This window comes from Erithacus rubecula (assembly GCF_903797595.1).
Source record: "Erithacus rubecula genome assembly, chromosome: 24".
NCBI lineage: Eukaryota > Metazoa > Chordata > Aves > Passeriformes > Muscicapidae > Erithacus > Erithacus rubecula.
This window is the reverse complement of record NC_136676.1, coordinates 5,803,592-5,871,718: the sequence shown is the minus strand read 5'-3', so window position 1 is coordinate 5,871,718 and position 68,127 is coordinate 5,803,592. Positions and strand designations below refer to the sequence as shown.

At 47.4% G+C, this 68,127-nt stretch overlaps 2 protein-coding genes across 3 annotated transcripts; both read left to right on the top strand.

The window, feature by feature from the left end:
* Nucleotides 1-15,598: 15,598 nt before the first annotated feature.
* Nucleotides 15,599-34,791, top strand: VWA1 (von Willebrand factor A domain containing 1). Of its 2 annotated transcripts, XM_079326388.1 has the most exons (7): nucleotides 15,599-16,167; nucleotides 20,894-21,131; nucleotides 23,076-23,401; nucleotides 28,800-29,078; nucleotides 29,488-29,760; nucleotides 30,821-31,090; nucleotides 33,240-34,791. In XM_079326388.1, the coding sequence occupies exons 1-7, from the start codon at nucleotides 16,095-16,097 to the stop codon at nucleotides 33,287-33,289; spliced, it is 1,509 nt and encodes a 502-aa protein (XP_079182514.1). In that variant the 5' UTR covers nucleotides 15,599-16,094; the 3' UTR covers nucleotides 33,290-34,791. The 2 variants fall into 2 exon arrangements, with proteins under 2 accessions (XP_079182514.1, XP_079182515.1); XM_079326389.1 differs by lacking the exon at nucleotides 30,821-31,090 and having other exon boundaries at nucleotides 15,982-16,167; nucleotides 33,240-33,423.
* A 2,094-nt stretch (nucleotides 34,792-36,885) lies between these two features.
* On the top strand, nucleotides 36,886-64,950 carry ATAD3A (ATPase family AAA domain containing 3A). Its single transcript, XM_079326273.1, has 16 exons — nucleotides 36,886-37,177; nucleotides 38,282-38,358; nucleotides 38,955-39,056; nucleotides 40,453-40,512; nucleotides 40,835-40,904; nucleotides 41,699-41,864; nucleotides 44,636-44,705; nucleotides 47,102-47,257; nucleotides 47,447-47,503; nucleotides 48,416-48,541; nucleotides 48,882-49,006; nucleotides 51,145-51,196; nucleotides 52,919-52,989; nucleotides 55,136-55,303; nucleotides 56,312-56,420; nucleotides 64,287-64,950. Exons 1-16 carry the CDS (start codon nucleotides 36,949-36,951, stop codon nucleotides 64,458-64,460), a joined length of 1,812 nt encoding a protein of 603 aa, XP_079182399.1. The 5' UTR covers nucleotides 36,886-36,948; the 3' UTR covers nucleotides 64,461-64,950.
* The last annotated feature ends 3,177 nt before the right edge of the window (nucleotides 64,951-68,127 follow it).

Here is a 68,127-nt window from a genome sequence, read left to right as displayed (position 1 = left end):
TGGACAATGTAAACCCCCTCCCTCCAAATTATAATTTTGAAATTAAGGGGCTCTCAGGCAAAGATATGGGAATTAGGAATAACAGTTCTTTACCAGGAAAATTAAAATAGAAATGCAGTATTACAAAGAACAGTCCCAAACCCTGCCAGAGTCAGAATCCAAGCTGACACCCGTCAGTCAGTCAGGGTGGTGGCACAGTCCCATTCCATGGTGCTGCATCCTCCTGCAGGGGCAGATGTGGCTCAGCTGGAGCAGTGCTCCTGGAGAAGGTGCAGTTTCCTCTGAAGCTCCAGGGATGATGTGGAAGGGTCTGGCTTTCCTCTGGAATCCAGTGCAAAGAAGGTGCCTTGGTGTCCAAAATCTCAGTTTTTCTCTGGGTAGGAAAGGCTTGGCTCCTGCCCTGGCTGGAGCATCTCCCAGTGGGATGATGGAATTTTATCAGCCATGCACTGGGACTCAGTGGCCATGAACAGGAGATATCTCCTGGAGGGAGGATGGGCTGTGGGAAGATAAAGATGATTGCCCAGCTGGTTTAAAGATGGCCCATTAGCAGAGAATGTGTGCCAGGAGATAAAGATCCCTGCCACACCCAGTTTGTAACAGTGGCCCATTAACAGGAGATATCTCCCACAGGGATAAGAATCTCTGCCACACCCAGTTTGTAACAATGGCCCATTAACAGGTGATACCTCCTGGATGAAGGGTGGGTCATGGGGAAGATAAAGATGATTGCCCAGCTGGTTTAAAGGTGGCCCATGAGCAGATAATGTGTGCCAGGAGATCAGGGTCACTGCCCCACCTGGCTGCAGCAGATGGGGACAGAATTCACATTTCTGGCCACATCAACCCAACACAGACACCTGAGCTCTCCATCCTGCAGGATCCCCCCAGCCACTCACCTGGGCATTGATTTTGGGATGGATCCTCCTGCCTGAGCAGGGCCACTGCTGCTTATCAGCATTTTCCCCAGATTTTTGACCAGGCCTGGTACTATTAAGCTTAGATTTCCAGCCTGGAAAAAATCACTGCTGAAGCTACGAAAATTCAACAATTTGGGAAAACACCAATGAGGGTCCCCATGAGCCTTCAGCAGTGCCCACATCAGGAGCTGGAGATTCTCCTGCCATCCTTTCTCTGGGTGCTCTGGCAGCCAGCACATCTCTGCACAAACCAATTTATTCCTCTGGTGGGTTCAGCACCCCCAAGGCCACCCTGGTGTTCCCAGCAGGAGATGCTGGCCTTGGGACAGAGGGGAATCCTCCAGAGGGGAAAAGCAGGATGTACAGGATTTGTGTGAACCTTGGGGACAGATCACAATCAAAGCCAAAAGCTCCCAGCCAAGGCACTGCTGCTGTCTGGTTTCCCCCTCTGCTTTCAGGTGCTGCCAGCTCCACTTGTGCCTCTTCCATTGTTTCAGGACAGAGCTGAGGAAACCAAGCCCCAGACCCTACAGAGGTAAAATTAGAAACAGGGGAGCAGACTTCCTCCAGACTTGTGGCTGCTGAAAGCCCAGAATATCTCCTTTGTCCCTGGAAAATCCTTCACCAGCTTCCCCTTGTCAGGAAAATGAACTCACAAACACCAGAGGTTTGTGTCCAAAAGGAGACAGAGGAGTCCTTTTGCTTTATTGCAATAAAGGGAGAGGCCATGGGCCATTCCCCTGGGGTCTCTCCAATTTTTTGGAGGACTCTCCTCCCTTTTTATCCCAATTTCCCTCCCTCTGTCCCCATGGGCTGAGGTACTTGAGAGCCACAGACTGCCCAAACACCTGATACCTGAGATTCCCCTCTAATGTCCAACCCTCCCTTTTCATTTTTAATTCTTACAGAATTCATATTTTTCCCCATTGCTTCTTTCATCTTCCAATATCCAATTTCACTTACCAGCAAACCTACAGTTTGTTTGTAAAGGCAAATCTCTTTTTCCATTCCTCAATCCATCCCATTGTTTATTTTATCTCTGAGTGCTGGTTTGATCCACCAGCAGACTCACAGCTGGTTTGTAAAGACAAACCCAAAATTCCTCTCACCCTCACCAGTCAGGGCTGTTTCAGCTCCTGCTGATTGCTGAGGCTGGAGCTTATTTGGGGAAAAAAATTGCCTTTTGGGGTTTGTTTTAGCTGTGCCCTGACATTTGGAGTCCCATTTTCTGGATCCATCTGTTTACTGAGGTGCACACAGAGCCCCTCTGTTCACACAGCACTCAGAGCCTGAGAGGAACAAATGTTTGCTCAACCCCTCTGGGAAACAAAACTCCTCATCCCTATCCCTGTCCTGAAATTATCTCAGCTGTGCAGGGCCTGGCTGAACTGCCAAGGATTTGGGTTTTACCCCATCAGGGTGAAGAGGGAATAAATCCAAGCAAACTTCCCATGGAAAGCTCTGATTTCATTTTGGAGAAATCACACTGCCCCTCAGAGGTTTGACCCCTGCAGAGGGATCCAGCTGTGTCAGTTTTGGGGACAGATGCTGTGACAAAAAGCACTTTTCTCTCAGCACCAGCTGCCCTCCACCTGCTGCTGGACACGTTTCAGTGCTCTGGAGCCTGAGCCAGATGCACCAGGAAAATCCCTGTGCTTGGGATGCTCCTCCTGGGCTCCGGATTTGCAGAAACCCAGAGGAAAATAAAGCACAGAGAGAGGAATTCATTGCCTCAGAGCACCAGAGAATTTCAGCTCAGAGAATTTTATTTTAGTTTTTTCCCTTTTCTAGGCAAAGGGTTCCTCCAGCCTCCTGATTCCTGCTTTTTCATGATCCCACATCCCACAGAAACAGAGGGAGAAGAAAGAAACCCTTTTGCCTGGCTGCAATTAAAGCTGCCATTCAGCTGAAGAAGGGTGTGAATAACTCTCATTTTTCTGGCTTGTTCTCCCCACCCAGGCGTGGCTCTGCCTACCTGGGCTAGACCATTCCTGCCAGCACCTGGAAATTCTGCTTAGCTCAGTTCCTGGATGAAGGGCCCTTTGTTCAGGGTTTTTTTTTTTTTGGTGTTGCTTTGATCATTTCAAATCTTACCATCATTTTAGCCACACCATGCAGCAGGCAAAGCGTGTGGGGAGATTTTGGGGTTGTCTCACCACGACAGCAGTGATGTGGGAGCAGAGTTTGTTTTTTGTGAGGTGGGAAAAGGCAGCTGGAAATTCCTCGGTGTACAAATGCAGCAGCAGCAGCAGAATTCCCTCATTTCCAGCAGGAAGCAGCAAAGCTGTGCTTGTGCTGAGCTGCAACTGGCAGCTTCCCATTGCCAGGAAAATGAACCCACAAACACCAGAGGATTGTGTCCAAAAGGAGACAGAGGAGTCATTTTTGCTTTATTCCAATAAAGGGAGAGGCCATGGGGCATTGCCTTGGGGTGTCTCCAATTTTTGGGGGACTCTCCTCCCTTTTTATCCCAATTTCCCTCTCTCTGTCCCCATGGACACAGAGAGGCACAAAGTGCCCAAACACCTGAGATTCCCCTCTCAAGTCCAACCCTCCCTTTTCATCTTTAATTCTTATAGAATTCATGTTTTCCCCCATTGCTTCTTTCATCTTCCAATATCCAATTTCATTTACCAGCAAACCTACAGTTTGTTTGTAAAGGCAAATACATTTATTTTCCATTCATCAATCAATGGAATCCATCCCTTGTTTATTTTATCTCTGAGTGCTGGTTTGATCCACCAGCAGACCCACAGCTGGTTTGTAAAGCCAAATCCAAAATTCCTCTCACCATTGATAATGATTACAGGGGAAAACAGGACACCAAAAAAATCCTTTTTAATTTTTTTTTTTATTTTGGTCCTTGAAGGAGAGAAGAAAACAATCCCTGGATGATGGAATTGCACAGAGGCTGCTCCAAAACAGATGCAGCATCTCCCTGTCAGTCCTGCTGCTCCCAAAAAACCCCATGAACATCCTGGAGACAGGGAAAATTCCCTCCAAAGCCTGGCCAAGTGTTCCTCTGGCACCAGACATTTCCATGAGGTCACTCTTGGAGCTCCTCCCGTGTCTGGATGGTTCACAAGCAGAAATTAAAATGTTTTGGGCTTTGTGACCCCTTTTGTGTCTCAGTCTGGTCCAGAATGGGGTAAAAGGGGTTTTGCATTCCTGCTGGCATCCTCCAGGATTTGGGATCCTGCAAAGTCCTGTCAGCCCTGATTCATTATCAACTGCAACAAAAGGTGATTCCAGGAATCCCTGCACTGAAATCCTTCTGCTTTTAGATCTGCAATCCTGGAAAAACGCTGGGTTCTGGGCAGGGTCAGAGGTTTGGCATGTGGGGTGAAAACTTTGTGGTTTTTGCTGATGAAACCTGCAGCAATGGGTGTGTCCTCACACCCTGCAGGGCCAGGAGAAAACAGAATTCCACCACTTTGGAGATTGGTAGGAATTTCCTGAAGGGAGAGAAGCCTTGGGAGCCTGGGCTGCAGCAACATGGACAGTCTGAGGCACTGCAAGATAAAAGTAATTTTTAAATAAAATGTCACTGTTCCATTCTGCATCAGTTTTCCTTTTTTTTTCCCCCTCTGGGACATTTCTCCATCCTGTTCCAGGTGTTCCCTCCATTCCTGCCCAGCTTGCTGTGAGTTGGGGATGAGGGAAGAGAGAGAATAAACAGGGAGAGAAGCTCTGAGTGCTTTTTATTGGCACAGCAACATCCTTGACAGGTGCCAGGAAGAGAAGCAGAGGCAGAAAAAGCCCCATGAGTGGGAGAACTCTGCAAAACAGGATTTCCTTTGCAGCACACCATGCCCAGGGAGCAGGAAAGGGCAGCAGGGCAGGAGCCACACTTGGGGCAGCACAACCCCAGCACAAATTCCCTGGGCTAATTTCCACCCCCCATCCCATTTCTGGAATATCTGCAGCTTTGGATGTGGTAAGTCTTCCCTAGTGTCTGGCTCAGGGCTGCTGGGATGGCAGGAATTGTTGGAATTGCAGATTTTTCAGTAATCTGATTCCACAGGGGCAGTGCTGCTGCTGCTTTCCCATTTCTTTCAATGTTCAATGGCATTCCCCCCCTTTTTTTTTTTTTTTTTTTTTTTTTTTTGTATTTTTAGGGCCATTCTCTAGGAATTTGCTGCAGTGGAAGATTTCCATGTGGGGATCTCAATTCCTCCCCTACTTGAATAATGCTTCTTCCTGGGTTTGATTTAATTAATTTATTTATTTGATTTCTCATTCCTGTTGGGAAGTGAGGAATTGCTGGAATTGCAGATTTTCAGTGATCTGATTCTACAGGGGCAGTGCTGCTGCTGTTTTCCCATTTCTTTCAATGTTCAATGGCATTCCCCCTTTTTTTTTTTTATATATTTTTATTTTTAGGGCCATTCTCTAGGAATTTGCTGCAGTGGAAGATTTCCATGTGGGGATCTCAATTCCTCCCCTACTTGAATAATGCTTCTTCCTGGGTTTGATTTAATTAATTTAATTATTTGATTCCTCATTCCTGCTGGGAAGTGAGGAATTGCTGGAATTGCAGATTTTTCAGTGATCTGAGTGCACAGGGGCAGTGCTGCTGCTGCTCCCATTTCTCTCAATGTTCAGTGGCATTCCCCCATTTTTTTGGGAGGATATTTTTAGGGCCATTCTCTAGGAGTGGAAGATTTCCACGTGGGGATCTCAATTCCTCCCCTACTTGAATAATGCTTCTTCCTGGGTTTTATATAATCAATTTATTGATTCCTCATCCCTGTTGGGAATGTGGATCTGCATTCACATCACCTGCCTCTCCTTCCTTGCCTAAAAAAAAATCAAATTTATCCTGCACAGGGAGCCTGAGCCCTGTGGAAGGGCAGAGAGCAGAGAGAACATTCCTGTCCAGCAGTGACATTTATTTGTGGGGGGATATTTGTGCTCTGGCTGTTCTTTCATGGTTCAGGAATTACAGCAGCAGGCTCTGGAACAAAAGTCTCTTATCCCCAAAAGAGATGAGGATTGTTTGGGTGGCTCTGCTCACACCCAGCCACCTCTTTCTGCATGAAATTCTGGAATGGCAGCAATTTCCCCAGGCTGATGTGGGAGGATGAGGTTGGCAGGGAGGAAGGTTTGGATGTCAGGAACAGCAGTTCCCACTTCCCTGGGCTTGTTCTCCATCAGGAGAGGAATTTTGGATTTGGCTTTACAAACAAGCTGTGGATCAAACCAGCACTCAGAGATAAAATAAATAATGGGATGGATTCCACTGGAAAATAAAGATATTTGACTTTACAAACAAACTGTAGGTTTGCTGGTAAGTGAAATTGGATATTGGAAGGTGAAAGAAGCAATGGGGGAAATATGAATTCTGTAAGAATTAAAAATTTAAAGAGAAGGTTGGACATTAGAGGGGAATCTCAGGTTTTGGGCAGTCTGTGTCTCTCTGTGCCCATGGGGACAGAGAGAGGGAAATTGGGATAAAAAGAGAGGTGAGTCCTCCAAAAATTTGAGATCCCCATGGCCTCTCCCTTTATTGTAATAAAGCAAAAATGACTCCTCTGTCTCCTTTATGGACACAAACCCCTGATGTTTGTGGATTCATTTTCCTGACAACCAGGTTTTCCAATCTGCCTTTTCTGGAAATAACTCATTGATGGCAGCAAAGCTCTTTTGCCAAAGTTCTCTGATTTTCTGAAGTTGCCAGTAAAGTCTATTTTTTGTTATTTTGACCTCTTGAGGATATCTTCTCAGTATTTCTCTGTGTCTAACAGAGTACATGAACAACTGTGAACTCTTTTAAAAGCCTTGCCAAGCAAGTTTTTTGGGACCTTACAGAAGATAAAAGCAATTTTATAACTTGATGATGGCAAGATGAGTGATAAGGATGTTGCAAAACTGAACACCATACAACTTGCTAATAAATGTATTTCCAGTGTATTTAATGTTGGTAATCAGAAGTATGATGTGGTGGGATCCTTCACAAGAATTGACATGTTAATTAATTTAAATTGACACAGATAAGTAAAATGAAATCCCATTTATTATCCAATAGTTATCCAATAAAAGTGGCTCAGCAATTCTTTTCTTCTGTATCAAAACTTGCTATAATTTTTCTTCTTTCTTCAAATTCTACATTCCAAGATCTTTCTGTTTTTACACATACATCTGTGACCTTCCTGATAAATCCTTATCCTTCCCAGCACTCTGAGTGTGCCAAAACTGCCCTAAATTAATGCAAGAATTAAAAAAAAATAAATAAAATTGGGACAGAAGGTGAAGTGAGAGAAAAAAAAAACAGCAGCCAACCTGCCCCACGAGGCACCTGCACCTCCAAAACTGTGGGAAATGAAGAATTTGGAGGAAATTTGGGGGAGGAGCTGACTCAGAGCTGAGCCCTCTGACCCTGAACCAGCCCAAATTTGGGAGGACAAATTCCCAAATGTTCCCTGAGCAGGGAGCCAAGGCCAGCAGGGAATCATTCCCTGCCTCCCACTCCCTCCCCAGCTGCCTGCACACAAAAAGGGGTTTTGTTTTCTGGGTTTGGGCTTTTTCTGAGAGGGGGGGAAAAGCCCCAGAGCTCTCAGCAAATGCCAGCCCAGATAATATATAATTATTAATTTTTATTTATTTTGTCGATATTATATATATATATATATAATGAATAATTTAAAAAATTAAAAGTAATTTGAATTTTCTGTCCCAGGCTGGTCCAGCAGTGCTGGGGTGTTCCACTGGTGGAATTTATCCTGGAGGGGGGAGGAGTGGATTTATCCTAAAGTGAAACTTCTCTGGTCCCAGTGATGCCTTTCTGGGCTACCCAAAAACAGAGGCCAGACAAAATTAGGAGAATAAAAAGCAGCTTATTTATATCCATTTATATTTATTTCAATTTATTTATATTTATTTCCATTTATTTATATTTATTTCCATTTATTTATATTTATATTTATTTATTTATATTTATTTAGGGGCCTTCAGGTACATTTAGGGCAGGAGCTTCACCCAAAAATGGGCCACAAAATTCACACTTCTATAAATTTGGTTCATTTGCAGATTGGGGGTTAATCCTCCAATTACAGCTTCAGGTAATGAAGGAATTTACCCCAAATTTTCTCCCCCTAACTCACTTTTGTTTATATTTCCAGTGGAAAATTTTGTGATTTTTTTTTTTTTTTGCTTGCAATACTGCAAGTAAATATTGACTGTGAAAATCTTTTTTCCTTGATAAAAACATCTTTTGTTTCAGGTAAATTTATCCTTTGCCCTAAGTCACAAAAACATTTCCAACCCATTTTACTCTTTTTAGTTATCCAACAAAACTGGCTCAGCAATTCTTCTATATCAAAATTTGCTATAATTTCCATTCTTTCTTCAGATTTTACATTCCAAGATCTTTCTGTTTTACATACAAAACCTTCCTGATAAATCCTTACCCTTCCCAGCACCCTGCAGGGTGGAATGAAGCTACAAAACTGCCCTAAATTAATGCAAAAATTCCAAAAAATTTGGGGTAGAAGGTGAAATGAGAGAAAAAAATACCAGGGCACCTCTTGGGAGAGGAGATTTGATCTCCTCTGCTTTGGATTTCCCTCCCTGCAGACAAAATAAGTTCATCCCTGCAGGATGCTCCAAATTTTTGCTTTTTTTTTTTTTTCCTCTCTCTAAATGGAAATTACAATTGAGAGAGGCTGGGGAGGTTCTCAAGGGTGGGAAGGGGAGAAGCAGCAGCTCCTTAGGTGGGTGGGAATTCCTCAGGAAACCCAGTGCTGAGGAGATCCTCTGAAATTTGGCTTTTCCAACTCCTAACAGGATGGAGCCAGGGCAGAAAAATCAGGCAATGAGGGAAATGATCCACTCCAAAGAATAGCCTGGCTAAAAATTGACCTCTGCATCCAAACCTTGCTTAGAAGTGAGTCCAATTTTTGGAGCTATTTGGGTTTCTGGCGAGCAAAGTGAGGTCCAGCTGGAAAAAAAAAAAAAAAAAAAAAAAAAAAAAAAAAGCAGCTAAATTCTGTCTTGTGAAGGAAATAAAGCAGGAATTTAAAATCTTGGAGAATCTGTACTAAAGACTCTCAGGGAGAAACATGAAATGTCCTTCCCCTTGTTCAGAGCTATCAAATTCCAGCTCAATTAAGCTTTGAGTGATGAATATTTGAATGTGAGCTGATTCATTTCCATGTGAGTGATGGAAAAGTTGGTTTTGGGATGTGGGATCTGAACCAGCCACTCCTCCCTTCCAGCACAAGGCAGGGAATCTCTGCTCAGGGTATTTGCACCCCAATTCCTGGGAGTTCTGGCACTGCAAACAGGGCTTGGGAACTTGGCTCTGGCAAAGTTTGGGGGTTCAGGATTTCCCCTGTGTCCTCCTGCTCTGCTGTTGGGGGATTTTGGGGAGGTTTGGACACTCCAGGATGGCTGGGTCTGTGTCCTGCCTGGGTTTTTTGGGTCAGAATTTCTCAGGTGTGTTCTGCCTATTTTGGTTTTTTTTTTTTTTTTTTTTGGTCTTGTTTGTTTTGTTTTGGTTTGGTTTGGTTTTGGTCAGTGTTCTGAGCCTGTGTCCTGCCTGGATTTTTTTTTTTTTTTTTTTTTGGGGGGGGGTGTCAGTATTTTTCAGGTGTGTCCTGCTTGGGGTTTTTTGAGGGGTTCATTATTTCTCAATTTTGTCCTGCCTGGTTTTTTTGGTTTCTGTTTCTGTGTCTATGTCCTGCCTTGTATTTTTGGGAATCAGAATTTCTCAGGTGTGTTCTGACTGGGTTTTGTTTTTGGGTCAGTGTTTCTCAGGTATATCCTGTCTGGGTTTTTTTTTTTTTTGGGTCAATATTTCTGAGCCTGTGTCCTGCCTGGATTTTTTTGGTTTTTTGAGGTGGGGGTCAGTATTTTTCAGGTGTGTTCTGCCTGGTATTTTTTGGCTCAGTATTTCTCAGGTGTGCCCTGCCTGGTTTTTTGGGGGTCAGTGCTTCTCAGATGTATCCTGCTTGGGTTTTTTTGGGGGGGTTCATTATTTCTCAAGTGTGTCCTGCCTGTTTTTTTGGTTTCTGTTTCTGTGTCTATGTCCTGCTTGTATTTTTGTCAGTCAGTATTTCTCAAGTGTCTCCTCTCTGGGTGTTTTTTTGGGGGGGTCAGTGATCCTGAGCTGTAAAATCCCTACAATTCCAGGCAAGAAAAAGGAGAAAATGAAATCTCTGGCTTTGAGTAATCCAAAATTCAGAGCTCAGAGGCTGCTGCTCCTCACCCCACAAGTGACTTTTGTGCTGTGGCTTTTTAGGGAGCTTTGGGGTCCAAGAGATCATCCAAAAATCCAGACCTGACCTCACTGAGGAGTCATCCCCAGCACTGCCCATCCTCTGAGAAACATAAAACTGGTCAAGGCTGTGAGTAAACACATCTATTTTTGTAGTTTGTCTCCCAAGTCAAACAAAAATAAGAGATGACTCCAGGCTGAGCCCTCCACTCAGTGGTAACTGAGAAGTGACAGAGCCAGGGCCTGACCCCTGCAAGTCAGGCTGGAATTTCTGGGGTCAGGGAGTGCACTTGGTGCCCTTTAACCACGAGCCTGCAGCTATTAATTAAGCAGAAATTAATTGTGGCACAATGGGTGAGCTGTTCCTGGGGGGATTTTTCAGCATCCTCTGAGTCAGATTTGGTCTGGCCTCCCATCCAGGAGGATTTTTGGCTCTCTCTCTGTGAATTCTCACCTGTGCTGGGGCTGCACAAACCTTCCCTGCAATTCCAGGGGGACTTTTCAGCCTCCTGAAGCTGCTCTGCTTCCTTTCCAAACTGGGAATTTCCAAACTGCCATATATAGATCCCCCTGCACACCAAACAAGGCTGTGTTCCCAAAAGCCTGCTTGTTCCAGCTGCAGGAATTCCTCTCACACAAGAGGATGTTGCAGAAATTTGGGGTTGTTTACATCCCCTGAATGTCACAGCAGCTGCAGCAAAACCTCCCCAGGCTCTGGGAAATACCTGAAACCCTCAAAATCACAATTAAAATGGGGTTGATTGGTTGCTGGGGGTTTTATTTGGGATTTTTTTTTCCCCTACAATTATTCATTGTTGCTGAGCTGGTGGTTTTATTTGGGATTGTTTTCATTGGGATTATTTTCTGGTGGTTATATTTGGGATTTTTTTCATTGGGATTTTTTTTTTTTTTCATTGTTCCTGATCTGTTCTGTAGCTTGGCATGGGGAGAAGGGGCCTCTGTGAAATACCTGAACCCCTTAAAATCACAATTATAATGGGGTTGATTGGTTGCTGCGGGTTTTATTTGGTGTTTTTTTGGTTTGTTTTTTGTTTGCCTGTGGGATTTTTGTTGGGTTTTTGTTGTTGTTGTTGGTTGTTTTTTGGGTTTTTTTCCCTACAATTACTCATTGCTGCTGAGCTGGTGGTTTTATTTGGGATTTTTTTTCACTGAAATTTTTTTTCTGGTGGTTTTATTTGGGATTTTTTTCCATTGGGATTTTTTCCATTGCTCCTGAGCTGCTCTGTAGCTTTCCATGGGGAGAAGGAGATCACCCTGAGGGAATTTTGGCCAAATCCACAACAGGTGGAGACTGGAAGCTCAGAAATGATGGGAGGGCAGAGATTTCAGCAGGAGCAAAGCTGGAGTGACACCTCTGGCTCCAGGGGCAGATGCATCCAGCAAAGAACCAGCACCAGAGTTACTGGAAACAGGATTTGCCAATTCCTGTTGTTTAAAAATAAACCCTGCAAGATCTGATTATTCCCCAGGCTGCTTTTTCCTGCCTGCACCTACCCCAGCAGGGTTGAGAGGTTCCCTCCAGGCTGCAGGGTGTGAATGGGGACCATGGGGCAGGAAAAAAAGGGAATTATTCTGGGATGAGCAACACTTCCCTGGGAAGTGAGTAATGGAGGGAAATAATTGTGTGTGTGCAGCAGCACTGATCAAGGGGATGGGATGGGATCAATGGGATGGGATCCATGGGATGGGATCAATGGGAGCAGGGATATCCCATCCCTCTAAAACCATATCCCACTCCCCTTAAACCATATCCCATCCCCTAAATCCATATCCCATCCCCTAAATCCATATCCCATCCCCCTAAATCCATATCCCATCCCCTAAACCATATCCCATCCCCTAAATCCATATCCAATCCCCTAAATTCATATCCCATCCCTTAAATCCATATCCCATCCCCCTAAATCCATATCCCACCCCCCTAAATCCATATCCAATCCCCTAAATTCATATCCCATCCCTTAAATCCATATCCCATCCCCCTAAATCCATATCCCACCCCCCTAAATCCATATCCAATCCCCTAAATTCATATCCCATCCCTTAAATCCATATCCCATCCCCTAAACCCATATCCCATCCCCTTAAACCATATCCCACTCCCCTTAAACCATATCCCACCCCCCTAAATCCATATCCCATCCCCCTAAATCCATATCCAATCCCCTAAATTCATATCCCATCCCTTAAATCCATATCCCATCCCCTAAACCCATATCCCATCCCCTTAAACCATATCCCACTCCCCTTAAACCATATCCCACCCCCCTAAATTCATATCCCATCCCTTAAATCCATATCCCATCCCCTAAACCCATATCCCATCCCCTTAAACCATATCCCACCCCCCTAAATCCATATCCCACCCCCCAAAACCTGGGCTGAAGCTGGTGCAGCCTGGCTGGCTGAGGCTGTTCCCAGCACAGGGCTGGAACATCCTGGGGCTGGCAGCTCCCCTGGGATGCAGATGGGCCCCAAACTGGGAGGGGAACACAAACAAATGCCCTCAACTCTGAATCCACAGATTTTTAATTCCTTTAATTGGAAAACACGGGTCTTTAATTGCATTTCCAGCCTGATTTTCCATTTGGTGGATGAGTTTGGCCACAGCTTTTTTCCACTCTGAACACTCCTTGGCCCCAAACTTCTGGTGAGGTTTTTTTTTTTTAACAATTCCCAGGGGAGAGGAAATAAAATTGGAGGAAATATTGCTCACCAGTGTCTGAAATCCTAAAAAGTCCCCAACATCCCTTTTTTGTTGCTTTTCAGCCAAGGGGATGAGGATTGATGGATCTCTTCATAGCTGGATGTCATTTCCCAGCTTTTCCCTTTGCTGGTGACATCTTGGAAAAAAAACTGCAGTGGAAAGGGGAAAGGGAATTGTTGTCACCTCACCTGAGGAGAGGGAGCCAAATGCAGATGTGAGGAGAGCTGGGAAAATTCTGGGAAAGGGAATTGGGGTTGGTTTTTGTGTCCTGGCAGAAATGCCCTGCACACAGGAGAGGATGAACCTCGGTGGTTTTGGTGTTTTCCCCCCTCACCCAGGGAGGGATTTATATTTATCTGGGAGATATCTGAGGTTTATCTTTAATCTGGGAGCCCCCTTTGGCCCAGGATCCCAGAGCTGAGCCTGTGTTTAACACCAGGCTGAGACAGGTGATCCCTGGGCTGTTCCTGTGCCAGGAATTCCCAATACTGGAATTTCTGATATTGTAATTCCCAGTACTGCAAATCCCAATATTGCAAATCCCACTACTGCAAATCCCACTACTGCAATTTCTGATATTGCAATTCCCAATATTGCTATTTCTGATATTGTAATTCCCAACACTGCAAATGCCAATATTGCAATTTCTGATATTGTGATTCCCAGTATTGCAAATCTCAGTACTGCAAATCACAGTATTGCAAATCCCAGTACTGCAATTCCCAATGCTGCAATTCCCAATGCTACAAATCCCAGTACTGCAATTCCCAGTATTGCAATTCCCAGTATTGCAATTCCCAATGCTGCAAATCCCAGTGCTGCAATTCCCAACACTGCAATTCCCAGTATTGCAAATCCCAGTATTGCAATTCCCAATGCTGCAATTCCCAATATTGCAATTCCCAATACTGCAAATCCCAGTACTGCAATTCCCAATGCTGCAATTCCCAATATTGCAATTTCTGATATTGTAATTCCTAATATTGCAATTCCCAACACTGCAATTCCCAATATTGCAATTCCCAATGCTGCAATTCCCAGTACTGCAATTCCCAACGCTGCAATTCCCAACGCTGCAATTCCCAATACTGCAATTCCCAACGCTGCAATTCCCAACGCTGCAATTCCCAGTACTGCAATTCCCAGTGCTGTAATTCCCAGTACTGCAATTCCCAACACTGCAATTCCCAATACTGCAATTCCCAACGCTGCAATTCCCAGTGCTGCAATTCCCAGTACTGCAATTCCCAGTGCTGTAATTTCCAGTACTGCAATTCCCAACACTGCAATTCCCAACGCTGCAATTCCCAACACTGCAATTCCCAACACTGCAATTCCCGACACTGCAATTCCCAGTGCTGCAATTCCCAGTACTGCAATTCCCAACACTGCAATTCCCAATACTGCAATTCCCAACGCTGCAATTCCCAGTGCTGCAATTCCCAGTACTGCAATTCCCAGTGCTGTAATTCCCAGTACTGCAATTCCCAACACTGCAATTCCCAATACTGCAATTCCCAACGCTGCAATTCCCAGTGCTGCAATTCCCAGTACTGCAATTCCCAGTGCTGTAATTTCCAGTACTGCAATTCCCAACACTGCAATTCCCAACGCTGCAATTCCCAACACTGCAATTCCCAACACTGCAATTCCCAACACTGCAATTCCCGACACTGCAATTCCCAGTGCTGCAATTCCCAGTACTGCAATTCCCAACGCTGCAATTCCCAACACTGCAATTCCCAATACTGCAATTCCCAACGCTGCAATTCCCAGTGCTGCAATTCCCAGTACTGCAATTACCAGTGCTGTAATTCCCAGTACTGCAATTCCCAACACTGCAATTCCCAACGCTGCAATTCCCAACACTGCAATTCCCAACACTGCAATTCCCGACACTGCAATTCCCAGTGCTGCAGTTCCCAACACTGCAATTCCCGACACTGCAATTCCCAACACTGCAATTCCCAGTGCTGCAATTCCCAACACTGCAATTCCGGACACTGCAATTCCCAGTGCTGCAATTCCCGACACTGCAATTCCCAACACTGCAATTCCCAGTGCTGCAATTCCCAACGCTGCAATTCCCGACACTGCAATTCCCAGTACTGCAGTTCCCAGTGCTGCAATTCCCAGTACTGCAGTTCCCAGTGCTGCAATTCCCAGTGCTGCAGTTCCCAGTGCTGCAATTCCCAGTGCTGCAGTTCCCAACACTGCAATTCCCAACGCTGCAATTCCCGACACTGCAATTCCCGACACTGCAATTCCCAGTGCTGCAATTCCCAACGCTGCAATTCCCAACACTGCAATTCCCAGTGCTGCAATTCCCAACGCTGCAATTCCCAACACTGCAATTCCCAACGCTGCAATTCCCGACACTGCAATTCCCGACACTGCAATTCCCAGTGCTGCAATTCCCAACGCTGCAATTCCCAACACTGCAATTCCCAGTGCTGCAATTCCCAGCGCTGCAATTCCCAGTGCTGCAATTCCCAACGCTGCAATTCCCAGCGCTGCAGTTCCCAGTGCTGCAATTCCCAGTGCTGCAATTCCCAGTGCTGCAATTCCCAACGCTGCAATTCCCAGCGCTGCAATTCCCAGTGCTGCAGCTCCCCGGACCGCTCCCTGCCCTCTCCAGCTGCCCGGCTCCCGCTGCCGCTCCTGCCTGTCCTGTGTCCCCCAGCCCATCCCGGGGCTCCGCTGTTGTGCAACGCTCCTCCCCGAACATTGGCCAATATTCCCAGGGCAGGGCAGCTCCCCAGCCTTTCCTACTCCTTTTTTCCTTTATAACTTGTTGGGGTTTTTTTCCTTCTTCTAGCTCATTCCAGCAGAGGAGCACTTTGGATTTCTCGCAGCTTTTTTTCCTTTTTTTTTTTTGTTTCCCTCTGGTTACTGGCCTGCTGCCAGCGCCTCTCAGGGCCAAAGTTTTATCTATAGGGATATATTTTTCAAACCAGCTGCACACACAGAGAGAATCCCCGCAGCTCGGCGGAGGGAGAGCAGCAGGAGCCGCTCCTCGGGCTGCGGCTGTCAGGATGGATTTATGGCTTTAAGAGGAGCCAGGAGGGGCAGGAAGGAGGATCGGGATCGCCCGCAGGAGCCGCAGCTCGCAGCGCACGGGATCGCCAGGATGGCAGCGGCACCATGAGCGACCCCCGGCCCCGGATCTGCCCTCACAGAGCCCAGCCCGCGGATCGGAGCTGCCTTAAACCCGGCACCAGGCTTTGCTATGCTGGCCAAGGCTCTGCTTGCCCTCGGGCTGTGGCTGCAGCTCGCTGCGGGACAGGACACACCTGAGCCAGGTGAGCGCCTGGGGGAGCATAGCCGTTCCTCTGCTGCTTCCTTTTTATTTTAAACCTTTTTTTTTAAACCTGCTTTAGGTGTTTGGCTGTACTTTGTATACAGGAAACAAACCTGTCTGCAGTTGCTGCTTAGAAAGAGGTTTTGTGGTGGTTTTTTCCCAGTGGGGAAGAGGAAATTGTTGCAGAAATGTGCAGGGTTGGGAGCAATCATGTGGAAAAGTCCTCGTGGACTTGAGGACAAGCTCTGGGGGAAGGCAAGGCAGAGATTAGCACCGTGTTCTGCTGCTAATCTCTGAAATTCAATCAGCTCTACTCTGCTCCCTACCTCTTGGGCACTGCTGGGATGGAAATGGGTCAGTGTGCAGGCAGGGATGGGTCTCATCCCTGGGCAGGGACCATCCCAGTGCTGCTGGATCTGCTCCGTTCAGGGTGTGCTGCCCTGGAGCAGCTCCTGTGGCTGGGCTTGGTTTCACTGCAGTCAGGTGGGAAAAAAGAGGGAAAACTTCGTGTGTGCCTGGCCAGGAGCTGCTGAGACAGAGCAGCCCTGGCTGGGCTGGGTGCACAGGGAGGCTCAGATCCCTCCCAGGGGGCTGGGGTCTGTTCCTTGGTGTGCCAGGTGAGTTCTGTCCCTCTGGTTCTGTCCCTTGGTGTGCCAGGGTGGCTTCTGTCCCTCTGGTTCTGTCCCCTCAGTGTCCCAGGCTGGGCTCTGTCCCTCTGGGTTCTGTGATAACTGATAAAAGATTTGTATTAATCATAAAAGTATTGGGGATTGTATAAACCAGAATGGTTCTGTCCCTCTGGTTCTGTCCCTCAGTGTCCCAGGCTGAGTTCTGTCCCTCTGGGTTCTGTCCCTCTGGTTCTGTCCCTTGGTGTCCCAGGCTGGGTTCTGTCCCTCTGGTCTCTATCCCTCTGGGTTCTGTGATAACTGATAAAATATTTGTATTAATCATAAAAGTATTGGGGATTGTATAAACCAGAATGGTTCTGTCTCTCTATGTTCTGTCCCTCAGTGTCCCAGGCTGAGTTCTGTCCCTCTGGGTTCTGTCCCTCTGGGTTCTGTCCCTCTGGTTCTGTCCCTTGGTGTCCCAGGCTGGGTTCTGTCCCTCTGGTCTATATCCCTCTGGGTTCTGTGATAACTGATAAAAGATTTGTGTTAATCATAAAAGTATTGAGGTTTGTATAAACCAGAATAGTTCTGTCCCTCTGGGCTCTGTCTCTTGTTGTTCCAGGCTGAGTTCTGTCTCTCTGGGTTCTGTCCCTTGGTGTCCCAGGCTGAGTTTTATCCCCCTGGGCTCTGTCCCAGGGTTCTGTCCCAGCAATGGAGCTGCAGCTCCTGCCATTGTCCCAGCACCCTACATCCACCCAGGCAGCAGCAATTCCCATTGTCCTGCCACCCTGCTGCCCTGGGAGCTGTGGCATTTCCCAGCCCAGGCTCTGAACAATGCTCAGACCTTGAGGGTGTGTGATAGAGCCAGTGCTGGCATTCCAGAGGCAGAGTTTGGGGTGAGCTGTTAGGGATGACTGGATTGTTCTGGACAGTGGATTTTGGATTGTTCTGGAAAATGGGCACTGGATTGTCCTGGACAATGGATTTTGGATTGTTCTGGAAAATGGGCACTGGATTGTCCTGGACAATGGATTTTGGATTGTTCTGGACAATGGGCACTGGATTGTCCTGGACATGGATTTTGGATTCCTGCACGAAGTCAAGGCAGACCATGACCAATTCCCTCCTTCCCTCCTTGGGTCCAGATTCAGATCTCAGCTGCACCCGTGTGAAGTGCAGCCTTTTGATGGTTTGGGCTTGGATAAATGGAATTTGGTTGTTGTTTCCTGGGCTGGCATCAGCAGAAAATGATGGGGATGTTGCTGTTGTGATTGAAAACCAAAAACATGGCCCCTCCATGCAGACTTTGTGGGAGACCTGCCCTTGCTGACCTCTGAAGCACTGGCACAATTCCATGAGCCCAGAACTGTTGATAAAACAGCAGAGAGGGTGAAACTCATGGAAGGATCATGAGAGATGCAGCACAGCTCCCCTCCTGCTGGGATTTGTCTGCAGGGCCATTTCCCAGCCTGGAGGAGCTGGAACCTCTAATGGCTTTTAATTATTTTGGAGGATGTCATCCCTTCACCACAGTGACCTCCCCATCTCCCACGGGCTCCTGGCATGGTTGGAGGTGTCAAACCCCTCCTGGGTGTCTTGGGGGTGAATTCTGTGCCAGGCAGAGGTGCTGCCTGTCCCCTCCTGCCTCTCACTGTGCTCCAGAGGGGCCGCAGGCAAGCTCAGCCCGTGCTCCTCTTACTGCACAACTTTCCTCCCTGCGAGGCCAAGCAGTGAGAGGAGACAAACATGGGATGTCAAAGGCAGTTAACCCAGACAGGAGATGATCCTGCTTGGCTGTGAGGGAGCCCCAGCAGCTCCAGGCTGTGCAAATCAAGCGAGTTCAGCTCCAGCTGCGGGCGTGGGGAGCTCCGTGAGCGGATGTCTGCTCTCAGCATCTGGCCAGCTGTTCTCCTGCTGGAAAAGCCAGCAGTGTTTCCATAGTGACATCCTGCTCCCCACATCAAACCCTCCAAAACACTCCTGGGCCCGCTGCAGTGACCAGGCAGCAGGCAGGGATCTCAGCAGGACTCATGTCACTGACAGCAGTTATCCCAACACCCAGGGAGCTGCTGGGTGCCCCTTTCCTTCCCACCCTCCCCAAAAACTGAGAAATCCTCCCTGGCACCTGGCCAGAGCTGTGTGCACTGAGCAAAGTGCCTGAGAGCAGCAGCTGCTGGCGTCAGCAGGGATTTGCTGGTCACAAACTGCACCTCTGGCACGGATGGCTGTTTGTGCTGGAGGCAGGACAAGGAGGAAAATTGAAATTTGAATTGAAAGGCTGGACCTGCAGTGTCTGCTCTCTGAGCCTTGGGCACTCCTGATGGGGGCACAGCCTTTGTCTTGAGTTTTATTTAATGGATTCTTTCTGTTGAATAGGAGGAATTAGTTTCCATCTCGTGCAGGGCTGAGTGTTACAGATGGGATGGCTGAATGAAGGAGAAGCTTTCTGCTCCACACACAGAGGGTCTCAACCCCAAAACACAGCCCTGCCCACCAGTTTTGTTAACCAGTTATTAACCAAGAACCCTCTGGTGTCACACTGGGGCTCTCCCTGATTAACACAGCAATGGGTGATGGGGAAAACCAGTTTAAGGGATGTGAGGGGGATGCCCCAGAGCTGCAGGGAACAAAAAAAGGACACAGGTGTAAATCCCCAAACCTCTGTTCTTTTGGGGTTTCACACAGAAGAACACAGCTGTGACTCCCCAAACCTTTGTTCTTTTGGGGTTTCACATGAAGGGACACAGCTGTGACTCCCCAAACCTTTATTCTTTTGGGGTTTCACACAGCTGTGACTCCCTTTGTTCTTTTGGGGTTTCACATGAAGGGACACAGCTGTGACTCCCCAAACCTTTGTTCTTTTGGGGTTTCACACAGAAGGACACAGCTGTGACTCCCCAAACCTTTATTCTTTTGGGGTTTCACACAGCTGTGACTCCCTTTGTTCTTTTGGGGTTTCACACAGAAGGACACAGCTGTGACTCCCCAAACCTTTGTTCTTTTGGGGTTTCACACAGAAGGACACAGCTGTGATTCCCGCTGTTCTTTTGGGGTTTCACATGAAAGGACATGGTTGTGACTCCCCAAACCTTCATTCTTTTGGGGTTTCACATGAAGGGACACAGCTGTGACTCCCCTCTGTTCTTTTGGGGTTTCACATGAAGGGACACAGCTGTGACTCCCCTTTGCTCCCTGCTGTTCCACACTGCAGCTCACCCAGCTGTCCCCATGCAGGTAGCTCTGGCAGGAGTGGGATTTCTGCAGAGGGATTGCTGCTCCCTCCCAGAGCTGGTGCCCATGTCCCTGCTGTTCCCTGCTGCAGGAATGTCCTTTGGCCATTGATCCCTGCCCTGCCAGGGCCAGACACTTTCCCTGCTGCTCCTTGCAACATTTGGGAAGCGAGGGGAGAGGAGCAGAGGGGAAGAACATCCCTGCCTTGCCAAGATCTCCCTGTGTCCTGCCAGCCAAACCAGAGGCTTGGGCTCCTTCCAGCAGAGAGGAGAGCTCAGAGCTGTGGTTTGCCTTGGTTTAGCCAAGCCCAAAGCCCTGCTGGAATGTCTCTGGGATTTCTGGGATTTTGGGGTCACAGTCCAGCTCTGCTGGGTGATGTGCTGATTCCTGGAGCTCACTTTCGTTTTCTGAGCTCCAGGGAGTGGCTGTGCCTGGGGCTGAGCTGGGCTGGGTCACACAGAGCTGGCTGGGATCCAGCTGGGTGCAGGATCTCTGCAGGCTGGACACACAATCAGGGAATGGTTAGGGTTGGGAGGGACATTAAATCCTTAAATCCCATCTCATTCCACCCCCTGCCATGGGATTTTCCAACATCCCAGGCTGCTCCCAGCCCTGTCCAGCCTGACCTGGGACATTTCCAGGGATCCAGGGGCAGCCACCTGCCTCACACAATTTCTTCCCATGTCCCATTTCAGTCTCCCCAGTTTGAAGCCACCCCCTCACCCTGTCACTTGAACTTTCTCCATCACCTCTGCCTGATCTCTGCTGTCATTCCAGGAGATCTTTGTGCTGTTCCAGGGATTTGGCACAGGGTAACCAAGCTCTCCCATGCAGGTTTGAGGTTCTCACCACTCCTCTGATGCTGTTCCTTTGTCTGTCCCCTGCCAGGTTCCCTGCCATCCATCTCCAACACCAAGGGTGACCTCCTGCTCCTGCTGGACAGCTCTGCCAGTGTCTCCCACTATGAATTCTCCAAGGTCAAGGAGTTCATGTGGGACCTTTTACACCCTTTCACCTTTGGCCCTGGGGATATCCAGACCAGCATCATCCACATCAGCACCACCCCCACCATGGAGTTCCCGTTTGACCAGTACCAGACCAGTGGCAGCCTGAGAGAAGCCATCAGGTGTGAGAGTTTTTGTTGGGGGGGATGGTTATGGGTAAATTTAGGTGTTTTTTTTAATAAGTTGAAGTTTGTAGTTTATTGTAAAAAGTGTAAGTATACAAGGTCTTGTTAAGAGCTGCTAGCTGCAGCTTAAAGCAAAACAAAAAAAAAAGTAAAAATTTTTTAAAAAGTAAGAAAAAAAAGCAATTTCCCCATTTACAATACAATAACTTTTTTTAAATGTTAAATATTCTAATTTCCACTAACCAATCTAACACAAAATACAAATTTTATAACATTTACATGCAGCCTATAAAAATCATTGCATTACTATAATGTGTTACACTTCAAACCTTAAAAACTACTCTTTAAACTCTTTCTGCCAAGCTAGCAAATTCTTCTGTAACCTTTAAACCTGCTCCCCAGAAAAAAAAAAAAAAAAAAATTACTTTCAGCTAGCCCTCCTATTGTCTTCTAGTTATTTAGTAACTAAAGTTTAGTATCTCAAAAATAACTTTCATTTCAATCTCACTTATTCTAGCCTCAACCTGCTACAGGTTTGGAAAGTCCTTGCAGTACAGCACAAAGCTGGCTGAAAAGATTTTGGGGCTTTGCTGCAGAGGTTCCAAAGATAGTTTATTTCTCTGAAGGCTTTCCACATGCAAAATCAAATTACATAGTAGAACAAAGGGTTTTTATAGATTTATATTTTATAAATTTTATAGCTTTCTAGAGGATTGAGTTTTTAACCAATAAAACTACAAGTTACAAAACTCTCCAATTACTTTAAAATTCTAAGTGAGGAAAAAACCAATCATTTAACAACGTTAAAAATCAACAGGAATCCTAAAATATAGCAGAGATTTTGATAAGGAAAGAAGGGGCATCTCTCTGAAAGGTTTCTTTGTCTTCAGGGGATTCAATCCCAGGGGCCTTTCTCAGGGGGGGTTTAGCATCATCTATATCTTATAACTTCTACATGTCCAAAATCTTTTGCTGAGCACTCATATTGATAAAGTTCTCCCAATTTCCAACACTCAGGGGGGGTTTAGCATCATCTACATCTTATAACTTCTTATAACATCTTATAACATGCCCAAAATCTTTTGCTGAGTCCTCATATTGATAAAGTTCTCTAAATTTCCAGTGCTCAGGGGGATTCAATCCCAGGGGCCTTTCTCAGGGGGGGTTTAGCATCATCTACATCTTACAATTTTTACATGCCCAAAATCTATTGCTGTGCACTCATACTGATAAAGTTCTGCCAATTTCCAATGCTCAGGGGGAGGTTTAACATCATCTACATCTCATAACTTCTACATGCCCAAAATCTTTTGCTGAGCACTCATATTGATAAAGTTCTCCCAATTTCCATCACTCGGGGGGGGTTTAGCATCATCTACATTTATAATTATCATTCCCAAAATCTTTTGCTGAGCACTCATATTGATAAAGTTCTCCCAATTTCCATCGCTCAGGGGGGGGTTTAGCATCATCTACATTTATAATTATCATTCCCAAGATTTTTTGCTGAGCACTCATATTGATAAAGTTCTCCCAATTTCCATCACTCGGGGGGGGGGTTTAGCATCATCTACATTTATAATTATCATTCCCAAAATCTTTTGCTGAGCACTCATATTGATAAAGTTCTCCCAACTTCCATCACTCAGGGGGGGGTTTAGCATCATCTACATTTATAATTATCATTCCCAAAATCTTTTGCTGAGCACTCATATTGATAAAGTTCTCCCAACTTCCATCACTCGGGGGGGGGGGGTTTAGCATCATCTACATTTATAATTATCATTCCCAAAATCTTTTGCTGAGCACTCATATTGATAAAGTTCTCCCAATTTCCATCACTCGGGGGGGTTTAGCATCATCTACATTTATAATTATAATTTCCAAGATCTTTTGCTGAGCACTCATATTGATAAAGTTCTCCCAATTTCCATCGCTCAGGGGCACGCGGCAGCGGATGGGCGACACCAACACGGGCCGAGCTCTGAGCTTGGCCATGGAGAAGCTGTTCAGCAGGCAGGCTGGGGCCAGGCCAGACGTGCCCAAGGTGCTGCTGTGGGTGACAGATGGCTTCTCCAGCGATGACATCTCAGAGCCCACCAGGCTGCTGAAGGACGCGGGAGTCGCCGTCTTCATCGTCAGCACCGGCCGCGGCAGCTTCCTGCAGCTCTCGGCTGCTGCCAGCAGCCCTGCTGACAAACACCTGCACTTTGTGCATGTGGATGACCTGCCCATCATCACTCAGGAGCTCAGGGGTGCCATCCTAGGTAGGGTGGGTTTGGGGTTTGGGAGAATCAGCTCGTGGGAGGCTTTGGGCGGTGGGCGGTGGTCAGGACAAATTCTTATTCTGGTCTTGAGACGTGTGGTTTATTGGGTGGAAAGGGTTCAGCTGGGAGCTGCCAGGGTAGAAAGAGAGTGGGGGTAGGGAGAATTCTAACAGATAAGAGAGATTGAAGTAAGGGAGTGAAGTAAGAGAGAGATTTTCCTGTTTATAACACAATAAATCTATGTTGGGTCAGAATTCCAAGAGGTAAGAGAGAGAAGTAAGAGAACAAAGTAAGAGAGAGATTTTCCTGTTTATAACACAATAAATCTATGTTGGGTCAGAATTCCAAGAGGTAAGAGAGGGAAGTAAGAGAACAAAGTAAGAGAGAGATTTTCCTGTTTACAACACAATAAATCTATGTTGGGTCAGAATTCCAAGAGGTAAGAGAGAGATTTTTCCCATTTGCAACACAATAAATCTTCCATGTTGGGTCAGAATTCCAAGAGGTAAGAGAAGTAAGAGAGATTTTCCCATCACAATAAATCTTCCATGTTGGGTCAGAATTGTAAGAGGTAAGAGAGAGATTTTCCTGTTTACAACACAATAAATCTTCTATGTTGGGTCAGAATTCCAAGAGGTAAGAGAGGGAAGTAAGAGAACAAAGTAAGAGAGAGATTTTCCCATTTGCAATACAATAAATCCATGTTGGGTCAGAATTGGAAGAGGTAAGAGAGAGATTTTCCCATTTGCAACACAATGAATCTTCTATGTTGGGTCAGAATTCCAAGAGGTAAGAGAGAGATTTTCCTGTTTACTACACAATAAATCTATGTTGGGTCAGAATTCCAAGAGGTAAGAGAGGGAAGTAAGAGAACAAAGTAAGAGATTTTCCCATCACAATAAATCCTCTATGTTGGGTCAGAATTCCAAGAGGGAAGTAAGAGAACAAAGTGAGAGAGATTTTCCTGTTTACAATACAATAAATCTTCCATGTTGGGTCAGAATTCCAAGAGGGAAGAGAGAGAAGTAAGAGAACAAAGTAAGAGAGAGATTTTCCCATCACAATAAATTTTTCATGTTGAGTCAGAATTCTAAGAAGTAAGAGAGGGAACTAAGAGAACAAAGTAAGAGAGATTTTCCCATTTACAACACAATAAATCTTCTATGTTGGGTCAACTGTTCAGCTGACCCTAAACATTATTAAAATAAAAAGTAACCAAAATTCTACCTTAACACCAGTTCATGAATAGTATTCAATGCTCTGTAAAGTTAACTAAAAAAGTAAAAAAAACCTGGCTAACAACATAAAACCCCCCAATCTAAGCTACTGGACAAGCAAAAAAACATTACCACTCAAATAAAAAAATTGCCTGTAAAAGTAATACTCATGTCTCCAAAAATAAAACTAATGAGGGGCACCAAAACAACAAAAGAGTAAATAAACTACACAAACAGGGTGGTCTGGGACAAATATTTTCACTTGGAATATTTAACTGAGTGGGACAAATTCCCTTAGGTGAGCTGAACTTGTGTTTATGAGGAACTCAGGCAGCAAAATATCTGAATTCCTTAAAAGCCCACAAGTCTTTGGAGTGAGTCATGCAGGTCAGGCACAAGGCAGGAGCAGGGAAATGCCCCCACCTGCACAGGCTGTTAACAAAAAGTTTCCCAAACAGAAATATTTCCCCTCTGCTGATGGTGGATTGAGCCCCTTGAGTTGATTTTTTTACACTCAGGGTGATTTTATTTATTTTTTCCCCTCTCAAACATTGTCTCTGTGGCAGCTGATGGAGGAACATCAACACATCCAAAATGGGATTTGTGTCCCTGGCAAGGATTTGGTTCAACTCTTGTCTAGGACAGATCTGACTCCCTAAATTCACCAGCAAAGCTGAGACCAACTCCTGCAGTTCTTCTCTTACAAAACACAGTTAAGGTGCCTGCTGGCAGCACTGAGACTGTGGGAAAGGAATGTTTTTATTCCATAAATCCCTGTCCCAGCATGTTCCACATCCACCAGAGCCATGGCCTGGCTTGGCCAGCAGAAGCTTTGGGAGAACAGCCCAAGTTTGGGAGAACACCTCAAATTTGGGAGAACAGCCCAAGTTTAGGAGAACAGCTTGAATTTGGGAGAACAGCTCGAATTTGGGAGAACAGCCCAAGTTTGGGAGAACACCTCAAATTTGGGAGAACAGCTCAAATTTGGGAGAACAGCCCCAGTGCTGCTCTGTCTGTGGAGGGCTGCAGGACAGGACTGGGGATGGCTGGGTGTGTTCAGTGCCTGGTTTTTTTTTTTTGGTTTTTTGTTTCATTTTTTGGGGTTTTTTTTGTTTGTTGTTTTTTTGGTGTTTTTTAATTTCTTTGTTTTGTTTGGTTTGGGTTTTTTTGTTTGTTTGTTTGTTTGGGGGTTTTGTTTGTTTATTTGTTTGGGTTTTTTTTTTTTTGTTTTTGGGTTTTTGTTGTTGTTTTTTTTTGTCCACTGCCTGTTTTTCCCCTTGGCCCTTGGAGTAAATCTGCAGCAGGCAGCTCCAGCCAGCCTGGCAGTGGCACAGCTGGCACAGCTGGATCCTGGCAGGCAGGGAAGGCTCTCAGGCTGTGCAGGAGCTCAGGCTCTTTCTGTTACATCTCAGATGTGCCCAAAATGTGGCACTTGGAGCTCTGCTCCTGGAGAAGAACCCCCCAGTATTGTGAAACCAGGACATTCCTCTGAGCTGACATCAGGCCCTGTGCCTGCAGCCTCTTGCTCTGAGCTCAGCTCAGCTGGGCTCAGTTCCAGCCCTGGCATCAAGCTTTGCCCCCAAGCATCACCAGCCCCACCTGGGATCAGGACAAGGCATTTCTGACCCCAAACAAGGTCCTGCTGACTCCTGCTGCAGATCTCCTCCTGTGCTGCACATTTCTGATTTTTGGGATGCTGGATGTATAACCTGGATTCAGGATGCACCAGAAAATAAATAAGCTCTGATGGTCTCACTGGAACTGAGCCTAAGCACAGGGGATGATCTCAGACCACCCTGGAGATGGAGAAGTGTTGTCCTCAGAACTTTCCCCACTCCTACCAAAGCAGGGGAATTGGAAAAGTGATTTATCCCAAATTCCATCTTCAGCTTCCCAGCCCCAGATCAGGACAGGTTTTCCTGCCTGGCTGCATTTCTCACCCTCCCCATGAAACCTGCAGCATTCCTGCAAGTCTGATCCTGCTCCCTGCAGAGCCCAGAGATGCCAGCAAAGTGCTGGGTGGTTTTTGGAGTCCCCAAAAGGCAGGAGTGGGGGGAAGTGTCACCAGCTGAGTGTCACTAGGCAGGACTGGCTGGGCCCAGGACAGGATATTTAACTTTTTGCTTCCCTCTGGGAGCAGAGGGGCTGGGAGACACTTTGGACATTGATTTTCTGTGGTTTATTACCCTCTTTATATGCTGAAGGCATCTGGGCTCTGGCAAAAGGGGCAGAGCTGTTTGCTGGGAGCTTTGATCTCTTTATTCACACTGTCCCTGCCTCCCAGCTCACTTATTTCCATTCCCTGAGCTTTTGGCAGCATTTTTGGCAGGACTGAGGCTTTTCCTGTGCTCCCTGTTCCTTCATGGCTTGGCTGCTGCTGTTTGTGGGGCTCACAGGAGGGTGCAGTGCCCCAGGACCCAGAGAGGGTGGAGTGCTGCTGGCTGGGATGGGATGGGATGGGATGGAATGGGATGGGCACAGAGCAGAGAAATGTTCCTGCCTGCCTGGGAGAGCCAGGGAACAGCTCAGAGGAAAAAGTGAGGCTGTTTCATTTGGTACAGGGAAGCTGGCAGAGCCTTGGAGGAGGAGGAGGAGGAGACCTGATCCTCCCCTGGCTAAAGGACAAGTCTGGGAGTGCAAAGCAACCCCATCCTGCAGGTTTGGGAGGAATTTTGTGCCTCCCTTCACCCCTGTGCACTGGGGAGCCAGTGAGAACTACCTGGAGTGTGTCTGAGCACGAGCTGGAAGGTTCTTTTATAAGGATTTAGAAATATTCTTTTATAAGGATTTAGAAAGATTTTTTTAATAAGGATTTAGGAGCACTTCAAGGCTCAGGGTGCCCTTAAAAACCCTTTAAAAACAGAAAAGCACCTCCATGTCTTCCTATGTCACTTCCCTGAGTTAGAAACAAAGTGCTGAGTGTTTCTGCCCCTCTGGAAGAGCAGGGAGCAGCAGAATTCTGCCCAAATTTGGCTCAGAAGGCCACGCCTGTCAGAAGGGTCAAGCAGCAGAGGGAGCTGGGGGAGCTGCCCAGCATCACAAGAGGTATTTGTGTTTGGCATTTGGGGGCTGGAAATCAAAGAGAAGGCTCTGTGCAGGGGCAGGGAGAGGTGAGGTGGCACAAGAGGGCTCAGAGTGCTGAATGTCACCAAACAAGGGAGCTCTGTGCAGGCAGTGACCTCAGCTGGGCTGAGGCCAGATGAGCAGCTCTGCTGGGCAGTGCCAGTGCTGCCTCTTCTGCCTGCAAAGGGGGCACTGGCAGAGCAGGGAGGAATGGGGGAATAGTGGAGAAATGGAGATGGAGAGATGGGGAAATGGAGAAATAATGGGGAAATGGAGGAATGGAAATAGAGAAATGGAGAAATTGAATTCTCCACCCTCTGGGCTGCTTCCCAGCATGAATGTGGTGCTTTGGTGATTCCAGGGAGTCACACCTGGGTGATTCCAGGTATTCCCACCCACAAGGGCTGGGACTGCAGCTGTGCCACACTCTGGGGGTTGCTGATTCCTGATTCCTGATTCCTAATTCCTGGTTGCTGGTTACTAATTCCTGATTGCTGATTCCTGATTGCCGATTCCTGGTTCTTGATTCCTAATTGCTGATTCCTGGTTCCTAATTCCTAATTCCTGATTGCTGATTCCTAATTCCTGGTTCCTAATTCCTGGTTGCTGGTTCTTAATTCCTAATTCCTGATTGCTGATTCCTAATTCCTGGTTGCTGGTTCCTAATTCCTGATTGCAGATTGCTGATTCCTAATTCCTGGTTTCTGATTCCTGATTCCTAATTCCTGGTTCCTGGTTGCTGATTCCTGATTGCTGATTCCTGGTTCCTGATTCCTAATTCCTGATTGCTAATCCCTGGTTCCTGATTCCTGATTGATTGCTAATTTCTGATTTCTGATTGCTGATTGATTGCTAATTCCTGATTTCTGATTCCTGGTTCCCGATTGCTGAATCCTAATTCCTAATTCCTGGTTCCTAATTCCTAACTCCTGATTCCTGATTCCTGGTTCCTGATTGCTGGTTCCTGGTTCCTGGTTCCTAATTCCTGGTTCCTGATTGCTGATTCCTAACTCCTGACTCCTGGTTCCTGGTTGCTGATTGCTGATTGCTGATTCCTGATTGCTGATTCCTGACTCCTGGTTGCTGATTGCTGCTCCTGGCCTCTGTCCCTGTCCCAGATGTGCTCCAGGCCAGCCGGCTCCACGCCACCGATGTCACCTCCAGCAGTTTCCGCCTGCTGTGGCCGCAGCTGCTGTCCCAGGACACTGGCTACTACAGCCTGGAGTATGGCCCGAGGGCTGACCCAGCAGGGAGGAGGACACAGCAGCTCTCTGGGGCTCTCACCAGCCTCGTGCTCAGCGACCTCACACCACAAACCACCTACGAGGTGCTTCTGGTTCCTGAGTCCAACGTGCACTACTTCCCCCCCCAGAGCATCAGCGTCACCACTCTGCCAGGTAAAGTGGGAACAGCCCCTCCTGGGGACAGGGACACGCTCCCCGTCCCACCTGAGGCTGCAGGTGGAGATGGAGGATGCTGGAATGACCTAAGGGAAATCTCTGTTGGAGAGGGGAAGAGCTCAGAGCAGAAAATAACTCAAAAAGGAACTGCAAAAAAGGTGGCAAGCTGCAAAACAGGGGGTGGTAAAGTCAAGGTGGACTTGTGCACAATTTTAATTTTCTGCTTGCAAGAACAGTTCTGGCTGAGTTGTTCTGCCCAGGTAGAGAAACATTTTCCTTTGGGCTGGGCTGAATGTCAACATCTGCTTGCTGGGTTGATTTTAATCCCACACCCTTGAATCCCAATATGATGCAGGTTAACAATGCACATTAAATCCTCACTCAGATCTCTTTGCACTGTTTCCAGAGGAAATCAGCCCAGTCCAGGTTCTCATCTCAGAGTCTGGGCCCCGCAGCTTCCATGTCAGCTGGGCTCCTGTGCTGGACAGCGTGGCCAGCTACCAGGTGCTCTATGGGCCACTGCCAGGGAACTCAGTGCAGGTGCTGCAGGTGGATGGGAGGCACAACAGCACCCTGGTGGAGCACCTGGCACCCAACACCACCTACCTGGTGACAGTGACAGCCATCTACAGATCTGGCAAGGAGAGGTCCCTGTCAGCCAAGGCCTGCACCCAGGAAGGTGAGCACAAGGAGTGCCTGCAGTGTGACTGTGTGTGTAATTCTGGGTCTGATTCTGAGTGTGATTCTGGGATTCTGGGTGTCATTCTGTGTCATTCTGTGACTGTGTGTGATTCTGGGTGTGAGTCTGTGATTCTCTGTGTCATTCTGTGTCCTTCTGTGTGTGATTCTGCGTAATTCTGTGTGATTCTGTGTGTGATTCTCTGCTTGTGTATGTGATTCCATGTGATTCTGTCTGTAATTCTTTGTGATTCCATGTGTGATCCTGTGTGATTCTGTGTGATCCTGTCATTCCATGTGTGACTCTGTGATTGTGTTTGATTCTGTATGATCCTGTGTGTGATCCTGTGTGATTTGGTATAATCCTGTGTAATTCTGTGTGACCCTCTCTGATTCTTTATGATCCTGTGTGATCCTGTGTGTGATCCTGTATAATCCTGTGTGATTCTGTATAATCCTGTGTGATTCTGTGTGTGATACTGTGTTATTCTTTGTCTGATCCTGTCTGATCCTGTGTAATTGTGTATGACCCTCTGTGATCCTGTGTTATTCTGTGTGTAATTCTGTATGACCCTGTGTGATTTCATGTGTCATTCCATGTGTGATCCTGTGTAATTCTGTATGACCCTGTGTGATTCCATGTGTGACCCTGTGTGACCCTGTGTGATCCTGTGTGACTCTGTGTGACCCTGTGTGACCCTGTGTGATCCTGTGTGACCCTCTGTGATCCTCTGTGATCCTGTATGACCCTGTGTGATTCCATGTGTGACCCTGTGTGATCCTGTGTGACCCTGTGTGATTCCTGTGTCACCCTGTGTGACCCTGTGTGACCCTGTGTGATCCTGTATGACCCTGTGTAACCCTGTGTGATTCCTGTGTCACCCTGTGTGACCCTGTGTGACCCTGTGTGATCTTGTATGACCCTGTGTGATCCTGTATGACTCTATGTGATTCCTGTATGACCCTGTGTGATCCCCGTGTGACCCCATATCACCCTGTGTGACCCCCCCGCGCTCCCGCGTGTGTTCCCCCGCGTGACTCCAAGCCCCGTGTCCCCGCAGAGGGCTCTCAGGTGCCTCAGCTGCGTTTCGAGGCCGTGGGTCCCAGCACGCTGCGAGCCTGGTGGGACGCCGCCCCCGGGGCGGTGCGCGGTTACCGGCTGCGCTGCCGGCGGCGCGGGGGGCGCTCCTCGGCGCTCAGCGTGTCCCCGCGGGTGCGCAGCGTGCTGCTGGGAGAGCTGCCCCCCGGCTCCTCCGGCAGCGTCTGCGTGCAGCCCGTCTACAGCGAGCAGCGCGGCAGGAGCCTCTGCCGCACCCTGCGCCGGCCGCCAGGTGAGCACCCCAGCCAGGTGAGCATCCCCAGCTAGGTGAGCATCCCAGCCAGGTGAGCATCCCCAGCCAGGTGAGCCGAGAGCATCCCCAGCTAGGAGAGCATCCCCAGCCAGGTGAGCATCCCCAGCTAGGAGAGCATCCCAGCCAGGTGAGCATCCCCAGCCAGGTGAGCATCCCCAGCTAGGAGAGCATCCCAGCCAGGTGAGCATCCCCAGCCAGGTGAGCATCCCCAGCCAGGTGAGCATCCCAGCCAGGTGAGCAACGAGCATCCCCCACCAGGTGAGCATCCCAGCTAGGTGAGCATCCCCAGCTAGGTGAGCATCCCAGCCAGGTGAGCATCCCAGCCAGGTGAGCATCCCCAGCTAGGAGAGCATCCCCAGCCAGGTGAGCATCCCAGCCAGGTCAGCATCCCCAGCCAGGTGAGCATCCCCACCAGGTGACATCCCCAGCCAGGTGAGCATCCCCAGCCAGGTGACATCCCAGCCAGGTGAGCATCCCCAGCTAGGAGAGCATCCCCAGCCAGGTGAGCATCCCCAGTCAGGTGAGCATCCCCAGCCAGGTGAGCATCCCTGCCAGGTGAGCATCCCCAGTCAGGTGAGCATCCCAGCCAGGTGAGCATCCCCAGCCAGGTGACATCCCAGCCAGGTGAGCATCCCAGCCAGGTGAGCATCCCCAGCTAGGTGAGCATCCCCAGCCAGGTGAGCATCCCTGCCAGGTGAGCATCCCCAGCCAGGTGACATCCCCAGCCAGGTGAGCATCCCAGCCAGGTGAGCATCCCCAGCCAGGTGACATCCCAGCCAGGTGAGCATCCCAGCCAGGTGAGCATCCCCAGCTAGGTGAGCATCCCCAGCCAGGTGACATCCCAGCCAGGTGAGCATCCCAGCCAGGTGAGCAACGAGCATCCCCCACCAGGTGAGCATCCCCAGCTAGGTGAGCATCCCAGCCAGGTGAGCATCCCCAGCCAGGTGAGCATCCCAGCCAGGTGAGCATCCCCAGCTAGGAGAGCATCCCCAGCCAGGTGAGCATCCCAGCCAGGTGAGCATCCCCAGCTAGGAGAGCATCCCCAGCCAGGTGAGCATCCCTGCCAGGTGAGCATCCCCAGCCAGGTGAGCATCCCCACCAGGTGACATCCCCAGCCAGGTGAGCATCCCCAGCTAGGTGAGCATCCCCAGCCAGGTGACATCCCCAGCCAGGTGAGCATCCCCGCCAGGTGACATCCCAGCCAGGTGAGCATCCCAGCCAGGTGAGCACCCCCAGCCAGGTGAGCATCCCAGCCAGGTGAGCATCCCTGCCAGGTGAGCATCCCCAGCCAGGTGACATCCCAGCCAGGTGAGCATCCTCAGCCAGGTGAGCATCCCTGCCAGGTGAGCATCCCCAGCCAGGTGAGCATCCCCAGCCAGGTGAGCATCCCAGCCAGGTGAGCATCCCCAGCCAGGTGAGCATCCCAGCCAGGTGAGCATCCCCGCCAGGTGACATCCCAGCCAGGTGAGCATCCCAGCCAGGTGAGCACCCCCAGCCAGGTGAGCATCCCCACCAGGTGAGCATCCCCGCCAGGTGAGCAATGAGCATCCCCCACCAGGTGAGTTGTGAGCATCCCCCACCAGGTGAGCACCCCCCGCCAGGTGTGACAGGACACTCCAAGCTGGGGCTGAGCAGAGCTGGCTCTTGCCCCGTTTGCAGGCATTGGACTCCTCCTAGTGGAGCTGGCTGCACACAGGTGTGCACAGGGGCAGCGCTGCAGCTCCTCTGGATAACAAACTGCTGCAGCTGCCACGGCCATGCCAGTGCTGCCTGAAAGCCTCATTTTTCCTTTGCCCTCCAGCGTGGCAGGGGACAGGTAACAATTAAAGCCAGCTACAAAAACATAACATTTCTTTCTTCCTTCTGCTGCCCAGAAACCACTTTCTGCCATGGGCATCAAAGCATCCCTGGTAGGATGGAGTAAAACTAAACAGAAGCCATGAAACTTCTCCCAGTGTGAGAGTAAAAATGTTCCCAGGGGTGGGAACTCTGGTTCAGATGTGGAGAATGTATGGCTAAAGCTGACACATTTATTTTTATTTTTATTTTTATTTTTATTTTTATTTTTATTTTTATTTTTATTTTTATTTTTATTTTTATTTTTATTTTTATTTTTATTTTCTTCCAGCTACAGAGGCTCAAGGATACAGGCACACAGAGACTGACAGACTGCAGTGAGCTGATTCCCAGCAAGGGATCTTGCTTGGACAAGGACTTGGACCAAAAGGAGGAGCCAGGGGAGGAAAGCACCTCCTCCCCCAGCCTGGGCTGTCCCTTGAGGTGTCCAAATTGTCCAGCCCAAATCCTGTCCCCTGCCAGGTTCTCCCAGAGCTCAGAGCTTGGCCTGGCTGGATGGAAGAACCAATCTGACTGAAAGATGCCAAATCTGTGCCCATTTGATATCAACAAATAACCAACCCAAGGCAAAGTGATGGATCCTCACTATTGCTTGCTTGCTGCCTGTTCTCTATTTATTAAAGGTCGATGCAGATTTATTTCTGAGCACATCCAGCACTGTTCAGTGCCCTGGCTGTTCATCCAGACAAAGATTCCACGTGGCCAAATCCATTCCTGCTGCCAGCAGCCAGGGAGCCTGGAGTGGGAGAGAGCAGGAACCCCAAAATCCTGGGAATGTTCTTCCCCAGCAGGTCCCTCCTGAGCTCAAGGAGCAGCTGAGAGCCCAAAAAAAAAAACCCAGACAAGACCATCTAAAGCACTTATTTTTGTTCTTATTCTGTGGTCCTGCCTGCATTGCTCTGGCATTCCTGCAATCCCTTTTCACCACACGGGAGTCCTGCTGTCCTCATGGAGATTAATTAGCCTGTTCTGTAACTAATTACAGGCAATCACTCTCCAGCACTATCATTCCTCTGCACTCTGAACACACACAGCACATCCCTGGTGTTTGTCTTGGGCTTCCACCCAGTGCTAAGCTCGAGCTACACTTAAAATTCAGGAGTTTTAAGGGAGAAGAGTAAATCTGATTATTTCCCTTTTGGCCCCAAGCTTGAACTTGCTGTCTCTAAGCCACTCTGGAATGGGGAGCTGAAAAAAAAAAAAAGACAAATTGATTATAAATATCTGGTGACCAAGAATATGGTCTCAAAGTTCAGGGCTTAGGGCTGTAAAAAAATACAGATACCCCCAGCATCAGTGGGAACACCCTCCCTCAGTAACACTTACTCTATTTTAAATTTATTGCTTATTTGTCCTACGTGTGAAACTCGTTTTTGAAGCTGTGCTGTTTGTTGGAGGGCCCCATGCAGCCTCACAAACCCTTCTTAAAACAGCTCAAACCAGCTCCTTTCAGAGCTGAGAAGAACTTTTCTCCCTGACTTTGTCTCCTGAGAGCTCAATCCTTCATTTCCACTTTTCTGGAGCATTTTCCTTGGAGAGAGGGATGGAAGGGAGGTGAGTCATTCATTAACTCTATAAAGAGATTTTTCACCTTTTTTGTGTCCTCCCTTGGAATGTGCATTTGTGACTGATTAATCTCAGTGCAGGAGGGATGACAAAGCCCCTGGAAGTGCTCATGCAATAAGATGATTTTCTTTGTTCTTGCTGTAGGACAGAAGTTAAGTTTGCACAACTCCCTGCATAGTTTATCAATACATTAACTTGTCATCCCCCCACTTGTAACACACCCTTCTGAAGACAATTAAATATAAATACAAGAGCTACTGAATGGTTCCTTTGTGCTTGATGTGGGTTTTGTTCCAGGGGTTGGAAAATCTGCCATTCACAGAATCATAAAAATTGGGAAAAGCTGAGATCACCACGTTAAATCATCATTTTAAATGACTGGGAAACTGAGTTCTACCCATGCCTGCTTTACACAAAACTTCACCCCCATCCCTCAAAAAAATGTGTTGGAAATGTAAAAATAGAAATACATTGATAAAACCTGTAAGAATTGTTTTACAAGAGAGTCCCTGAGATTTTGGCAGAACTGATAAATGTTTGTGAACAGCTCAGACACAGGGTGGGATGGTTGGGCTGTCCTGTGAGGAGTTGGACTCTGATCCTGTGGATCTCTTCCAGCTCAGAATATTCCATGTTTTCATTATTCCAAACATGCCTTTGGGAAGAAACATGAACATTTAGGAAAAAAAAAAAAAAAAAAAAAAATCTGAGGAGGTGTCAGCCTGCTGCTGAGGGCTGTGTTCTACATTTTACATTTCAAACTGCAGAATTCCACGTGTTCTGATTTCCATTCCCCTTTCCTGTCACCTTTCCCACTCCAAGCATTAGGACTGGGAGCTGATTTCCATGGAATATCCTGATTTTTATCCCAGATAACCACAGCTACAGGTTTCCCTGTGTTCCCCTTTTCTGGAAGTTTCTGTCTCATCTTTCCCACTCCAAACATTTGGACAAGGAGACAATTTATATGGAATATCCTGATTTTTATCCCAGATAATCACAGCAGTGTGTTCCCCTTTTCTGGAAGTTTCTGTCTCATCTTTCCCACTCCAAGCACTCGGACAAGGAGACAATTTATATGGAATATCCTGATTTTTATCCCAGATAATCACAGCAATGTGTTTCCCTCCTCTGGAGGTTTCTGTCTCATCTTTCCCACTCCAAGCATTTATTGGGAGCTGATTTCCATGGAATATCCTGCTCTTTATCCCAGATAACCACAGGGATGGATTTCTCTCTCCTCCCCTTCTCTTTTCCACTTTTCCATCATCTCTCCCATCCCAAACTGTTGGATCAGGAGCAGATTTTCCAGGGAAATCCCAGATAACCACAGAAATACATTTCCCTCTGCTCCCTTTTTCTGGAAGCTTCTGTCTCAAAATCCCAAACATTGGGTTAGGAACCAATTTCCAGGCAATTCCTGCTCTTTATCCCAGATAAACACAACAATGGGTTCCTTCACACTCCTCTTCTGCTTTCCCATCCTCTCTGCCATTCCAAGGAGCCAATTTCCATGGAAATCTGGGATAACTCCACAGCCCACGCTGATTTCCATGTGTTATAAATGAGAAACAAAGTCTTGATATTCAGCAAAATTCAGATTGTTTTATTTTATATAGACAGAGCAAGCTGGGGGAACATGAGGGGTCACAGCCTGAACTTGGTTTGCAGCTCCTTTTTTATAGTCTGGTTTTCTTTGTAGTAATCAATAATTGTTATTGTTTTGTTATAGTAATTCTGCAAGGTAAGCAGTGGTGGGCAAAGAAACTTCCAAATTTCTGTGGGACAGCTCTGGGGACAATTGGTCATGGAACCATCTGGTCTTGGGAGATAAAAAACAGAAAAAGTGGGAATTCTGATCTTTAGCAGAGAGTTTGTGATTGATCACACAAAGGCAGAAAATCTGATTCTGCAAAAAACCTTTCAGACTATGGAAAACCTTTTTGTTTTCCTTTTACAAGCTGCTATACACAATATCCATAACAGGGGGATTTAAACAGAGTGGGTTTCATCATATATTTCCCTTTATCTAGGCCCATGTTCTCTTCTTATTTTAAGTATTCTGTTTTATACAAACTCCAAAACTTCTATGATTAACACGAATTATTTATCAATTATCACACATGGAAATCCGGGATAACTCCCAGGCCTCGCGGCCCTTAGCAACGCCCCGCACTCCCGTTGCTACGCGGAAGCGAGGCCCCGCCCCTTTTGTCCCTCCTGGCGCTCCGTCCCTCACCCGGCACTCCCGCTCCTCCCTCCTCTCTCAGCCAATCAAATCGCACACGCGGCGCGTCTCCACCAATCAGCGCGCGGCGCGCCTCCCGCGCCGGCCAATGGGAGGCCGGCCCGCCTTCTGCGCATGCGCGCGGGTCGCGGCGCGTCCCCCGCGTGGAGCCGCCGCCGCCGCCCTCATGTCGTGGCTGTTCGGGCTGAACCGCGGGGCCGCGCCGGGCGGCGGCGGGGACGCGGCGCCCCCGGGTACCGGCGCAGGCGCGGGCGGTGCCGCCGGTCTCTCCCTGCCGCCCGCCCCCGCTGGCGGCGGCTCCGGGGACCGTCAGGTGCCCAAGGACAAATGGAGCAACTTCGACCCCACGGGCCTGGAGCGCGCGGCCAAGGCGGCGCGGGAGCTGGACGCGTCCCGTGCGTGAGGGGACGGGCCGGGAGAGCTCGTCAGGGTGTGGGGATGTGAGAAATGCGCTGTCAGAGCCGGGGACACCAGGAAAGGGCAGAGAACGGTGCCCAGGAAATTCCTCCTGGATGTGAGGAATTGTGTATTCTGCTGTGGAACAGAGAGCAGAGGGGATGTGGAGTGTGTTCCATGATAGAACAGAGAGCAGAGGGGCTGTGGGTGTGTGTTCTGCTCTGGAACAGAGAGCAGAGGGGGTGTGGGTGTGTGTTCTGCTCTGGAACAGAGAGCAGAGGGGATGTGGAGTGTGTTCTGCTCTAGAACAGAGCAGAGGGGATGTGGAGTGTGTTCCAGTATGGAACAGAGAGCAGAGGGGATGTGGGTGTGTGTTCTGCTCTAGAACAGAGAGCAGAGGGGATGTGGGTGTGTGTTCTGCTCTAGAACAGAGAGCAGAGGGGATGTGGAGTGTGTTCCATGATGGAACAGAGAGCAGAGGGGATATGGGTGTGTGTTCTGCACTAGAACAGAGAGCAGAGGGGATGTGGGTGTGTGTTCTGCTCTGGAACAGAGAGCAGAGGGGATGTGGGTGTGTGTTCTGCTCTGGAACAGAGAGCAGAGGGGATGTGGGTGTGTGTTCTGCTCTGGAACAGAGAGCAGAGGGATTGTGGGTGTCCCTCACTGGGATATTCCCTGTCCTGTGCCCTGCCCAGGGATGGCCCTGCTGGAGCACATGAGGTTTTTGGGGTTCCTCCAGCCTGGCCCATCCCCCATGTCCTGTGGGCTCCTGGCACCCAGGATCAGCATCCCCACCCAGTGACCTCTGAGTGCTTCCTCCAGGGTTTGTGAGGGGACAGGGAGGCACCAGAGCATCCTCATAAAAACACAGATTCCCAGAATGGCTTGGGCTGAAAAGACCTTAAATCCCATCTCATTCCACCCCTATCCTTCCACTACCCCAGATTGCTCCAGCCTGACCTTTTCCACAGTTATGCTGAGAAATTCCATAATCATTTATCCCCTGGAGGGTTGAATGTGCCATTGCAGAGCTGCAGGAACAGGATGAGCATCTTTGCTGAGAAAACACCTCTCACTCTCCATAATCTCTTCCCACCCTCCAGGCCATGCAAAGGATGCTCTGAGCCTTGCCCAGATGCAGGAGCAAACCTTGCAGCTGGAACAGCAAACCAAACTGAAGGTGTGTTGGAATTCCTCAGCTGGAACTCCTCAGGCAACTGCCAGGTTTGGGAGGGACAAAAGTTAAAATCTTTCCTCTGCAGAGGAGGAAAAATTTTCCTTTCTGTTCAGCAAATAGGAGTTATTGTTTAGGGGAAAAGAAAAATCTGGAAGGTGAAGTCCCAGCTAATTTGGATTATTCTGACACATATTTTTTTTATGGCTCTGATTAAAACTTGCATGTCCTGAGTGGTTTTGTAACTCCTGGAATATCACTGCTGGTTTTAGGACATGAGGTTTCTGTGGCAACTTTGAAGTAGATGGGTGAAGGACAGACTTTTCTTATAAAGGAATTTATGGATTGTTTGGGTATTGATTGGTCTCTTGGAATTTTTTTTTTTAATTGTGTTTAATCCCAAAATTATTAATGATGTTATTTCTTACCATCAATTTATTATCATATTTTAAATTTCTTATGTCAATGATCATTTATGAAGTGTACCACTACTTACAGAGGGATTGCTTGGAATAAAATTACCAGTAGCATTTCTTTCCAGGGTGATTTATGCCTGATAATGATTCATTTCTGATAATGAAATTCTCTGATTGTTTCACCAGGAATATGAAGCTGCCATAGAACAGCTGAAGAATGAGCAGATCCGGGTCCAAGCAGAAGAGAGAAGGAAAACACTCAATGAAGAAACCAAACAGCATCAAGCAGTAAGGGAATGAGGGGGAAGCCAAGTGAGGGGAGATCTTGTTTGTATCTTCCCTTATAGAAAAGGCAATGATGCATTAATTATCCCTTTCATTATCCCTTTAGTTAATTATCCCTTTTTTGGGCAGCCAGAGGTCTGGGGGTGTTCACTGGCTGAACCCCTGTTCTATGCTGGATTTGTAATGCTGAGCTGAGGTTTTATTCCTCTTGGATTTTTATTCCCAAGTTTTTGAAGATCCAGAGGAACTGGTGCTAACATTTTCTCTCATTCTGATTTTTTTTGGGGGGATTTTCCTAAAGGGCTTTTCAGAGAATTGTTGAGCAATTCTGTTTTATCAACTGTCTGTGTTAGCCTGGACAGTGAAATGGCTCTGAATTGTTTGGATTTCAGTCTTAAGTGGCTTGAAACCCTATTTCTTCTGATTTAAACAGGAAAAAATATCTTAAGAGAAGTGATACAAATCTGAGTTGTTGTGAACAGTGTTTGTGTTCCCTGACTTGGCCAAAATCCTGAAACAGGGAAAACAAAGGCTGACTTTTATTAAAATCTAAATTATGGTCATTTCTTACTCTGAGAGACAGGAGATGAGGGAATTGATTAATTTTAATAGTTTATCCAGCTTGGGAAATTTGCTAAAACTTTTTATTTGGCACGTGGTGCTTTTCCCCTGGCAGAGTTTGGACTTTGAGCAGGGCTGGCCCAGGAAGCAGCTGCACACTCAGCTGCTCTCAGGGGTTGTTCTTCACCTCCTGCTGCTCACAGGACATCATTTCAAGTCACAGCAAACTCAATCTTGCTTTAATTCATGATGTTTTACTGTTGCTGAGGAGATAATTCCCAAGCTGTTCTGCTGTCCCTGTGTTTGGAATAAAGAATGCTGGCACCCTCTCCCTGCTGATTGATGTGGATCCTCAGCCCTCTTCCACTTCAGTGGAGGTGATTTGGGTTTATTTGGAGTTACAGTGGAAAATTGATAAGAGGAATTAATGAGGAACAGGTAAATCTGTATCAAAACCAAAGCCCATCAGCACATCCTGACAGTTCTGTTGCTTGCAGTCACCAGGTCAGAATAATGTGCTTTACAGCATGCAAACCTTGTTTTTCCCAGTGAAGTCTCCTTTTCTGGGCCAAGAAATACTTGCTCTTTGTTTTGACATCTGTGATCCCTTCAAATGAACTCAGACTGCAGAGACTTCTCAGCACAAAGAAGTTTTTGGTGCTGACTGAGAATATTTTGCCCCGTTCACATTCAAATCCAAGATAATTTTTTTGTTTGTGTGAATTTTCCTGTTTTAATTCGTTTTTTTTCCTCCTGAACCTCATTTCCCTTAGGACCAGGCTGTTTTTTTTTAACTGCTTAATCTGTGTATTCTGAATTCTCTTTTGTTTTTTTGAAGAGAGCCCAGTACCAGGACAAGCTGGCACGGCAGCGCTACGACGAGCAAATGCGACAGCAGGTAGGGGGGATTCTGCTCTGATCCAGCTGGGAAAATTCTGGGAAAATTCATTTTTAAATCCAAGAGGTGCTCTGGAGCTGTGCCCTGTCCTGCTGGGCACACTTTGTCTGTATTATCTGCCCAGCATCAGCAGTGGCACATCAAGGGATGGGCATTAGGACAAAGCAGCAGATTGGAATTAGAAGGATAAATGTGGGAGATGAGAGGAAAATGCACTTTAACCTGAGCACCAGCTTTTTGAAAATATTTGGAGCACTGAAGTTTACACTTGATGGAATTCTTACAACATCACCATGTCTTCTGTTGTCATCTCTCCCTGCAGCAACTTGCTAATGAGGAAAATCTGAGGAAGCAGGAGGAATCTGTGCAGAAGCAGGAGGCCATGAGGCGAGGTGGGTGTTTTGTTCAGCTGCTGAGGGTGTGAGGACATGTGGAGTCCTTGTGCAGAGCTTTGTGTCCATGCTGTGTTTGATGTCACATTGGCAAGAACAGGTAAATCCCAGTAGTGCTAAAAGGACCAATTGCTTCCAAGGATGGTTTTAGAAAGGGCTGCACTCCTAAACATCTGCCTTGTCACTGCTGGATTTCTCAATGACAGAATAACTGAAATTTTGTTTTCATACTGGAACAACCTAAAGTAGAACCAGTATTGAGGAGAGAAACAAAACATCTGGAAGGAGTGGTTAAATCAGTGTCACCTCATCCCTGTTCAGTTTCCTGCAGAAAAAAAAAAAAGTTGTAGTGTGAAACTTGCTCAGTTTCTCTTTATTTTGGGAATTACCAGAATTCCTGAGTTTGCAGAACTCCACTGGGGTGCAAGTCTCAGAAATGTCGAGGCAATTTCTGTTTGAATGGGGTGAGAAGGCCAGTTTGCTCTGAGCACAGATGTGGAGAGCTGTGTTGCCATCCAGAGAGGGAAGTGTAGCCTGAATAAAACATCCCAGTAGTGAAGAGAGGGAAGTGTAGCCTGAATAAAACATCCCAGTAGGGCTGGGTTATTTCCCTCCTGAATTTCTTGAATTCTCCTTTCTCACAATTCTGTCTTTGAGCTTCCAAAATCCCGTATGCGACCGGCAGCTCCCAAACACCTCCAAACACTGCACAGCGACTCCCCCGAGGTTCTTCTTCTCCCTGACATTAAACCACCCCAAAATGTGACCTGTTTGCTGTGTTTTTCTCCCCCCAGCCACGGTGGAGAGGGAGATGGAGCTGCGGCACAAGAACGAGCTGCTGCGGGTGGAGGCGGAGGCGCGGGCGCGCGCCAAGGCCGAGCGCGAGAACGCCGACATCATCCGCGAGCAGATCCGCCTGAAGGCGGCCGAGCACCGCCAGACCGTGCTCGAGTCCCTCCGGTGGGCAGCCAGGCCTGGGAGAGCCTGGGCTGTGTTCTTCTGGGGCTTTGAGTGTGTCACAGTGCTGGGAGAGCCTGGGCTGTGTTCTTCTGGGGCTGCTGAGTGTGTCACAGTGCTGGGAGAGCCTGGGATTTGTTCTTCTGGGGCTTTGAGTGTGTCACAGTGCTGGGAGAGCCTGGGATTTGTTCTTCTGGGGCTTCTCTGAGTGTGTCACAGTGCTGGGAGAGCCTGGGCTTTGTTCTTCTGGGGCTGCTGAGTGTGTCACAGTGCTGGGAGAGCCTGGGCTGTGTTCCTCTGGGGCTGCTGAGTGTGTCACAGTGCTGGGAGAGTCTGGGCTTTGTTCTTCTGGGGCTGCTGAGTGTGTCACAGTGCTGGGAGAGTCTGGGCTTTGTTCTTCTGGGGCTGCTGAGTGTGTCACAGTGCTGGGAGAGCCTGGGCTGTGTTCCTCTGGGGCTGCTGAGTGTGTCACAGTGCTGGGAGAGCCTGGGCTGTGTTCTTCTGGGGCTTTGAGTGTGTCACAGTGCTGGGAGAGCCTGGGATTTGTTCCTCTGGGGCTTTGAGTGTGTCACAGTGCTGGGAGAGCCTGGGATTTGTTCCTCTGGTGCTGCTGAGTGTGTCACAGTGCTGGGAGAGCCTGGGATTTGTTCTTCTGGGGCTTCTGAGTGTGTCACAGTGCTGGGAGAGCCTGGGCTTTGTTCTTCTGGGGCTTCTCTGAGTGTGTCACAGTGCTGGGAGAGCCTGGGATTTGTTCCTCTGGGGCTTTGAGTGTGTCACAGTGCTGGGAGAGCCTGGGATTTGTTCCTCTGGGGCTTCTCTGAGTGTGTCACAGTGCTGGGAGAGCCTGGGATTTGTTCTTCTGGGGCTGCTGAGTGTGTCACAGTGCTGGGAGAGCCTGGGCTGTGTTCTTCTGGGGCTTTGAGTGTGTCACAGTGCTGGGAGAGCCTGGGATTTGTTCTTCTGGTGTTTCTGAGTGTGTCACAGTGCTGGGAGAGCCTGGGCTGTGTTCCTCTGGGGCTTCTCTGAGTGTGTCACAGCACTGGGAGAGCCTGGGATTTGTTCCTCTGGGGCTTCTGAGTGTGTCACAGTGCTGGGAGAGCCTGGGCTGTGTTCTTCTGGGGCTTCTCTGAGTGTGTCACAGCGCTGGGAGAGCCTGGGCTGTGTTCTTCTGGGGCTGCTGAGTGTGTCACAGTGCTGGGAGAGGCTGGGCTTTGTTCTTCTGGGGCTGCTGAGTGTGTCACAGTGCTGGGAGAGCCTGGGATTTGTTCTTCTGGGGCTGCTGAGTGTGTCACAGTGCTGGGAGAGCCTGGGCTGTGTTCTTCTGGGGCTTCTCTGAGTGTGTCACAGTGCTGGGAGAGCCTGGGATTTGTTCTTCTGGTGTTTTTGAGTGTGTCACAGTGCTGGGAGAGCCTGGGATTTGTTCTTCTGGTGTTTCTGAGTGTGTCACAGTGCTGGGAGAGCCTGGGATTTGTTCTTCTGGTGTTTCTGAGTGTGTCACAGTGCTGGGAGAGCCTGGGATTTGTTCTTCTGGTGTTTCTGAGTGTGTCACAGTGCTGGGAGAGCCTGGGATTTGTTCTTCTGGTGTTTCTGAGTGTGTCACAGCACTGGGAGAGCCTGGGCTTTGTTCTTCTCGTGCTTCTCCAAGTGTGTCCCAGCACTGGGAGAGCCTGGAGTTTGTTCCTCTGGAGTTTCTCTGAGTGTGTCTCAGCACTTGGGAAAAGCTGGGCTTTGTTTCTGTGGTACTTTGAGTGTGTCCCAGCACATGAAAGAATCTGAAGTTTGTTCCTCTGGTGTTTTGAGTGTGTCCCAGCACTGGGAGAGCCTGGAGTTTGTTCCTCTGGTGCTTCTCCAAGTGTGTCCCAGCACTGGGAGAGCCTGGGGTTTGTTCCTCTGATTCTCCACGTGTGTTCCAGGATTTAGGAAAACCTGTTCCTCTGGTGTTTCTCTGAGTGTGTCACAGCACCTGGGAAAAGCTGGGATTTGTTCCTCTGGTTCTTCTCCATGTGTGTTACAGGATTTAGGAGAACCTGGGGTTTGCTCCTCTGGTGCTTCTCCAAGTGTGTCCCAATGTGTGGGAGAGTCTGGGGTTGATTGTTCTGAGGGTTCTCCAAGTGTGTCCCAGTACGTGGGAGAACCTGATGTTTATTCCTCTGGTGCTTCTCCAATCCTGTGTCCCAGGATTTGGGAGAACCTGGGGTTTGTTCCTCTGAGGAATTTCAGTGCTTGTCTTGCTACATTGTCACCTGAATGGCAACCAGAGCCATTTACAGTGATAGAATTTTTCTAAGAGATTATTCCAAGCCCTGTCCTCTATTCCTAAACTGAGTTACTCTGAGAACCCCTCAGATTTTTCAGTTCCCCTCAGTTATTTCAGAACATCCACCACCAAAGTATAAAACACTTTGTATCCACAGGGGTGGATGTTTAGGTTTGGAGTTGGTTCATTTTAGGTCCTTTGAGATTTTGAACAAAAAAAAGCTCTAAATTCCTACAGTTCAGCACAAATAATGCATTAAAGAAGTTAACTGATACAATCTTAAGGCCAGATGCTTTTCTGGACTTAATCCCAGCTCAGGTGTAGGCATCAGATGATTATAAATCTATTTTCCAGACTTATTTATGTTCCAATCCTGAGGTAAGCCCTTAACTTTGACTCCTTCTGAAGTAAACTAACAACTTTCATACAATATCAAAGTCTGTCTTTAAAATTTATCAATTCAGTCCTTGAAATCCCTTTCTCTGTTGCCTTTTTTTTTTTTTTTTGCTTACCACAGGACAGCTGGGATGCTTTTTGGGGAAGGATTTCGTGCTTTTGTAACAGACTGGGATAAAGTCACAGCCACGGTAAGGTTGGGATATCTGGGCAGTAACTTCCAGAAAAACCTGTCTGTAAATATGGGTTAAACTCCTGATTGTGTCACAGCTTTAGATCTAATTTTGATATAGCCTAGAGAGCACTTTGTGAGAATTCTTATGTGTGCTAAATAAATTGATTAAAAACCAGACCAGCATCTTTTCACAGGACAAAAAAGCTTGGCAGTGAAATCTTGGGGACACAAAATAGTTTCTCAGTGTAATACTTCAACAAAACAACAGTGAAAATATATTTTTGGTAGTGTGGCTGGTTAAAATAGAAATTTTGCTTTAAATCAGTCACCACCATCTGCTCCACCCTCTGATTTTTATACACACAAAAACATCCTTTGCCTGAGAGCACTGGGGAGAACAAGACAAGCTTGAAGTGGCTCCTTTTGTCCCCTGTACCTGGGGTGTCTGCAGAATCCAGAGCTTTTTGTAGATCACTGCTTTGAGCTGTGCATTCACTTGACCCAGATACCAGTTTCCTGCATTATGGTCTTTTTTTTTTTTTTTTTTTTTTTTTTTTGCTTCAGACATTCTCTTCTTTTGTGAATTTGGGACATTTAGCTTAAAAAAAAAAATAAAAAAAGGTAAGTGTATTTTTGGAAAGGGGATAACACAGCTGGAACTCATATTTTCTGTTGCTTTGTAATTTTTGAAATTACTACAAGGTAAGAACCAGTCAGTTATTTTAAGATTCTTGTAAATGAAGCCAGAATTTTGAGCTGTCTATTCTAAGGGCTATTTTTTCTCTACCTCTCCCCAGCCAAGCAGAGCCCTAAAGGTTCTACTTCAAAATTTTTTATTACTGTGGTTTTAGTGTAATTCACTTTGTTTACTGACCAGAGACCCATTCCTTTGTTTGATTCTTCATGACAAATAGTTGTAATTAGACTGATTTTTTTAGAGCTGGTAATTGGGTTCTTGTTTGATCCAGAACCACTTTTAAAGCTCTGTTTCTCTGTATCTTGTAACATGAACATCAGTGAAGTCCCAAAATCTGAGCAAGTGACATCAGGTCCATCCAGGCAGAGGAGCTTTGCTGTGCTGGGTGGTCAAAGAGACCATGAGATCATGGCACTGTTTTTAGAGGGAAGCTGCTAAAAAGGTGAAATCTGCTCTGTCTTCTGTATCAGAGCTGAATTTGGTGTGGAGATCCCTGACTCTTTGCATCCTGGAACTCACAGTTCTGATCCCTTCATGTTTCCAGCCAGAGCAGAAGTGATGTCACACATTTCAGCAGATTGAGAGGGAGCAGATGGTGCCTCATGGTTTATTGAACAGTGCCACCCTTGTTGTCCTTGAGGCTTTTGACCTGATCTGTGCTTGCAGGAGAAGTCAGCTTATTTGAAAAGCAATTGCTGCAGTTTGCTCTTTTCTCTAATATAAATTATTGGCATCAGCTTTAAGCTGACTCCTGAGTCTGGAGTATTTTTGCTTCACTGGCAAATTGATGGGAATGTCTCATTTTGTGGGGTTTCTGAGAGAGCAGCCCAGGGCAGTGATGGCAATTCCCATCCCCATGATGGCAATTCCCATCCCCATGATGGCAGTTCCCATCCAGTGATGGCAATTCCCATCCCCATGATGGCAGTTCCCATCCCCATGATGGCAGTTCCCATCCAGTGATGGCAATTCCCATTCCAGTGATGGCAATTCCCATTCCAGTGATGGCAATTCCCATTCCAGTGATGGCAATTCCCATTCCAGTGATGGCAATTCCCATTCCAGTGATGGCAGTTCCCATTCCAGTGATGGCAATTCCCTTTCCCATTATGGAAATTCCCATTCCAGTGATGGCAATTCCCATCCAGTGATGGCAATTCCCATCCCCATGATGTCAATTCCCATTCCCATGTTAATTTTGGCTTTGTTGCCCCTCTGGAGTCCCTAACTCCCTGTTTTTGAGCTGGCACCTTTAGCAGATATTCCCTTTTTATGCCCTGCCTTGGTGGCAGCCACAATTCAGCTGTGGCTGAATTTTACCTTCAGTTTTAGCTTGGCATCTTCAATTCAGCTTTGATTTTCTGCTGTGCTGGCAGGCAGCACCTGGCTGCTGTGCCTCTTCTATCTTCATCACTCAATCCACTTGAAAATCTGGCCAGCCCCACACATTTTGGGCAGGATGTACTTTTTTGGATTCAGGACTGAATGCTTCACTTGTGCTTCCTCTGCCTTTTGCAAGAGCAGTCAGTGAACAGGGAGTGTGAGACCTTGACTGTCTGAACAGGGATAAAACACCTTACCAAAAATAAACCCTTCCTGCTCAGCATTTGTCCTGAATCTTAATTGTTGCTGCACACAACAGCACTGCCTTGCAAAGTAGTTTTGTTGATATTTCCCCCTTTTTTTTTTTACCTTTCCCCAATTTTTTTTTGCAGGTGGCAGGTCTGACCCTGCTGGCAGTGGGGGTTTATTCTGCCAAAAATGCCACAGCTGTAGCAGGACGTTACATAGAGGCAAGGCTGGGCAAACCCTCCCTGGTGAGGGAAACCTCCAGGATCACTGTGCTGGAAGCTCTCAAACATCCCATCAAGGTAAAACTCACTTTTCTTCCTGTGCTACACTCAGCAAAACTCATCAGTGGGTGTGAACAAACAGAATATTGGAGGTAGAATGGATGGGCTGTGCCCATTAGGCTGATAGGTAAGATGTTTTAATCCAAGTGAGTTGTCAAAATGTGGGGTTTTTTTCTACCTGTGAGTAACTGAATTTGTCCTCTCAAGGTTGGTAAACGTCTCACCAGCAAGGCTCAGGATGCCCTTGAAGGAGTTGTTCTCAGTGTGAGTACTCTGTTTTCCTGTCTTGGGCTGTGAAGGATGACTTTAGATTCTAAATAAGAGCTGCTGGTTCTTTAAACTCCCTTCTAAAGCTGTAATTCCAGCAGTTTTGGAGTCATAGCACCCTTGGGACTCTGAGACCATAAATAAGCTCCTGTGTTCAGTGTGACATGCATTAAGCAGCTTGTTCACCTTTTTTTCCCTCTGTGAAAAGCTGTTGGAAGTCTTAGTTCAGTCCTTGCTGTGGTGCAGTTTCTCTCTGTAGTCAGCGTGTTAATATTCAGAATTCCATTTGTACCATCTGAAGTTAAGGATTACTGAACCCAGACCTGCTTCTAGGCCAAAAAAATCGAAATATTGTGTGCATTTGCCCACCCTGAGATTGGTTCTTAACTTGCTAATTAGTGCCACTTCTATATATTTCCTTCTAAATTTGCTTCCTGGTTATCAGGCAAATTTAAGAGCTGCTTGAAGCTGCTGAGAGAAAATGTTCCTGCAGGAATAGCTCTCTCTCTCTCTCAGTATCCCCAAAAGCAGGAGTAATATAAATATGAGTTTATGACTAGAGAAGGAATTAGCACTGCAAAGAGTTGCTTATATTCTGCCATATCCCTCCCAGGGCATCCATTAGGAAGTGAATATTTAGGTGTTATCTATTCCTAGAGTAGTCACTGCTCTGCTTCCTGCCCTGCTGCTTTTCCTTATGAAAGAATTGTAGCCAAGTGGAGAGAAAATCCAGTAAATCCTCACATAGGACAGGAAATGACCTTGGTGTGGAGTCATGAGCAGCTGAAGTTAAGACTTAAAAGCTTGAGCCTGGAGTGCTGCCTCCTTCCTGCAGGTACTGGTGTGGGAACCTGGTAGGTGCAGCTCTTTTGGTGCTTTCTGGCCCTGATATTGAACTTTTCCTTTCAGCCCCAGCTAGAAGCACGTGTGAGAGACATTGCCATAGCAACCAGAAACACAAAAAAGAATAAAAGCCTCTACAGGAATATTCTGATGTATGGTCCACCTGGTACTGGAAAAACTCTCTTTGCCAAGGTAAAGCTCTGCCAAAAAATTCTGCCAACCTGCACTTTGCAAAGTGTTCTGGAAATTCCAGGGCTTGAGGAGCCTCCCTGGGCTGAGTATGGCACCTACTGGATTTCTAAAGCCACCCAGTTTGGGTTACTAAAGCCAACAGAGATGGACAGAAAAAGAAAAAAATAAACAATACACAAGTTAAAATTGCCACTGAGTGATAAAGAACTTAAAACTGCCAATACCTCCCCTCTGGAAATAATCACACTGACAGGACTAAACTGCTTTAATTCCCTCTTCATCCTCCATGGCCTTGCAGTGAAAACAAGAGTTTAATTTGCTGGTTTTTGTTTCCTGGCAGAAATTAGCTGTGCACTCAGGCATGGATTATGCCATCATGACAGGAGGGGACGTGGCCCCCATGGGCAGGGAAGGGGTCACAGCCATGCACAAACTCTTTGACTGGGCCAACACCAGTAGGAGAGGGTAAGTTGAGCTTTTCTTGAATCCTCAATTTGGGTTTTTACTCAAAAACCACTCTCCACAACACTGCACTTCAGCCCCTCAGTCAATTATGGAGTGAGGTAACAGTGAGCAAACCCAAAACTTCCTAAAGTTTTTCCATGTTAATTAATAATATTCAAAAAAGCTGAAAGCCTTTGCTTTTCTCTTCTCTCAAACCTTTTTTACACCAACTTTTCCAGATCAGTTATAATTTAATTGTCTGATCTCACCAAGCAGGAGGAGACTTCCTTCCCATTGAAAGCTGGGACAAATTTCCTTCAGGGTGATTAATGATCTGACAGTAATTAGAAGATTTAGCACAAATCAGGTGTTCACACTCTGGATGTTCCCTGTTGCAACTGCTCAAATTTGAAACACTGATAGTATTGAAATCCAGCTTCTTGTTTGCTTTTGAGTCTCAAGCAGGAATGAATTATAAGAAATAAAAGAGGATAAAGAGGAGACAGATGCTAAAGGCATCAGGTGTAAAAATCACAAACACAAAAAAGAACTTTTGCTTTTTCAGGCACCTTTAAAAACAAATTTTGATCTGCAGAGAATCCTCATGGTGAGGCTGAATCTCAACTCCCTGATTTTGTAGAAACATGGAGTCAATTTGCTCCTACCCTTGTAAATGGATTTTTGCAGTGCAGAGGTAGCTGAGGAGTTGTTTGTCCAGGATGGTAAAATCCTGATAATATTGAACTTTCAGGGGCTGTTTTGTGCTGGTTTGATCTCAGATCTGTAAATGTGGCTGCCCAGTGATTTATGTGTTCTCTGATTGCTTGAGATGAGCATTATCTTGCAGTGTCACTTTTAATCCTTCCTTCATTCATCACCTAAACCTTTCCATTTCCCCTCACAAAGAAAAAAGCAGGGAAACATTCTAAGGATTTACATTTTTAAGCTTCTTTCCTGAGGAGCAATAGAAGGGAAGGTGTTAGAATTTAAGTGAGAAGTTGGAAGAGAAGTGAGGATGCTTCCATTAAGGAATTCTTTTACAGCACTGCCTGGGTCTGAATTTCTCTGCCCTGATAAAATTTTCTGTGCATTTCAGCTTCCTACACTTCCTGATCAAAGCTTACATGTGTCCATAGAATCAATATTCTCACCTCCAGTTGCACTGAAGTATTTAAGCAAATTTAATTCTGAATATCCACCAGTCTTAGCTGTTGCCTTTATTAGGTGAAACAGTGATAACAGACACCTCTGCAGAGAATATTTGGGAGAAGCTGGGGCTGGGTGGGAGATGTTAATGGGCCTGAAATCCCCTGGAATAAAGCTGGGTTTGAAGCTAGGCAAGGAGTAATACAAGCTGTGACAGCTTTATGAGCAGCCTGGTTGTGTTATTGATAAACATCTTTACAGGCTCAGTCCCTTGGGAAGAGCACTGCCCTTGGGTTGTAAGTGAATTTATTTTGGTGAATAATTCATGGGCTTTATTAATTCACTTCTCCACAGGTAGTAAAGCCATTACATTAGTGGTGGTGTGCTTTGGAAAAGAAAAAAAAAACCTCACAAAACAACAAAGCAGGCTGAGGAGAGGAGTCTGGTTTGAGATTTTCAGAGTGGCAAAAGGAAGGGAAATGGCAGGGAGGTGTCACTGTCACCAAGATTTCTGCACTGTGCCCTTGCACACATCTCTCTAAAGAGGGAGGAATGATATAATAGCACTCTGATTTCATCAGGTCTAAATTTCAAATATCTACTGCAGCTTGGCAGTAACACCCAGCCACAAACCACAAACTGTGCCTGTGAAAACTCCTCCCAGCTAGATTTAAAAATCCAGAGGAATTTCAGGTCCTGTACCTTAGTCTTGCTTCAATCTGCTTCTGAACAGCAGGAAACAGAACTCCAGAGGCCTGGGGGCAGATTTGTGGCCTGAGGTGTGTGAAATAAAATCCATTTTTCAGCTGGGCTGGGCCAGGTGCACACCAGGGGCAGGTTGCTGCAGCTTGGCTGCCAAACCCTACCCGAGGAACTGAGGCTGCTTGTGCAATGCTTTATTTTCTTGATTTCTTGGGGGATTCTAATGCTGTGGGTGCCTGGCAGTGGGGCAGGAGCATCCTGCAGCCTCACTTCCCCCTGTCCTGTTACTGTGAGGTGCTTTTCTCTTGCAGCCTCCTGCTGTTTGTGGACGAGGCCGACGCGTTCCTGAGGAAAAGGGCGACAGTAAGTGCTTGGTGTGTGTCTGCTGCTCCTGCTGCAGTGCCAGCACAGCCTCCTGCATTCACTGGCTGCCTTCAGTGGGCACCAAATGAGAGCTGCCAGGTGCCCCAGTGCTCACCTGGTTCACTGGGGGGCAGAGACAAGAAATGAGCCTTGTGTGGAATGGAGCGGAGCGTGTCGGAGCTGAGAATTCCTCTGCAGGAGATGGGTGGTGGTGCCATCATCATTTCCTTTGAAATACTTATTTATTCTCAATATCCTCAGCATTCATTTGTAATCCCTTAAATCTAGCATCTTGACATGGTCCTAATATTCTGTTAAGCCAAAAAAAACCCAAACAGCATAAAAGCCTCACCATTAAAAACCAAAAAAACTCTGCACTATGTTAAACCGAAGTCTTTAAAAACCAAAAAAACTCTGCACTATGTTAAACCTAAGTCTTTAAAAAACAAAAAACTCTGCACTATATTAAACATGTCTTTAAAAACCAAAAAACTCTGCACTATGTTAAACCTAAGTCTTTAAAAAACAAAAAACTCTACACTATATTAAACATGTCTTTAAAAACCAAAAAAAACTCTGCACTATGTTAAACCTAAGTCTTTAAAAAACAAAAAACTCTGCACTATATTAAACATGTCTTTAAAAAACAAAAAACTCTGCACTATGTTAAACCTAAGTCTTTAAAAAACAAAAAACTCTGCACTATATTAAACATGTCTTTAAAAACCAAAAAACTCTGCACTATGTTAAACCTAAGTCTTTAAAAAACAAAAAACTCTGCACTATATTAAACATGTCTTTAAAAACCAAAAAACTCTGCACTATGTTAAACCTAAGTCTTTAAAAACCAAAAAACTCTGCACTATGTTAAACCTAAGTCCTCTCTAAAGCACATCCTGTAAAGTAAAATTAAACCCATCTAAAGGAAGGTACTTTGGGATAAATATCATGCTCTTCATTCAAACCTCTAATTAAAACATCTTCATTAAATATGCTAATTTACAAAATCTATAAAATTGTAGGTGTGCTCTACCATGAATTGCATTTCAGCTTATTTTACCTTTAGCAAATGGTTGCACCATAAAAATCCTTATTAAATACCAAGATAAAAACTCTTTATTCCTCAACTGTGGCTAACTCCTAATTTTAAGACCAAGGAAAAGGCATCAGTGGCCCAGAGTTGTTGGGGAATTTGCAGCAGGAAAATGGGAAGAAAAATGAAATTTTGAAGGTTGTTCATGCTGGTACCTTGCAGGGTTTGGACTTTGTCCCCACAAATATTTATATTTGAAAATTTTGATTACAAAATTGCTTTTTGCTACATGAACAAATTCCAGCAGCATCTTTGTACAAAATCACCACATTGTCCATCCAGTCTGGACCTGCTGCTTGAATCCCAGCTGTGTTTTTAAAGAACTCTCCAGGTGGTTACTTGGAATTTGTGAGTGAATCCTTTCCTTGTTTTCCTGTGTCCCCAGCTAAAATAGCAGGGCCAGAGCACTGGGTTTGAAACCAAGCAGATCACTGGATGAGTGATTTACTTCCTAACCTTTCTCCTGGGTATATAAATTGATTTTTTTTTTCCCTCCAAGGTGCTTTGGATTCTGCTGTAATGCAAGTGCTTGACAATAACAGAATTCCCTTTGTCCATAATGCTGCTTAAAGCTGTGACCTGCCTGCAGTGCTCAGCAGCTGATCCTCCTTTGGGTTTCATCTTTGCAGGAGAAAATCAGTGAAGATCTCAGAGCAACTTTAAATGCATTTCTGCACAGAACAGGGCAGCACAGCAACAAGTGAGTATCCAGTTTCAGCACTTGCTATTTCCCTGGGTTGAGGAAAGTCTTTAGAGGTTTTCTGGTTTACAAATGGAAGTTGGAAATGATCTGCTGAAGGTCTGCAGAGAATATCCCCCTTTCAGTTTATGTGCTGAATGTGGCAGCTTTTCCTGCCACTTGGAAATCAGAGCAGAAGGAAAATTTTTTTCCTGAAACTGGAGTGACATTTGGACATCTTGAGTGTGTTGATGTTTATATTTTCTTTCTTGGTAAGTTACTGTTTATACAAGAGCCCAGGAAAATCACTTACCACAAAAATCCTCATTTCATCCTGGCTGGGTGCTTCATGTTCCCTGGAAAAACACTTCAGTGCTGCTTGTTGCTCTCCAGTGACCCCTTCCCATCTTGTGCCTCAGGAGCTCTGAGGCAATGAGTTCCCATCTCCATTTCTTTGCCTCTGACTCCCTGTGCCATCCCAGAGCTGTTCCCCCCTGGCAGGGCTGAGGTGACACATTGGCAATGTCACTGTCCCCCAGCCCTGCTCACTTTGTCACACTGATGGGAAATCCCTGCACAGCACTGCTCATTTTAGCCAAAGCCATTTCCTGGCTCTCATAATAGAGAGGTGACCTTTCCTTCACCTTTCTCAAATAATATTTGATTTTTTTTTTTTTTTGCTGTGAACTTTACTTAGTTGTTAGAATTTCTCCTTTCACAATTGAGCCAACAAGAAAAGTTGTCTCTGGCTTTATCTGGAAAGTGAGTTTTTTAATGATGAGCTGCTCTCAGTGAGGTTGCAATGAAAGACTTTTCAAGTAACCTCCTGACATTGAAATAAATATCCTGGAAGGTCACAGTTCCAGGACATTTTCTGCCCTTGGGGGTCTCTTGAGCTGTTGGAACCAATGCAGCTGTAACTGATAATTGCTTGTGTGTAGTTCTCTGTCCCAGAGGTGCCTGGGAAGAGGTGGTTTCAAAAATAAATAAATTGCTAGAAAGCAAGGTGTTGATCCTGCAAGAACCTTGGTTTTCCCTTTGGGAGGAGAGCAAATAATGATACATAGAAAGCTGTGTTCAGTATAATTATTATTAAATTATATTTGCAAGGATAAACAAAAGAAATATTTGTCCTGCAAATCAGGGGGTGGTTTTCTTTCTTTCTTTCTTTTTTTCTTTCCCCTGATGTTAAATTGCCCTGGAAGAGCTCTGGGGGTGTTTTTGGGGTGCTGGGGATGCTCTGCCTCCCCTGAGAACAGCTGAGCTCTGGTTTGCAATGAGCTCTCACATGAAATTCAGCCCTGATTTCAGCCATGAGCCATTTGAGGACACTGAACATGCCCTGGTGATTCATGCACTGATTTTTACTTCTGAGCAGCCTTATTGCTGCCCTGGGCAAGGAGCAGCCCTGCATCCATGAGTGGGAGCTCTGCACTGGGTGTAATGGGGTGTGTAAATGGGGCAGACCCTGAGGAGAGCTCTTCCTTCAGCAGGGGATTGTCACCAGCACTGGGAATTGCTGCCTTTCAACTTCCCAAAATCATCTGTGGGATAGCTGACTGTCTGAATATCAGGCTGCATGGCAATCCTTAATCCAGGCTTGTTTTTCTGCAAGTCCTTGTTGGTAGAAAAGCCACAGTTTTGTCTTGGCCAAGTTATCCCCAAAAATGCCAGCAGAGAACACAGCCCCTTGTAGCCAATGATTCAACCAGGCAGCAAGAACATCAATATTCCAATAGCTGTGCTTAAAAGCCCATTTCAAATTATCAGGCACTATTAAACTGGTGACATCAATTAAAGCATTAAAGTATTGGCACAGAGAAGAAGCATCATTACAAAGCAGTAAAAAAAAAAAAAATTAAAAAAATCTTCCAGCTCCAAAATGCAGCAGGGCCTGGAGCAGCACCTCTGTGTCATGGAGCAGAGCTTGCTCTGCACACATCAGGCTGTTCTAAACAGCCCAAAACACATTTTTAGTGTGATGCTTGAGGTGCTCTCAAAGCCATTTCTAAAAATCCAGATTTTTTAATGAAAATGAAAACAATTGAAATGAAAAAACGAATCATCTTTGATCCCAACCACCAACGTTCACACTTAGTTCATCGATTTTTATTTTTCTCACTTTGTCAGTCTATCTTTTCTATTTTTTTTTTCCCCCTAATTCCAGGTTTATGCTTGTTTTAGCAAGCAACCAGCCTGAGCAGTTTGACTGGGCCATCAATGACAGGATAGATGAGATGGTGAACTTTGACCTGCCCCAGCTGGAGGAGCGTGAGCGGCTGGTCAGGATGTACTTCGACCAGCACGTCCTGAAGCCAGCCACAGAGGGCAAACAGTGAGTGCCCCTCCCTGCTCTCCACCCTGGAGAGTTCTCTTTCTTTTCTTGTTTTTCCTCATCCCCTTTTCTGTTTATTCTGTCTAAAAATCTGCTTTCAACAAGCAACACAAGAGTTGGGAGATGCCTCGCGCTGTCTCGATGCCATCCCAGATTTTTTGTTGTGCCCTCAAAATTCAGGACCCTGTAATGCAAGCAGAAAACTGTAGGAATTCTTAGATAATTCTTTCTTTTCTTGTTTTCTTGTTCCTCTTCTCCTTTCCTGTGTGTTCTGTCTGTAAACCAAATTTCAACAAGCACCACAAGAGCTGGGAGATGCCTCTCACTGTCTCGATGTGATGCATCCCAGATTTTTTGTTGTGCCCTCAAAATTCAGGACCCTGTAATGCAAGCAGGAAACTGTAGGAGCTCTTGGAGAATCCTCTTTTTTTCTTGTTTTTCCTCATCCCCTTTCCTGTTTATTCTGTCTAAACCAAATTTCAATAAACACAAGAGTTGGGAGACCCCTCTCACTACCTCGATGCCATCCCACATTTTTGTTGTGCCCCAAAAATTCAGGACCCTGTAATGCAAATAGGAGACTGTAGGAACTCTTAGATAATTCTTTCTTTTCTTGTTTTTCCCCATCCCTTTTTCTGTGTGTTCTGTCTAAACCCAACTCCAACAAGCAACTTAAGAGCTGGGAGACACCTCTCACTACCTCGATGCCATCCCAGATTTTTTTGTTGTGCCCTCAAAATTCAGGACCCTGTGATGGAAGCAGGAAACTGTAGGAACTCTTAGATAATTCTTTCTTTTCTTGTTTTTCCCCATCCCCTTTCCTGTGTGTTCTGTCTATAAAACCACTTTCAACAAGCAACTCAAGAGCTGGGAGATGCTTCTCACTATCTCGATGCCATCCCAGATTTTTTGTTGTGCCCCCAAAATTCAGGTGGCAGTAATACAAGCAGGAAACTGAATTCCAGTGGTGTGGCTACATGTCAACCAGAAGGTTGTTGTGCCTTTCAGGAGGTTGAAGCTGGCCCAGTTTGATTATGGCCAGAAGTGCTCAGAGATTGCCAGGCTGACCGAGGGCATGTCCGGCCGGGAGATCTCCCAGCTGGCTGTGGCATGGCAGGTGAGTGGGGCTCTGCTCCCTTCCCTTTCCCTTCCTGGGCTTCAGCACTGGCCTCCCTCCTTCCTTTTCCCTTCCTGGAAGCTTTGAGGCTTTGATTCTGGAGTTTCAGGTCATTTCTCCCTGTGGAAGTTTGGTTTGTCCATAGGGTGGTACCAGAACTCTGCTGGTTCTGGGATGGGTGTTGGAAAATCAGCAGAATTCCTCATGCCAGAAATAGGAACAGTTTAGATAATCCCTGATGGGAAATCCCTTATGGAATTGAAGTAAAGCAGGTGAGTTTGGAGTGAATTTGGGCAGTCCATGCTGGCCACAGCCAAGCTCAGCACAAGAGGTGCCTGAAGTTGTTGCCCTCATTAGGGCACCAAACCATTTTCCTTCCCTGTTCTAAACCCTCTCAGTGCAACTTGAGCTATTAAAGAAACAAAACTGAAATTGGAGCTAAAAAAAAAAGAGATATTTCTTCCTTACATAAAAATAAGAAATGTCACTTGGAGTACAATTATTCACATGCTTAGCAAGCTTTAGTGTTTTTTTTTTTTTTAAATCAAGTTTTCACCTTGTTTTGTCACAGCTGCCAGTTTCTTACTGGATTGTGTAGTTTCATAAACCAACCTAGAAATATCAGTTGAAGGAATGTGCTCCAATTTGTGTGTCATGTAACCTACTCATGTCATCTTCCTTTCAGGGATTGTAAAAACAAAGTGGCTTTTTGTTTAGTTCTTAAATTTTTAATTTAGTTTAGCAGCTCACAAACATCGTCTCATTCCTTCTACTACTGGCTTTCCACCTTTTAAGGGACAGAAATATTTATCCTCTCTAGTGTAAATTAATTTTACTTGCAGCAGTCATGAGCTGAGGTCCAATTTGAGTGCTGCCAGTTCTTATTTTATTCCTTGGTAGCACACAGCTGGTTAATTTTCCTGTATAATTTTTGTGATATTGAATCATTTTTCAAAATGTGTGCTGTCATCTGCCCCACGTATGTGAAAAGCTTTGCTGCCAACTATTTCCTGTAATAAGAAGTTGTGATAAATGATGCTTTGCTTTTTATCACCCCTTATCAGCAAGTTTGTCATTACTCCCCAGGAATGACCTCAGCTTTTATCATTTATCCTTTTAAGTGCTGCTGAAGGAAGGGAAAAGGTGGGGGTGACTAATTTTCCCTGACAGCTTTTTAAGATGTGCCTCGTGCTGCCAGCACTGTTAACAAGGTTTGATGTAAAATTGCAGCAGGAAGTTGTGCTCCTCTCTGCTCTCATCAAACACTCAAAGAGCTTTTAAAAAGAAAAAAAAAAAAAGTGCAGGAGAGGGTGAGGAGAAATATTTGAGTTGGTTGGATGTAGCAAAAAACTTCATCTGTGTTAAAATTAAAATTAAAGGATTCTAATTTCTTGTTGGTGAAAAAAAGGAGTGGGATGTGCCAAGGGTCAGTGAGCAGCTCAGGACTGGACATGGGTGGGATAAGAATTGAATAAATCTTGAGCAGCCTGAGGGATTTCAGCTTTTCTATTTTTTATATATTTATAACCCTGCAGTTTTTTAGTTATAACTCCAAACTCCATGCCCAGTGCGAGCTCAGCTCTCCCATTTTACTCAGAACAACAATTCAGGACAGCTCACAGGCCCCAAAAAACACAAACAAAACTGAATTGGGGGGAGCAAATCTGGGGTAAATTCCTTCATTACCTGAAGCTGTAATTAACTGATTAACCCTCAATCTGCAAATGGACCAAAATTATAAAAGTGTGAAAACCATGGTGCATTTTTTGGATGAGGAATTTGAAGCTGTGACCAATTGGAGCTGCTGCTGCCCTTGGCAGGACTTTGGGTTTGGGGGAAATCCCTTCTCAGGCTGGTGTTTTTTACCCACCCCTGGGTGCTGTTGGTATTGGAGACCCTGTTTTAGCCCTGGTGAGTTGTTGTAGCTGCTCTGGGCTGTCAGGGGAGGGTGGATTTCAGTTTTTCTGGCAGTGTTTTCCTGCCTTGCTGCTCTCCTTCCCGTGCTGCTGGTGCACCCCTGTGGATGGCTGTGCTCTGAACTGGGTCAGGGAGCTCAGCAGAGTTAAAAATAGCCTGGCAAGAGGAGTTAACTGCATAGCTACAGTCTTGGGGTAGGTAGGGGCTGGAGGAACCAGGAACTGACTCCAAAAATTCCTTCTCAGGCTTCCCTCAGCTGGATGCAGCAGCTGCAGGATGCTACAGAGCACAGACACTCTGTATTTCTTATATCAATATATCAGTTTTGCTCTTTTAATTCCCTTTTAATTCAAAGTGCTGCCTGATTGCAGAATATCCTGAGCTGGGAAAACCCCCAGGGCTCATCCCAGTCCACAATCCCAGCCCTGGTGAGAGCAGCCCCTTTAGTCCTGAGCTTTAGTCCAAGGTGTCTGCAGCCTCTGGAATCCTCAGCAGCTCTGGGATCATCTTCCCTTGCCAGAACTGGATCCTGGAGGTGATTTGGGCAAAGGGGAAATTCTGAAGCTTTAGGAGGTGAAAGCATCACAAGCCTGGGACAGCAGCAGTGGCCACTCAGCTCCCATGAGGATTCCTCTGCCAAAATTGCCTTTAAAAACCCAAAGTTCAGCTGAGCAGCTTTCAGAGGCTTCACTCCAGCACAAACTGCATTTCAGATGCATTGGCTGTCACTTGCATGAAGTTTTACCTCACTGCTGTTTCAATCTGGCTCTGTCCTGAATTTACCAACAAGAAAAAACAACAATAAGATGCAGAAAAGCCAAAAGTGTAACCTCTAGCACTGGGAAAAAAACCTTGCTGTCTGGCCCAGCAAGGAGTGTGCGTGCTGGAAATCCATTTTCATTTCTCCTGCAGCAATTGCCTTTTGTCCTTGTGCTTTTCCACTGCCCTCTATGGCTCCAGCCTGGGCTGGATGCATTTTCACCTTAACAATTCCCCTCAGCTCTGCTGTGCAGACTTGCCAGCACTGAGCTCAAAGCTGCTGATGTGCTTGAGATAAAATGTCAAAACCAAAAAGCAACCTTTCACTATTCCAAGCTGTAATCTTGGAAAATTGTTTTGGCAGCACTTCAGGAGAATTCCCAGGAGTTTTATGTCCCAGTGTGAGCTTCCTGTCATTTCCTTGCCTTTTTTTTTTTTTACTCCCTGATCCTTGTTTATATTTTAAAAATAGCTGTTGTATTTTTGTGGGGGATTTTTTTTTTTTTTCATCCCCATTATAAATGGGATTCAAATGATACAGATGAGTCTGGCCAGGTTAAAATAAACCACAAGACTTGGCTTGAAATGAAACATGAGGTCATTTAGGCTGGACTTGTCCTCTGTTCCATCTCCACCAAACAAAATTATTTCCTAATTAGGTTTGAGGGATAAAACAGGAATTGCTGCACTGGAGAAAATGGGTTAAAATTTGTCCATGCAGGAGGCAGAGGTATGAATACAAATGAAGCTTGGTACCATTTTTATGTGTGTGCAAGCTACTCCCAGAAGGGGCAGCTGCTTCTCCCATTTGCTTTCTTGACAGCAAGGGCCTAAGGCTTTCTAAAAATAGAAAGTCATTGAGAAAATCAACAGAGCATGAACTGCACAGCTTTGCAGGAGGTTCCACTGGGCTGTGCAGTGCCAGGGAGGAGGGCAGGCAAGGCATCTGGAAATACATCCCAGAAAAGTGCTTTTTTTCATTTGAAAATACCCCAGCAGGACTGCATGGAGAGCCCTGCAATAATTAAAAAAAAATTAAATAAAAGGGGGTGAGTGAGGTGTGAACAAAACCTTTGCACTGTGCCCCTTTTGCACAGGGGACAGGTGGGGTTGGGAGAGGTGCTGTGGGAATATTTGGAAACATCAGGATCCTGCTCAGAGAGAATTCTGTATTTATTTGTGCAGGGAGAATTCTGTATTTATTTGTGCAGGGGGAATTCTGCATTTATTTGTGCAGGGAGAATTCTCTATATTCTGCTCCTTCCCTGCCCTAGGCCAGTGTTTTCTCCTGGCTTTGAGCAGCAGCACCAGCCTGACTCAGTTCTGCCTCCAGCAAGGATTGCACAGGGAAAGGATTTGATGCTGCTTGCAGGAAAAACCAGCACCTGCCAGCTCTGCTGGGTTGTGCAGTGAGATCTTTTGTGCTCTAACCAGTTCCCCCATAAAAAGGGGGGCTGGAAAATAGCTTTAGAGCAGCCTGAAAACCAGCCTGGGAAAGGTTTTGCTCATTTCTGGAAAGAATTCTTCCTCTTGCAGTGAGGTAACAGGCAGCTGTGACCCCCCAGCACTGTGATTGCAGAGAGCAGCTCACCCTGGGCTTTGTCTCCTGCCCCTGGACACCCCAGGGCAGTGGGAGTGCCAAAGGGTCACACTGAAATTTGTCTCTGTGCTGCTTTTGCTGTCAGGCTCATTTCTTGCTGGAATTTGTTTTGTACCATCAATAATGGATGGAGGCTGTGACACCTCAGAATGTCACTGCAGTGTGTGCAGGAATCAGAGTGGATTTTCCTCACTGGGACAGGATAAATCAGGCTCTGTGGGATTTTGGGGCTCCTGGTTGTGGCTGTGTGACACCTCAGAACCTCATTGCAGTGTGTGCAGGAATCAGAGTGGATTTTCCTCAGTGGCACAGGACAAGCCAGGCTCTCTGGAATTTTGGGGAAGTTTGGGGCTCTTGGGGATGGCTGTGGGGTTGTGCAGGGCTCCCAGCCCTCATCCCAAACCCCCTCACTCCCTGAGCACTCAGAGCTGCTCACAGGAGCACTTGCAGAGAGGGAGGAACCAGATTTAGCAATCTGCAGCTCGGGGGCTGCTGTTTCCTTGGAGATGGGTGCAGCTGACAGCACCAGCATCCTTCCCCTGACAGGGACTGGCTGTGCTGGCATCTGTGCTGGCTGTCCCCTTCCCAGGGACAGTCCCTCTGCTCTGTGCCTCACAGCCCTGTCCCCCTCTGGGCTGCAGGAGTTGCCAGCCCTTTCCCCAGGGAGCTGGGGCACCTTTGTGCTGCCTCTCACAGCTGCAGCAGGGAGGAGAGGGAAGGTCCTGAGTGCAGGGTGGGAGCTGAGACAGCACAGAAGTGAAGCAGGGGAGAGTCCTGAGGAAAGCAGGATCATGAAACATCATTTTAGAGGCACCACATTGCCCATGTGCCCCCCAGCACTGAGGTTTGTTCTGCTGTGCAAATGTTAAAACAATTTTCTGTGTGCCTTGCATGGAGTTGTTCCATGCACCCACCTCTCCTCACCTTATTGTGCAGCTCTTTTAGAGCAGGGAAGGAAATTTAAAAGAGCCAAGTGTGAGGCCTTTTGTCCTGAAAAAAGGGGTTTGATTCCCAGGAAATCCAGAGGGAGTGTTGGTGATCACCACTGGGAGTGAAGTGAGGGAAATCATGCACAGAGAGGAGAACAGCAGAGAGGGAGTGTAGGAGAGTGTTGGATGTGACAGTGGTCAGCATGGAGAGATCTCTATATTCTGGTCTGGAAACTTGTGATTTATTGCATAGGGCAGGGTAAAAAGGGCAGAGAGAGTGTGGGGTTAGTGAGAGTTCTGAGAGGTAAGAGAGAGTGAAGTAAGAGAAATAAGAGAGCAATTTTCCCATTTACAATACAACAAAACTTCTGTGTTGAATATTCTAATTTCCACTAACCAATCTAATACAAGATACAAATCCTATGGCATTTACATACAGCCATAATGTGTTACACTTTAAACCCTAAAATCTACTCCTTGGACCCTTTCTGCCAATCCAGCAGGGTCTTCTCTGACCTTTGGACCATTGTTCTATCAAGAGGAGATTCCTTTTGCCCATCCTATTGTCTTCTAGTTATTTAGTAATTTTGATATCTCAAAGGTGGCTTTCATTTCATCCTCACTGATGTTTTCCATACTCTCAGAATCTTTTCCAAGCCAATCCTACTGATAAGATTTTCCTGATCCATCCTTCCCAACAAATTGGTCTTTTCCCAACCCGGTGTGACGGCATCACCCTGGGGCTGGGCTATTCCATCCTGGGGCTGGGATATTCCATCCTGGGGCTGGGCTATTCCACCCTGGGGCTGGGCTATTCCACCCTGGGGCTGGGCTATTCCACCCTGGGGCTGGGATATTCCATCCTGGGGCTGGGCTATTCCACCCTGGGGCTGGGCTATTCCACCCTGGGGCTGGGCTATTCCACCCTGGGGCTGGGATATTCCACCCTGTGGGGCTGGGCTATTCCATCCTGGGGCTGGGATATTCCACCCTGGGGCTGGGCTATTCCACCCTGGGGCTGGGCTATTCCACCCTGGGGCTGGGCTATTCCATCCTGGGGCTGGGATATTCCACCCTGGGGCTGGGATATTCCACCCTGGGGCTGGGATATTCCACCCCGGGGCTGGGCTATTCCATCCTGGGGCTGGGCTATTCCACCCTGGGGCTGGGCTATTCCATCCTGGGGCTGGGCTATTCCACCCCTGGGGCTGGGCTTATTTCCACCCTGGGGCTGGGCTTATTCCATCCTGGGGCTGGGAATTCCACCCTGGGGCTGGGCTATTCCACCCAGGGGCTGGGCTATTCCATCCTGGGGCTGGGCTATTCCATCCTGGGGCTGGGATATTCCATCCTGGGGCTGGGCTATTCCATCCTGGGGCTGGGCTATTCCACCCCGGGGCTGGGCTATTCCACCCTGGGGCTGGGCTATTCCACCCTGGGGCTGGGATATTCCATCCTGGGACTGGGATGTTCCACCCTGGGGCTGGGATGTTCCACCCTGGGGCTGGGCTATTCCACCCTGGGGCTGGGCTATTCCATCCTGGGGCTGGGCTATTCCATCCTGGGGCTGGGCTATTCCACCCTGGGGCTGGGATGTTCCACCCTGGGGCTGGGATATTCCACCCTGGGGCTGGGATATTCCACCCTGGGGCTGGGCTATTCCATCCTGGGGCTGGGCTATTCCATCCTGGGGCTGGGCTATTCCATCCTGGGGCTGGGATATTCCATCCTGGGGCTGGGCTATTCCATCCTGGGGCTGGGATATTCCATCCCTGGGGCTGGGCTATTCCATCCTGGGGCTGGGCTTTCCATCCTGGGGATGGGATATTCCATCCCTGGGGCTGGCTATTCCATCCTGGGCCTGGGCTATCCCACCCCGGGGGGCTGGGCTATTCCACCCTGTGGCTGGGGCTATTCCACCCTGGGGCTGGAGTATTCCATCCTGGGACTGGGATGTTCCACCCTGGGGCTGGATGTTCCACCCTGGGGCTGGGCTATTCCATCCCTGGGGCTGGGCTATTCCACCCTGGGGCTGGGAATGTTTCACCCTGGGGCTGGGATCATTCCACCCTGGGGCTGGATATTCCACCCTGGGGCTGGGCTATTCAATCCTGGGGCTGGGCTATTTCCATCACTGGGCTGGGCTATTCCATTTCTGGGCTGGGCTATTCCATACCTGGGGATGGGCTATTCCACCCTGGGAATGGGATATTCCACCCTGGGGCTGGGATATTCCACCCTGGGGGCTGGGATATTCCACCCTGGGGGCTGGATATTCCACCCTGTGGGGCTGGGCTATTCCACCCTGGGGCTGGGCTATTCCACCCTGGGGCTGGGCTATTCCACCCCGGGGCTGGGCTATTCCACCCTGGGGCTGGGCTATTCCATCCTGGGGCTGGGATATTCCATCCTGGGACTGGGCTATTCCACCCTGGGGCTGGGCTATTCCACCCTGGGGCTGGGCTATTCCATCCTGGGGCTGGGCTATTCCACCCTGGGGCTGGGCTATTCCATCCTGGGGCTGGGCTATTCCACCCTGGGGCTGGGATATTCCACCCTGGGGCTGGGCTATTCCACCCTGGGGCTCTTCCCCCAGCCTGGGGGTGTCCCCTGGTGCTGGGAGGGGGCAGGCTGAGCTGTGGGCTGTGTCTGTCCCCACAGGCAGCAGCCTATGCCTCGGAGGACGGGGTGCTGACCGAGGCCATGCTGGACGCGCGCGCGGCCGACGCCGTGCGCCAGCACCACCAGAAGATGCAGTGGCTGAGAGCTGAGGGGGCTGAAACTGGCACTGAGGGCAACCCCCTGCTGCCCTCCCACAAAGGGACACCTGTGTGAGCAGCCTGCAGCTTTCTCCTGAGGAGGGGAAGCTCCTGGCAGCAGGAGTTTGATGTGGAGGGCAGGGTGGTGCTGGGTGCCAGGGTGGGGGTGATGCCTCGGGTGTGAAACCACCAGAAACACAGAATGGATTCAATGAGGGAACTGAATTAAAGTACCCCATGCTGAAATACCACTGCCTGTGTGGGTCTCTGTGGCCTGTGGTGTCCAAATCCTTCCAAAGCATTTCTGCAGTGTGCCAGCAGCCAAGCCTGACACTCCCAGACGTTTCAATTTCCAGGATTTGTGCCCCAGCACAAACATTTCTCACCCTTTTTCCCCCAGATCCTGCCTTGCTCACATCTCTGGATGCCATCACTTGAGTTGCCTTTCAGAGTAAATTTTTCTTACAAAAGTGGATTTGGGGGGCATTCACTGGTTGAGTTGGAGTCAACACAGGGTGGTCTGAGAGCAGCCCCACATTTTTTTCCCCCAAGTAAAACACTTTTCTTTGTGAAGAGATGAGTTTGGGGCACACAGATCCAGCATGGTCTGAAAAGAGAGATGAGTGGGGCTTGTTTGCTCCCACTGCTGCCATCCAGCTGCTCTGGCAACACCAATTTTCTGCATTTCTGCAACAGCTGAGAAAATGTGCCATTGTCAAGCCCTGAACACGAGCCTGTCTTGATGAGATGACATTTGTTCTTGTAGAAAATCTCCTGATTTTTTATTTTTTTTTCCTATGTTTGAACTGGATTTGAACTCTTTGCTCTGCTCTGAGGCCTCTTCTGTAGCTACACAGCACAAACACATTGGCCTGACCTAAATCTGTGCCCTTGAGTAGCTTTTGTGCTGTTCTCACACAGGAGCTGCCACCAGCCCCACTTTGTCCATCCAGGGCCCTGTGGGACACCAGGAAATCATTCCTGAGGCTTCCAGCATCCCCCCCCCAATAATTCCTGTGTGAAGAGGCACCTGAGGAGCTGCCACTCACCTGGTGCCAGGTGCATTGCAGTGGGGGGATCTCTCATGGATCAAATCCTGCAGCAGCATCTTTGTGCAGGGTTGGAGCCCAGGCAGGGTCAGAGCTGCTCTGGGTGGGTCCTGTGATGGGAAATGATCCCACTTTTCCTTCTCTGTGCCAAAAGCTTGAGATTCCTGAGCTCTTCCTGCTTTTCCTGCCCTTCCAGGCAATGGGCACGAGAGGCTCAGGCTCCTCTTTGGAGAATTGAGCAGTGAAATATTTTATCTTGCTTTAAAATTTTTGGAGCTTCCCTGTTATCCCAGCAAGCAGGTGAAAATTATCCCAGAAGCTTCTGGAGAGGTCAGGCCAGCTTTCCCCACACCTTCCCTTGTTTGCACCTCCTCCTGTCCCCCCCTGCCCAAAACTGCTGCCCCAGGGGGGAATCACTGGGTTCAAAGGGTTGGAAAAAACACTCAGATGCAAAAAACATGCAAAAAAACTATTTTACTGACAAACAGCAAAGGATGGGCTTAGTTCCAGGAGCTGAACTGGTTCTCTATTGTACAAACATCTTCTTGGAAGGAATGGCTGAAATACACTCACTTGTTGACCCAAATAAAATCACAGTGTGCTTTTTCTATTGCCTCCCCCACCCCAAGCTCTCTGCACCCTCAGAGCCTCAGCACAGGCTGTCACCCCTCCAGCCACTGGAGAGCACAAAGCCCTGGGTGAAATCTGCCTGTGCAAGTGAATTTAATAAAAAAAATTAGCCATTATTGCTTTTCAACCACAGTAGAGATGATCCTGTGATTAGACTCAGAGCAGAGTTTAATCTCTCTCTCTCTCTTTCTGGTGGTCTGGGCTGTGCCTCTCCCTGCCTGCTGCATGCAGAGCTGGTTTGGGTGCAGGAAAAATAAAAGAAAAAAGGAGTAACAATCAGAGGAAGCAGCAGTCTGGTGTTTCACCAGTGAAAAACCTCCCTGGAGTGAGTGCAGGGCTTCCTCTGCCTCAGTGTGAGCTGGGCTGAGCCCCCCTGGACCACCCTGGAACTGGGAGCCCCTTTGGGGTAGGGATGAGCAGATGGGGAGGGGGAGGCTCCATGCAGGGGACAGGGTGACACAGAGCTCAGGACACACAGACACACCCAGCCAGGCTGGGCAGCTCCTCCTCTGCCCCACACAGGCCTGGCTCTTGTTTGGGTTTTTTATTTTCTTCAAGTTCCCTCTTGCCCTGCACACCCCAAGGAACTGGGCTGGGGGGATTTTTCACCTTCACCCCAGGGTGGAGCAGCACTTCTGTCCACAGACAATTAATTAATTCCCTGCTCTGCATCCCCTTGCTGCTCACTGAAAGCTGAGCTGTCCCAGCTTGGGAAATGCTGGATCCAAATTCTCTGTTTGTATTTAGGGAAGAATTGCTGCTCTTTCCCATCCAGAGCTGCTGGTTTTACCTTCCAAGCCCCCCTGAATGCAGAAGCAGCTTCATCACCTGTGTGATGACCCAACATCCTCACCATGAGCTCTGAGCTGTGCTGGGAAGTGAGTCTGAGCTCCCTGTGCCCCCCAGCTCCTGCCAGTGAGCATCACCTCCCTCCCCACCCCAGGATGGTCAAACAGAACCCCCAAGTTTCATTTTGTCACCCCTTAAAGAGCCTGGCCCCATCTCTGTGTGGATGGACAGTCCCCTTTTCAACATTTAGCAGGGATTCTCTTCTCCCAGCTGAAAATGCAACCAGGAAATGAGGTAGAACAGCAGTGAGAGTAACTGAGCCCAGCCCAGTGTGCTGTGAGTGCCCAGGACAGAATTCCAGGCACTCCTGGTGTTTATGGATGAGCTGAGGGAAGGGAGGGAGGGAGGGATGGATGGATGGATGGATGATGGATGGATGGATGGATGATGGATGGATGGATGATGGATGGATGGATGGATGGATGGATGGATGGATGGATGGATGATGGATGGATGGATGGATGGATGGATGGATGGATGGATGGATGGATGGATGGATGATGGATGGATGGATGATGGATGGATGGATGATGGATGGATGGATGGATGGATGGATGGATGGATGATGGATGGATGGATGGATGGATGATGGATGGATGATGGAGGGAGGGATGATGGATGATGGATGGATGATGGAGGGAGGGATGGATGGATGATGGATGGATGGATGGATGGATGGATGGATGGATGGATGGATGATGGATGATGGATGGATGGATGGATGGATGGATGGATGATGGATGGATGATGGAGGGAGGGATGATGGATGATGGATGGATGGATGGATGGATGATGGATGGATGGATGGATGGATGGATGGATGGATGGATGGATGGATGGATGGATGGATGATGGATGGATGGATGATGGATGGATGGATGGATGATGGATGGATGGATGATGGATGGATGGATGGATGTAGGGATGGATGGAGGGATGGATGGATGGATGGATGGATGGATGGATGGATGGATGGATGGATGGATGGGATCTCAGACACCTTCCCAAACTGCTCCTCAGACAGGAAGGGTCCTTCTCTCTGTTTATATGGCCAGGGGTCTGTTCAGCAGAGCTGGATTGATGGGATTTGAGTTTAGCAAGGAGCTCCTGGCTGGTGCAATGGATTTCTCAATGCCCTGCTTTTCCCCACCTGTATTTCCACACCTCTCCTTCCCAGCCAGTCCCCTTGTGGGGGGCCAGGCCAGGGCCCCTCAC

Coding starts and splice junctions, on each gene's coding strand:
- ATAD3A (XM_079326273.1), top strand. CDS start 36,949: ATGTCGTGGCTGTTCGGGCTGAACCGCGGGGCCGCGCCGGGCGGCGGC. Junction 48,542..48,881: donor GAAAAACTCTCTTTGCCAAG/GTAAAGCTCTGC, acceptor GTTTCCTGGCAG/AAATTAGCTGTGCACTCAGG. Junction 52,990..55,135: donor ACAGGGCAGCACAGCAACAA/GTGAGTATCCAG, acceptor CCCTAATTCCAG/GTTTATGCTTGTTTTAGCAA.
- VWA1 (XM_079326388.1), top strand. CDS start 16,095: ATGCTGGCCAAGGCTCTGCTTGCCCTCGGGCTGTGGCTGCAGCTCGCT. Junction 21,132..23,075: donor AGCCTGAGAGAAGCCATCAG/GTGTGAGAGTTT, acceptor TCCATCGCTCAG/GGGCACGCGGCAGCGGATGG. Junction 31,091..33,239: donor CACCCTGCGCCGGCCGCCAG/GTGAGCACCCCA, acceptor ATTTTCTTCCAG/CTACAGAGGCTCAAGGATAC.